The 60,948-nt window shown below is 36.8% G+C and overlaps 2 protein-coding genes across 2 annotated transcripts; one reads left to right on the top strand and one right to left on the bottom strand.

The window, feature by feature from the left end:
• Positions 1–29,431: 29,431 nt before the first annotated feature.
• LOC142338472 (uncharacterized) lies at positions 29,432–42,241 on the bottom strand. Its single transcript, XM_075388244.1, has 4 exons — positions 41,768–42,241; positions 41,046–41,150; positions 29,895–30,118; positions 29,432–29,787 (listed from the first exon to the last, which is right to left on the bottom strand). The coding sequence occupies exons 1-4, from the start codon at positions 41,872–41,874 to the stop codon at positions 29,477–29,479; spliced, it is 747 nt and encodes a 248-aa protein (XP_075244359.1). The 5' UTR covers positions 41,875–42,241; the 3' UTR covers positions 29,432–29,476.
• Positions 42,242–42,706: 465 nt separating this feature from the next.
• On the top strand, positions 42,707–48,411 carry LOC142338473 (uncharacterized). The gene is made up of 5 exons (XM_075388245.1): positions 42,707–43,009; positions 43,381–43,762; positions 44,092–44,167; positions 44,593–44,738; positions 47,638–48,411. The coding sequence occupies exons 1-5, from the start codon at positions 42,834–42,836 to the stop codon at positions 48,004–48,006; spliced, it is 1,149 nt and encodes a 382-aa protein (XP_075244360.1). The 5' UTR covers positions 42,707–42,833; the 3' UTR covers positions 48,007–48,411.
• The last annotated feature ends 12,537 nt before the right edge of the window (positions 48,412–60,948 follow it).

Genomic DNA, 60,948 nt, shown 5'->3' on the forward strand with positions numbered 1-60,948 from the left:
GCGCGAGGTGTTGTTGTGGCACGACCCTGTGAACATTTCTATCATCCCTCATTGATGCAACAAGCTCAAGCCGTTGTTACATTTGAAGGTTATTCGAATCCTCAAAGGTCTCAACTAAAGAGTGAACATTTTGTTCTGCTACCGGGAGAGACCTGTGGACATATTAGAAGTGGAAAAGAAATCAGGCCTTTTATCTATCCGCGTCGTCAACGACTTGCTGTTCAGCAGGAAGATCAATGACGTCGAGCTGATTCTGCGTTTTCGTGAGGTCCATCATTTCTTTGGAACTCAAAAGTTTAGCCATTGTCAACAAGAATTTAGCTAGCCTGCTTTCTTTGGTGGAACAGAGGAACCGACTGTCTAGAACATGTCGAAAGACATTGAAAAACCAAGCAAAGGCTTCTACAGCTGATGAATAGGGCCTTGACCTGTGGTTAAGTTTTGTCAATTTGTGATCGTGCAAGGGTGACATTTTAACTTGTGGTTATGGTTGCACCCACTTATTAAGAAAATGTTGCGCTTGTGTTGTACGAGTGCGAAGAAAATCAACAACAATGTATCAACGAAAATCAACCGGGATGTAACTGTGAATTGCGATTGCGATTTTCATCTGGAACCAATCTGTGCTGGATTGTCAGGGGTAGCCTTGAATGGCCTAAAAAATTGTGGTGCAAACTCCTGTGCAATCAGTGTGTAGAGACTGGAAAAGGGAACAACACTAGAGTCTGTAATGGCAAAGGGGAATAGAAGAATCAGTTAAGAGCCAAAAGAAGTTAGAGAAGATTGTGCAAAAACTGACTCGAGTAGTTGCAGCCCAAATTCAGGTCTCTGTAAAAGAAGCATTGCAAAAAATGAACGCTTTGCAGATGTTGCTTCAAAATCTGCCACCGCTTCATCAAATGAGACGTCAGGTGGAGGCAAGGGAAAGTCAAGCAAGGCCGTTTAATGTGCACGGGTTTCCCCAGGATCCAAAGAAGTCACGGAATGAGAACTTTGTTCCAAAGAACGAGAAGTTGATAGAAGTCTTGCACTGTCTTGGAGTAAATCCGAAAATTGAGCAATTGCGAAGACTGGAAAATTTCGATAAATATCGTCGCAAACCATGAAAGTTGTTGGTGACAATGACAATGAGTATGACATTTGCCTCGTGCTAGCCAGAAGCGCGGAAAAGCAAGAAATGCTGGTGCAGCAGAATGTCTTTTCGTTGCCCGTTCTTTCGAAAGACGACTGAAATAAAATGAACAAGTTTCTGATAAAACATTGCAAACTGTTGGACGCGGGAGTACGAAGAGACAAATTGAAAATCCGAAATCTTGAGCTTATCAACGTCGGTGTGAAATTTGGGTTGCCACACAAGAATGCTGAACCCAATAAGCATTCAGTATGACTAGTATCTCTAAACATTTTGCAAATTAAAGCAAGAAGACTAATTAATAATGAAAGAAAAAAAGGTTCAAATTTGCCAATTGCATAAGTTTGTGAAACGTGGCTCTGCGACAACACCGCAGACTCAGAAATTCTACTGGCAAAATATGAGGTCTACAGACCTTACCGGCTAACTGGCAAAAATTCCATTCGCGGTGATTCTCTCTTAGCCGTGAAAAAGTCAATTTCGTCCACCCGAATAAATGCTGATCTTCCAGAAAGCTGTGTTCTCTGACAAACCAAGATCAACAACAAAATTATCTTCGTTTATAGTTTCTACGATCCATCTAATGGCACTCAGTATCGGTACTTCAATGAGTTTAAAAGGACATTGAGTGCTATACCAAATAAAAGGGACGCTTGTATCTTGTGCGGAGACCTCAACTTTCCGTACACAGACTGGAATACTTTGTTGAGCAACAGTGAGGAAGGCAGCCGAATCGTTGATCTACTGAATTCCAATATATTTCAGCAAGAAATAAAGTTTCCGACCTAATCCCGCAACATATTGGATGTCGCTTTTTGTCGCAACATCACTCTTACTGCTGAAGTGGATGAAAATTTCAACAAAGTTTATGAATTTTCTGATCATGTAGCAATCAAACAGTCAGTCAATTTTTCTATTGAGGTATACAAGCCTCTCCTTCGAAATTTTAGGAGCCTTGGGTCTGTAGACTACGCTGGGGTGCGAAACACTATGAGTCAAAGCAGCTCTAACCTCGTATGTTTCACAAACATAAGCATCTTGAGCCATGAGTTTTACGAATACGTGGATCAATTAATTGTTTAATATGTCCGTCCCGCTCAGATCCAGACATCGGTAAATGTAGTGTTCTTGGCTAAGATCATTAACTTCAAACCTCATGAAACGGTTGAAGACGCAAAAAGGAAAACATGGCACAGAAATTGACTAGTTACCGGAAGTTGAAGGCGACACAGCTAGAGAATAGGGTCGCAAAAGAATGTGCAAAGGATCGATTGGCGTATCAAGAAGCGCTGATCAGCCCCAGAAACACCGATGCTGTCTTGAAAACTTGAAGTCCTTGAAAAAATCTTCAACTTTACCTGAAGAAGTTACTTGGGGTGAAAGCACATGAAAGGATAACCAACATAAAGCCAACATTTTAAATGAAATTTTCTATTCCGTCTCTTCTCTAAGACCTACTTTAGGAAAATGAGGTGCCAACACGCTGTTCTAGCAAACTTCTCCGTTTCACGCTTTAAAATTTCAGAGATATTTCTCTTAGTTAATATTACAAAAACTCGGGGGCCAGATAGTTTACCACCAACCTTTTTCAAGCAAACACCGGATCAAATGAGCGAAATTCTCCAAAGAGTTTTCTAAAACATCAAGAGGTTACAAAAGATACAAAACCAGTGGAAAGTGGTGTCAGTTTGACCCTTTTTCATGAAAGGAGGACATGAGAACCAATTCAGCAATTACAGACCTGTGTCGCCAATGAACATATCCAGCAAAATGTTCGAGTCATTGATGATTCATTTTCGTAAGCACTTGTGAACTTGTCAACATGGTTTTGTGTGAGAGAGAGAGATGTCCCAACGAACATGGTTGGCTTTCTACAGAAAATCAACCAAGCATTAGATGATAACTCAAATAAGCAAATTGTGGCTTTCTACACCGATTTCTCAAAAACCTTCAATAAGGTTCCCCATTTTGAGCTGATAAACAAAGTAGCTGATATTGGAGTTAGAAGTTGTCTGTTAGAAGAAGTGACCAAAATTCATCGATGAACGCCAGCAGTTCGTGAAAGTAGACTATGTCTCCTCCAAGACATTGGGCATAAAAAGTCGTGTTCAACAAGGTTGTCTCTTGGGGCCGCTACTGTTCTACAACTTTCGTGAATGATCTTCCATCTGTCGTCAAGTTCGGAGAACTTTTTCTGTTTGCGGATGATTTCAAACTCTTGGAACAGGGAAATCTTGAGATTCAATCTGACCTCAAACCATTTGCACGATGGGTGAAAGAAAAACGGATGGAGCCGGCCCCAGATACGTGTCCTCAATTAGTCATTAATGGACGTATACCCAGATTTCGACTTCCCGGAGGCCCTCTATAGTCATGAAACTCGGAAACCGAACTTGGTATCGATGTCAAACTTTGCTAACATGGTCTGAGCATTTGGAAAATTGATTAAAAGAGATCAATAATGCACTTTTTTATTTGAGAAGAATCTGTCACAAAAAGTCAAGATGTGTCAATACAAATTGTTGCTAATGCCAATTGTGATGTATAGAGTCCAGTCCATTCACGCGTCTCGATTGGACTTGCAGAAGCTAGAAGAGTTTTAAAAGAGAATGCTGATGTGGATAACGAACAACTACAAACTTAACTACGAAGAGCTCCTGTTACGTGTGGACCCACTGCCTCTCTATGTTTCTGCAATTGAACAGCCTACGTTTTTTTCAAATTTATTGGAGCAGATGTTCTACTCGCACACCATTCCAAATCCGCGTGACACAGAAAAGAGTGAAATCTATTCTTTAGTCTCAAAAAAGTCAGAACCGCAAGAACCCGACATTAGTTCTTCAACCAAATGAGACGGATTGTCCATATTATTGGAAATGAAGTGGAATTTTTAAATCCGATTGGTATAAAAACCTGAAAAATAAAGCTTATGAAAAACCGTTAAATTAAATTGTCAGAGCGAAACGTGTGTTCTTGATTGCCACCTGATTGCCACCTGTTCTTGATTACCAATTGATTGCCACCTGTGCCGAGATCAGTGGCCAGGAACACGGAGAAGTCCGCTCAGGACAACCTAAAAATCCTCGACAACAACAGCAACAATACTCTATTCTGTCTCTAATTTTGTTGTTCCGCGTGTTGGCGCCACCCCAATTCAGCTGCAAATTCAAAAAATAGCAAGAAACGACTTTTGAAAATGAAAAAAGATTAGAATTTTTCAAATCTCAAAAAATGGTCAGAGCTGAAATGTTTTACAAGTTGGGATCGAAATTTCGTACAACCCCCCGCGTTTGAGAAGGGAAAACCTGAGCAACCCGAGGTCATAGCACACGGCTATGGCACCTCTAAACTATTAATAGACCCAACAAACGTAACGGCATAAGACCCAGAGGTGTGGCAATTAGCACTTATATGGTGCAAAATTGGTATTTTTTGATATTTGTTATTATTGTTAAAATTATCAAGGTGTTTATTTTATGTTACGTTAGGTGTTCATCAATGTCAAATAACCTGCATAATAACAAATCAAAGCTACGTAATAACAATCCGTGCTTATGTCAACAAAAGCAAAAATTGCAGTAAATTAACATTTACTATGAAAACAATAACGTAAATCAATTAACTTGATTATCCAATCAGAAACAAGTAACAATGATGTCTTATATGATATTTGTTTGACTATTTATTTTAACACAGTTGTTTGAAGCAAGATTGTACTTAGAACCATCAGAAACTGTTGCAAACAACAGTTGGCTCTCAGAATGGACTAAATTTTGATTCTTCAACAAATTTAGACTTATTTGTTAAGTTTTGCTAGAAATTAAGATCTTGCATTTTTTAAGTTTGCTGAGCTTATACTTGATAAGAAGTTAGCAACATTACTAACACTGGCTGAAGCCTTACGAACTTCAACACGAGATTGAGCGTAGAGTATCACTGAGGATTGTACAATCAAAATTAAAGATACAATCCTATAATACGTCAGAGCGACTATTTATTTTGACGCGATTTTTAGTCAATTGAACCCCGTGAACAACTAGGCTGGTGTAGAGCTCAAGAACCAGGCTGTGATATTTAGGTTCCGCTGAGATTTTTGAGCAGCTGCAAAAATTGGTCCGTCAATCCGGACAACAGGAGCAGCAACGAATCTTCAATTCAATTTAGTGTACCAAAATCATATTTTTCCCAGCAGTCACTCCAAAACAATTGATTGGAAGTCGAGTAGTCAAATCAGGACGTTAGAGAAAGAGCAAGCTGATCTACTCAGCTTGAAAAGCAAGCTAGAAGGCTCCCTGATACAAAGCATAACAATGACAGCCGAAAGTGCTTATCAATGTCTCTTCAAGACGTACGACAACTTAGAAGACAACAGACAGCAGCAGAGGTTACTAATAAAACCAAAGTTTTTAGAAAACTTTGACAATGACACCAAGGATGTATTAGAAGAAAATAGTAATCTTTTCAGATGGGTAATTAACAAAGCACCATTTCTCCTAGACATTGAAAGTTTCCACACAAAATTTATTGGCTGCTGGAAACACACATTTCGAACATATAAATCATTGAAAGCTGCTTACCCAATTTTGATTGAACTATCAACATTGGAGAAGAAGTGTAAAACAGACAAGCGACTCCGATAGACAGACATTGTAAAATCAGGTGGAACAGTTAGTACGAAAACTAGATGAAATCTACGCAGAATCGAATCAAATGATAAAGCGAGAATGTTGAACCCGAGAGTTTTCGGAGGTCAGAAATAGTAGGAGGGACTATCGGGACCTGATCAAGCAGTACCGGCACAACAAGGATGGTGGAAACCAAACGTCGCTAGTGTCATCCACATCGGCTGGTGATAAGGACTCAATGCGGACTGTTACTTTTCAGTAAATGGAGCGAACGAAAACGTTAAAGAGAATGTCGATGTCTCTTCCAAGCACTCTGCTGAAAAGAAACGAGTATTGCGTTCATCGAGAAGGCGAGAGATTGATGATGTTGAGCTCGTAAACCTAGGAAATAAGAACAAAACAGAACAACAATTGCGAGAGCGACAATTTTGAATAGGAGTGGGAAGAAAAAGAACGTCGTCGATGTAAAAAATAATTAAAATAACAAGAAGAGGAATTACGTCTAAAAAAGAAACATTAAAAAGACGATCTAAGTTTGCGACAGTATGCGAGCCCTTGAAAAAGAAATATAGAAAACTGAAGCCGACAAAAAGCAGAGGCGCCTGGACATCGAACTGGACGCCAGGCTGGGCAGCTTCAGCGGCCCAACACTCTGGCACTGGGCGACCATTATCTCCAAATATTGGGATCGACCCTCCTAAGAGTGTCACAAAGGACAGTGTTGAAAAAAGTTTCAGCGCCTTTCCAAAAATTACCCCGCTGCTCCAAACTGGGCGTAGGAATACTCTCAACGCAAGTGCCAAATTCGAGTATTCTCAAGAAACCAGAAATCCCTAGCTTAAGTATGGTGACAGAAACACAGACGCTTCAACCAAAGATGACATTCCAGCAACAAGGAACGTCAGCTTTCCAAAACAGGCAGAGAAGCTAGAGTCCCAAGCACAACTCTCCCAACAGATCGATGGAGAGCCAAAACCAAACAACAGTGAGCCACACTAACCCCCAATTAATTTTGCAACCGCTTGGTGATCCGAGAGGGTTACCGAAAAGAGTTAACGGATTCTCAGAAGACCCCTTGGAGTAGCCCGAGGAGGCAGAACGTTTTGATGTCATTGTGCATCAAAAGCCGCTAAGCAATACTGAGAAGATGCAGGTTGTAAAGATTAGCCTCACTGGTCAGGCAAAAGCGGCAATTTATGGACTGGGTTTCAACTCTCAAGCATATTATCAAGCCTGGTAATATTTTTAAGAAAAGTTAGGCCAATTAGACACATCGTCTCAAGTGGCGTTGTTCGTTTTGCAAACGTATTCACGAACACAGCTAACTTCTTGACTCGACTAGGTTTTCAGCTTGATATGGTATCGGAGGAAGTTCTGAATTCAACAACCGGAAAAGTTTCCCCTCAGTTTAAAGAGCAGTGGCTACAACATCTACAGGATCGTCGCCTATTAGCAGCAAACCTGATTATATTTAAAGAATGGTTAGAATCAACAGCTTTCTTAAATGAAGTTTGATAGCCCAGATAAAATCCAAGTTTCAAAGCCGCGACAAACAAAAAGATGTAATTTTGCATACAATGCTGATGATTCTACCAAAGCAAAACAATCATAATGTCCACTGAAAAATGGATAGCACGCCATCTGGTGTTGGAAGAAATTTAAATCATTGAAACTGAAAGAACGACGAGAATATGTGCAGTAGTTTAAACTCTGTTTCAATTGCCTGAGACCTGGCGATTGGTCAAATTATTGCAAAAGTAGAACTTGTAGTGTACCGATTTCGTGTATCGGAAGAAGACACAACAAACTTTTGCACAGTGACTTCTCAAAGAAGGAAGCTACAACAAGTGCTTCAGATTCTATGACAGCAGTAGCAACAAATATCACACATGGAGGACTCAAACTGTAGTGCGCATCATAATGGTGAATGGACATCACAACCTGAGCGTACTGACAATGTGTGATGGGGCCACCAATTTCGTTCGTAGATAAGTCAATCATCTCTACACTTCTCGTGCAAGGCTGAAAAGCGTCTTTGTCAGTTGCAGGCATCTACGGATCACAATATGTAATTAAGGAAATAGTGCCGATAGCTGTTTCTGAACACGAGAAGCCTCGACCATTGCCAACGATTCAATTTTATGTTCATGATAAACTGAAGTTTTGTAACCAGATTGTAGACCTGCTAGGGTTGAAGGATCATTACACAGATTTGCGAAATTTGCCAAAAAAGAGCTACAATGTGAATTTCAAGCATTCCGTGGACAAGACTGCTACGACATACATCATCCATTAGAATTCAAGAAGTCAAACGATAAAACTGCACCATGGGCAGTGAAATTAAAAATAGGATGGGTTATAAGTGGTCCCCTACCAGCGAAGCAAGCAGCAACTCTTGCTGCAACATCAACCTCAGTACCAGACGACAATTTAGCAAGCCAATTGAGTAAGTGTTGGGCCATCGAATCCTACACATCAAACTGTGATGTCACCGATGTTCGAGGAATGAACAGAGAGCAATCAAGACCTTGGAGCAGACAACCCGATTCACCGGTGAATGATATGAGGTTGGACTTCTGTGGCGAGAAGATGAATTAAAGCTACCCTAGAACTACGCCTACAGAAAAATGATAAGTTATGAAAGCATTATCAGGAAACTATTGACAATGGCGTCGAAGTTGGTTATGTCTGCAAAGTCCAACAAGTTGAACTGAACGAAACCAGAGACAAGCTTCAATGGTACTTGTCACATCATCCTGTCATCAACTCTCACAAACCCGAGAATATCAGAAGAGTGTGCAACGCGGCAGCAAAATACCCTGGTGTAACCCTAAACGCCAAAATTCTATCTGGACCAGACCTGTTGCAAAGTCTGATTGGAATTATTTTTCAGATCAGAGGACAAATTATCAAACCAGTTGAGTAAATGGTAGGACATCGAATCCTACACATCAAACTGTGATGTCACCGATTGTTCGAAGAATGAACAGAGAGCAATCAAGACATTGGAGCAAACAGGTTGATTCACAGGTGAAAGATACAAAGTTGGACTTCTATGGCGAGAAGAGGAAGAGAAGTTACCAAATAACGTCTAATCTGCTATGGGGCAACTCAAGACACAGGAAAGACGCCTACAGAAAGATGATTGGTTGCAAAAGCCTTATCAGGAAACCCGTGACACTGACGTCAAAGCTGGTTATGTCGAACTCATAGAACTGAACAAAGCCAGAGATAATATTCAGTGTTACGTGCCACATCATCCTGTCATCAGTCCTCATAAACACGAGAAGATCACAAAAGTATGCAACGCAGCAGGAAAGTATCAAAGTGTAGCCCTGATTGACAAATTGTGTCTGGACGAGACCTGTTCCAGAGTCTGATTAGAGTTACTTCTCTCTTCTGAGTCCACCAAATAGCGCTTTCAGTCGACATAGAAGCAATTTTTCTTCAAGTTTTTGTTCTAAAAGCTTTTCACCGAAACTAAGAACTGATCTGATCTTGTTTGACAGCAAAACATCAGAGTCAATTTGGTTGGAGCGCAAATAAGATTTCAACCCAAGATCGATATAACTTATAAAAAATAAATCACAAACCAAACAAGGACAATAAAGAATATTTTTTATAAATACTTGTATTGAACCTTGACAACACTATGAAGCAAAAACAACTTGATTTGTCCTTTGGTGATTATGATGTTGACTATTTCAGTGAATTGAAAAAAAAACTGATCTTGACAGTGTGAAATCACCATACGGTCCAAGTACAAGCTGCCAACTATAGTCTGCAGAACAACTTAAACACACTTAGTTTATTGTATCTAGGATACAACGAAGTCCGTAGCAGAATTTGTATTTGACACAACGATTAAAACAGACCCATTTTGCTCAGTCGTTGTTACAACAAAAAATGACAAATGTGTATTTCCGTCTGACAAAAGTGTATTTCCGTCTGACCAAAAGTTTATTTCCGTCTGACAAAAGCAATCGAAAGTCTGACGTTTAAAAAAAACCTGATGGACGCTACCCTGGTCTTTTCTGTTTTCACATTTTGGTAATCACTATAAATTTAAATTCCAATTCAATTTTTTACTTTTACGCTGCAAAAGCACACACAAAAATGCAAAAAAAATTCTTCGCAATGTAAAGCCATCAAAATTTTTCAACAATAAATGGTTCGACGAATAACGCAATTCACTTATTCAGAGAAAAAGTAATTGTTGGTAATTTTTAGAATAACCGAAAGGACAAAAACTTACAATTTGAACAGAGAAAAGTTGGAATAGTTTAGAGGTTGAACAATTTAAAAAAAACTGAATGCCTATAAATTATGCCCATGAAGGATTTGCATCTCTCAGTAGTAAACAAAGCATCTGAAATTTTATAAACTAATTTCTTTTGAGAAAATAATTTGGCGACACAGGATGATTACAAAAAAGCTGATACTTCAATTGTTAGTTTATTAACATTGTTGTTTACAATGGAAATAATGTTTAGATTTCCTATAAAAATTCATCCGCTCACTCAGGATTGCTCTTCTTGGATAATATAACCAAGATTTGCGTGCTTAAAACATTTAGGGAGCTGAATTCACGTAAATCAATTGGACCATGCTCTCTCGTCTTGGGCATTTAGATGCGGCGCACAAATTTTTTGTGCCTCACCTTAGATACCTACGATTTAAATATGTCCAACCAGAGGTGATTCCAAAACAAGTCATATTTGCTGACGTTACACCGCTTTACAGAAAAGTCGGTTCATTAAACGTTACAAATTATTAACCCATATCTCTAACAAGTGATTTTGCCAAAAATATTTGAAAAGATTTTGAATGCTGAAATATCTGCACATCTTGAGAGAGAACAAAATCTTAAGCCACTGCAATTTGGCATCGGATCAAATTATTCTACTCATGACGTTTTGCTGTACTCAATACGATTTTTAGGTAAAACAATTTTAGGGAAAGCATTCTACCATTTTTAGGGACAGCTTTCTAGGAGAGAGGTTCTTTTATGGTGCACTTTTAGACATCTCAACAGCTTTTGATTCAGTGGACAAGACTGCTACGACATACATCATCCATTAGAATTCAAGAAGTCAGACGATAAAACTGCACCATGGGCAGTGAAATTAAAAATAGGATGGGTTATAAGTGGTCCCCTACCAGCGAAGCAAGCAGCAACTCTTGCTGCAACATCAACCTCAGTACCAGACGACAATTTAGCAAGCCAATTGAGTAAGTGTTGGGCCATCGAATCCTACACATCAAACTGTGATGTCACCGATGTTCGAGGAATGAACAGAGAGCAATCAAGACCTTGGAGCAGACAACCCGATTCACCGGTGAAAGATATGAGGTTGGACTTCTGTGGCGAGAAGATGATTTAAAGCTACCCTAGAACTACGCCTACAGAAAAATATTACGTTATGAAAGCGTTATCAGGAAATTATTGACACTGACGTCAAAGAAGGTTATGAACGCAAAGTCCAACAAGTTGAACTGAACGAAACCACAGACAAGCTTCAATGGTACTTGCCACATCATCCTGTCATCAACCCTCACAAAGCCGAGAAAATCAGAAGAGTGTGCAAAAGGCAGCAAAATACCATGGTGAAGCTTTTTTGAAGATTTTTTTGTTGCGAAAGCGTTATCAGGAAACCCGTGACACTGACGTCAAAGCTGGTTATGTCAGCAAAGCCGAACTCATAGAACTGAACAAAGCCAGAGATAATATTCAGTGTTACGTGCCACATCATCCTGTCATCAACCCTCATAAACACGAGATGGTCACTAAAAGTATGCAACGCAGCAGCAAAGTATCAAGGTGTAGCCCTGAATGACAAAATTGTGTCTGGACGAGACCTGTTCCAGATTCTCATCAGAGTTATTTATCGCTTCTGAGGCCACCAAAAAGCGCTTTCAGTCGACATAGAAGCAATATTTCTTCAAGTTTTTGTTCTAAAAGCTTTTCACTGAAACTAAGACGTGATCTGAACTTGTTTGAAAGCAAAACATTAGAGTCAATTCGGGTGGAGCGCAAATAAGTTTTGAACCCAAGATCAAAAAAAAATTATAAAAAATAAACCAGAAACCAAACAAGGACAATAAAGAATATTTTAGAAATACTTGTATTGAACCTTGACAACGCTATGAAGCGAAACAACTTGATTTGTCCTTTGGTGATTATGACATTGACTATTTCAATAAATTGAAAAAAAATGATCTTGACAGTGTGAAAACACCATACGGTCCAAGTACAAGCTGCCAACTATAGTCTGCAGAACAACTTAAACACACTTAGATTATTTAGATAATCTAGGATACAAAGAAGTCAGTTGCAGAATTTTGTTTGACACAACGATTAAAGCAGACCCATTTTGCTCAGTCGTTGTTACAACAAAAAACGACAAAACAAAACCAAAAGTGTATTTCCGTGTATTAAAAGTCTGCCGTTTAAAAAAAACCTGATAGACGCTACCCTGGGATTTTCTGTATTCACATTTTGATAATCACTTTAAATTAATATTCCCATTCAATTTTTTACTCTTACGCTGCAAAAACACACATACACAAAACAAAAAAAAGTTTCTTTGCAATGTAAAGCCATCAAAACTTTTCAGCAATAAATGGGTCGACGATGAACGCAATTCATTTATTCAGAGAAAAAGTAAAAGTTGGTAATTTTTAGAAAAACAGAAATGACAAAAATTTAAATTTGAACCAGAAAAGTTGGAATGGTTTAGAGGTTGAGCAATTTCAAAAAAAACTGAATGCCAAAGAATTATGCCCATGAAGCATTTGCATCTCTTAGTAGTAGTACTTTCGCATCCAATGCTGATGTTTCTACCAAAGCAAAGAATTCATAATGTTCACTGAAATATGGACAGCATGCCATCTGGTTTTGGGAGAAATTTAAATCATTGGAGCTGAAAAAACGACGAAAATATGTGCAAAAGTTAAAACACTGTTTCAATTGCCTGAGACCTGGCGATCGGTCAAAGTATTGCAAAAGTAGAACTTGTAGTGTACCGAATTCTAGTACCGGAAGACGACAAAACAAACTTTTGCACAGTGACTTCTCAAAGAAGGAAGCTACAACAGGTGCTTCAGATTCTATGAGAGGAGTAGCAACAAACATTACACATGGAGGACTCAAACTGCAGTGCGCATCAAAATTGTGAATGGACACCACAACTTGAGCCTACTGGCAATGTGTGATGGGGTCCCAATTTCGTTCTTAGATAAGTCAATCATCTCTACACTTCTCGTGCAGGGCTGAAAAGCGTTTTTGTCAGTTGCAGGCATCTACGGATCACAATATGTACTTAAGGAAATAGTGACGATAGCTGTTTCTGAACAAGAGAAGCCTCGACCATTGCCAAAAATTCAATTTTATGTTCATGAGAGACTGAAGTTTTGTAACCAGATTGTAGACCTGCAAGAGTTGAAGGATCATTACACAGATTTGCGGAATTTGCCAAAAAAGAGTTACAATCTAAATGAATTTCAAGCATTCCGTGGACAAGACTGCTAAGACATGCATCACCCATTAGAATTCAAGAAATCGAACGATAAAACTGCACCGTGGGCAGTGAAATCAAAAATAGGATGGGCCATAAGTGGTCCCCTAACAGCGAAGCAAGCAGCAACTCTTGCTACAACAGCAACCTCAGCACAAGACAACAAGTTCGCAAGCCAATTGAGTAAGTGTTGGGAGATCGAATCCCACGCTTCAAACTGTGATGTCACTGGTCATTCGAAAGAAGAACAGAGAGCGATCAAGACATTGGAGCAAACAGGTCGATTCACAGGTGAAAGATACGAAGTTGGACTTCTATGGCGAGAAGAGGAAGAGAAGTTACCAAATAACGTCTAATCTGCTATGGGGCAACTCAAGACACAGGAAAGACGCCTTCAGAAAGATGATTGGTTGCAAAAGCCTTATCAGGAAACCCGTGACACTGACGTTAAAGCTGGTTATGTCGAACTCATAGAACTGAACAAAGCCAGAGATAATATTCAGTGTTACGTGCCACATCATCCTGTCATCAGTCCTCATAAACACGAGAAGATCACAAAAGTATGCAACGCAGCAGGAAAGTATCAAGGTGTAGCCCTGATTGACAAATTGTGTCTGGACGAGACCTGTTCCAGAGTCTGATTAGAGTTACTTCTCTCTTCTGAGTCCACCAATTAGCGCTTTCAGTCGACATAGAAGCAATTTTTCTTCAAGTTTTTTGTTCTAAAAGCTTTTCACCGAAACTAAGAACTGATCTGATCTTGTTTGACAGCAAAACATCAGAGTCAATTTGGTTGGAGCGCAAATAAGATTTCAACCCAAGATCGATATAACTTATAAAAAATAAATCACAAACCAAACAAGGACAATAAAGAATATTTTTTATAAATACTTGTATTGAACCTTGACAACACTATGAAGCAAAAACAACTTGATTTGTCCTTTGGTGATTATGATGTTGACTATTTCAGTGAATTGAAAAAAACTGATCTTGACAGTGTGAAATCACCATACGGTCCAAGTACAAGCTGCCAACTATAGTCTGCAGAACAACTTAAACACACTTAGGTTATTGTATCTAGGATACAACGAAGTCCGTAGCAGAATTTGTATTTGACACAACGATTAAAACAGACCCATTTTGCTCAGTCGTTGTTAAAACAAAAAATGACAAATGTGTATTTCCGTCTGACAAAAGTGTATTTCCGTCTGACCAAAAGTTTATTTCCGTCTGACAAAAGCAATCGAAAGTCTGACGTTTAAAAAAAACCTGATGGACGCTACCCTGGTCTTTTCTGTTTTCACATTTTGGTAATCACTATAAATTTAAATTCCAATTCAAGTTTTTACTTTTACGCTGCAAAAGCACACACAAAAATGCAAAAAAAATTCTTCGCAATGTAAAGCCATCAAAATTTTTCAACAATAAATGGTTCGACGAATAACGCAATTCACTTATTCAGAGAAAAAGTAATTGTTGGTAATTTTTAGAAAAACAGAAAGGACAAAAACTTAAAATTTGAACAGAGAAAAGTTGGAATAGTTTAGAGGTTGAACAATTTAAAAAAAACTGAATGCCTATAAATTATGCCCATGAAGCATTTGCATCTCTCAGTAGTAAACAAAGCATCTGAAATTTTATCAACTAATTTCTTTTGAGAAAATAATTTGGCGACACAGGATGATTACAAAAAAGCTGATACCTCAATTGTTAGTTTATTAACATTGTTGTTTACACTGGAAATAAGGTTTAGATTTCCTATAAAAATTCATCCGCTCACTCAGGATTGCTCTTCTTGGATAATATAACCAAGATTTGCGTGCTTAAAACATTTAGGGAGCTGAATTCACGTAAATCAATTGGACCATGCTCTCTCGTCTTGGGCATTTTGATACGGCGCACAAATTTTTTGTGCCTCACCTTACATACCTACGATTTAAATATGTCCAACCAGAGGTGATTCCAAAACAAGTCATATTTGCTGACGTTACACCGCTTTACAGAAAAGTCGATTCATTAAACGTTACAAATTATTAACCCATATCTGTAACAAGTGATTTTGCCAAAAACATTTGAAACGATTTTGAATGCTGAAATATCTGCACATCTTGAGAGAGAACAAAATCTTAAGCCACTGCAATTTGGCATCGGATCAATTTATTCTACTCATGACGTTTTGCTGTACTCAATACGATTTTTAGGGAAAACAATTTTAGGGAAAGCATTCTACCATTTTTAGGGACAGCTTTCTAGGAGAGAGGTTCTTTTATGGTGCACTTTTAGACATCTCAAGAGCTTTTGATTCAAAATCATATCAAAAACTACTACAAAACTTTGTTCAATTGATTTTTCGCCAAATTTATTGGCACTCATAGACAGCATTCTTTCTGAAAGTTTAAAACTTGTGTGTGTAACCAAAGTATACACGATCTGGTTTGAGGTAAAATGAGTCGTCCCACAAGGCACAGTGCTTGATCCCTTTCGGTCTAGTATCTATGTCAATGATCTCGTGCATACAATTGATGGAAACAGCACAATAGTACAAAATGCTGATGACCGTGTCTTAATTCGGCACGCAAATCAAATGAAACTGCAAAGCTTTGCCCTAGAGCAGAATCTTTCCAGTACAAATTTGTCAGATGAGGTAATGTTAATTGCTACCAAATTCGATTACATCTATTTTTGCAAACCTAATGGAGAGCCTCACGATTTATCGGAAACAATTCAACTGAACAACCAAAAAAAACCAAACGCTCGGATTTATACTTGACTGTCACTTAGAAGTTGAAAGCCAAGCTAAAAAATAATACAAAATATGGCAATTGGTATCAAAAAAAATTAGGAATCAGCTCACTAGAAACACTTTAAAAGCTTAATTAGATGCTATTGTTCTTTCTCATCTTGACTACAGTAGCATTTTCTTCAATGGTATAAAGAAAAGTTTTACAGTCTCTATAAAAGGAGATAATTAGGGTACTGAAAACTGTTTATCGGCTCATTTATAAAGTCATCGCCTAACTGCTTCTATCAAAAAAGTTTTTGAGCATTTATATTAGCCGCCCGTGTGCAATACTCTATGTCTTTGGCTAATTGAGCGTGGTACTTGGTTAAAATGCAAAGTTAGAAGTTAAATTGTTAAGTAGATTAAGGTGAGGAAACGTGGGTTTACATAGATTAAGATTTAATAGAGTGGTTAGCTCTGATTAAGTTAGGTGTTCAATGAATTAATTTAATCCTCGCTTTGGTAGGTACCCAATATCGGTTCTATCATTGTGGTAAATTAACAAAGTCAACGAAAGTTATGTGAGATTCGTCGATTTCGCTCGAAGGCCAAGCTTTGTTTAATCACAGGTCTATTTCCTTTTCTCACACATATCAACCATGTATCAGCCATAATTCAGTTAGTAAATCAAGTTTTCAACTAAATCTTTAACGGTGAAACCTAAGGTTTTTATTACATCTTTTTATATATACTTGTGACACTCACACTGCCCCCCACTTAACAAGAATAGAGTGCACCACTCACTCAAAATCAAAGAATATTTTCATTCACAGATCTTGTTATATGAACGTCTTAGTATACAGAAAGTTTGTTGATTCATGTGGACAGTTTTGTTATCAGTTTTGATTGTTCATAACTTTTTCCGCCTCGTCAAGTCCAAATATGTTGTACGCTTCCCGTGCCGCATCATTTGTCAGATTTTGATATGCCCAGTTGATGGTCTTGAAGAATTCTTTGTCTTCACCAGCATCAGGGTGCATCAACAGGCTCATTTTGTGGTAGTGTTTTTTGATCTGATCTTTTGAAGCAGAACTTTTTACCAACAAAATCTCTTATAGCGTTGCAGGCCGGTTCACAATGTTTTTGTTCCGAATCTCGGATTAACATTTCTCCGTGGCCTTTGTTTTGGCTTTTTCGTTTCTAAGAGTTCTCTGTCGATCAGTGAGAGAATCTTTTTTCGGCATGCGTTGGCCAAATACTGGTTTTAGTGTTCCAGCTGCTCAGGCTATGACCTCAATTGGTCACTCTTTTTCTCCATATTTTCGATGGCATCGCCCTTCTTAGCAGCATTTGACTTTCAAATCAGCCGACTCTTGATTCAATACCTCAATGGATTGCTCCTGTTTATCGTTTCTGGCTGCTGCTGCCTTTAAATTATCTCGTAACGCCTTACACTCGGCGCTCCATTTGCCAAAAACTTCTTTTGTTGCCTCTTTGGTCTTGTTGCAAGAGTTATCCAGTTCTTGTCGAAGCTCAATAAGGTCTTTTTGAACTGAAGACTTAGTACTCTTCAACTTCTTTAATTGTAAGCACTGGTTTTGCAGTTCTATTTCAGTCTGCAGAGCACGCGACCAATTATTGGCTGGTGCCAGTTGTTCTAGCGTAGATATTGACGGAGTCTGCGACAGACAAGATTCCACTCGGTACACTCCCGGGGAAATCTTGGAAATAACTTTCCACAATTCTGGCATGCAGTACACATATTCACCAATCTGTGGAATCTCGTTACCCGCTATATTGGATAAAAAACCCTTTTCGCTTCTAAATTTTCTCGATATTTTCAATATTGAATTCAATATTTTTTCCTTTCTTTGTTTTTGCTTTCGAACTCGAGACGTTTTTTTTTGGTCTCAACCTCAAGAAGTTTTTTTTGGTCTCGAACTCGAGAGGTTCCTTCAATTTTTGGTCATGAACTAATGATATTTTAATTTTCTTTTTCTTTCTTTTTTTCTTTGTTTTCTGTTTTTTTAGTCTCGAACTTGAGAGGTTTCTTCTTTTTTTAACAACTGACTCTTTTAAGGACTCTTTTTCTTCAATCATTTTCTTTTGTTCTCGGCGTTCATTTATTAATTTGCGTAATTGATTATATATATACGAGTTCCTATTATGCTTTCAAGATTCCGCAATAGTTGTTGTCAGGACGCACCATTAATAACTAATCCTAAATAGATGAACAATTTAGGAAAATTTTTCACAAGTTGAAAAATGAGGTAGACTGTTAGGATTGACACAGCAATGTCCTTCGCTTTTAACCAAACGTATAAGCTTTCAGTTTTTAAATTCCGAAAGTTTGTTATTTCCTTTGTTAGAAAAAATTGTTGTTGGAACTGATGGTTCCAGTGAATCAAATTAGCATGACTGTTTTTTCCATCCGAATCTCGGAATGCATCACGACTGATAATTCCTTTACTATTATGACGAATTGTTCGAGCAATTTGACTATGTTTAACGTCTGATGTAGAGAAAAGTCTGTGATACAGGTTTTCATCACCTACATTTAAGTTACTATTGATCGACCACTGATATATCTCACGATTGAATTTCTTCAGCGTTTCTCCATATTGTTGAAAACTGCCGTGTTCTAATTTGACAACATTTGGATATAGCATGTTGCATGCAGCGATTGTATAATTATGATACGAAATTTTCTCAATTCCCTCTACTAATACATGAACTTCTTCTGTACAAAAAGGAAAATTAGTTATTGTTGCTATCATCTTGGCCGATTTATGAACATTAAACATAGATACTTCTCTTTCGACGTGATTTCTTTTCTCGAAGTGTATTACTGATAAACAAACAATGTTTTTTGATATTTCAATCATTGTTTGAATTCTCAATCGTTGACTCTCGCATTGGAGCGTTATAATTTTCAGTAAAAAAATTCCCTCTTTTTGAGAGGTTCGAAATTAAAAGTGTGAACAACGCTTGAAAGAAACATTTCCATGGTTATTTTAAGATTACCAGTTTTCAATTTGGAATTTTCCTTGGAGTTAAAACACCCGGAACTCAGAAACTAATTGCTTTTTTCTCTAAGATTTCTAATGCTAAATCTTCATAATTGTTTTTGTGTAAAACTTTTTTGCAGATAAAAGTGGTCCTGTTGTTATCAAAAGATTTTGCAGGGTCCTCCTTATTAAAGTGTTTGGTCGTTTGACATATCTGCTCACCTTTATTTTTAAAAAAATAATTTACTAAGTCGTTTACTAAATATGCAGTTTTGATGAAAACAGTTGTGGAGAAACGTAGGGGATCCTTAAACTTTACTAGGTTTCTTTGTAGCAGCTTCCCCCAATTTGTCCCAATGAAAAATTTTGCATTGATTACCACATTTCCAATAAATTTTCTACTGTAGGTTAAGCCGTAAAAACTCTGCATACATAGCGCCTTCGAGTCCATTTTTTCCATGAAGCTTTGACTATGCTCTTCGACATTAGTGGTTTCGCTGGAATGTTGTAAAATTGTTTCAGTTACCGACCTGGTGACTTTAAAGGTCCTATCTCCAAAACCTGGTATAGCATTCTTTTTGCCAAATGTTCCCACGAATTTCCTCATTTAACGGGTATATTGCGTTTAGTAATTTTCTGTGAGAAAAACGACATGGTCACATACGTTTATTTTTATGAGTGCCGACACTGTATATGCCACTTTTCTAGCAAAATTTTAGTTTTATCTCAGGATGAACCTCAGCATATAAGAAACTACCTTCATTTTTTGTTTTCGATACTCGAATTTTGTTACCACAATTTGTACTGTGATCTATATAATAGATCTGTGTTGATACGATATTGTCAAAATCATAAGCTTATATTTTGATACAAGGTGATGGAGAAGCAAAAATGGGTAGCAAGGGCAGGTACTAACATAGTGATACTCCATCACACGATGCTCCGGACGAACTCGCCTTTCTTTTCGATTCCATTATTTGTTTCTGGATTTTCCTGAAACAAAAACATCATCAGTTTCCTGACAGCTAAAGTACTCTTCATCTTGCTCAGTAAAGTAATTCTTTAATTTCTCAGACGCCGATTTTAACCGGCTGCTAGACCTTGTAGCCCTTTTGGTGCCCTGGGATCACTGTTAATCTTTTCTTCTGTACTTTTGTTATAGTACTAGATTCTTGTGGCTTTTTTCCTGACTTTGGAATTGTTGCTTCTGCAGCTTTTCTTCCAGTGTACTCTGTAGGTTTTTGAAGAAGTTGCACCTCCTCCCTCGGCAACATTTTTTGCATTCTTTTGCCCTTTAGATGTTTCTTGCTCTGATTCTTTAGCTTCATTCTCAAACGTGTCATTTGTAACTTTTAGTGAATTGTGAGCATCCTCAGCTTCGGATTGATTTTCTGAATTTGGATTGCTTTCACTGTCTTTAGATGATTCTATTTCAATTATATCATCATCGTCTGAGCTCTTCAAATTGGTATTCTTCTGCTCCTTAACTGTTGTTTTTCCTTTCGCCTGAGGCTGAGGCTTGAATGGCTTTCACGTGTTTTATACTTGAGTCATAATGAACGTTAATAGCTTTCGTCTTCTTTTTATCTTCTACCTTGGAATTCAAATCATATATAATTTCAAATATTGTGTATGGTCCTCTATAGAATGAAGTAAATTTTTTTGTTTCTCCTACTTTAAGCGTTGGGTTGAAAACTTACACTTCTTCGCCAACTTTTTAGCTCGGTCCATACCTGCTGTGAGAATAATAGGTCTTCTGGCGTTCTTTTTCGACATCCATATATTTTGCATCAACTGATGCGTTTCCTGTAGTTTCTGTTTCATTGTGAAAACAGAGTCACTTGGTGTTGCATATATTGCGGTCTTTGGTGTGCTATAGAAGAAGTCTATAGGTAGCAACAGTGGAAAACCCAGTACCACATACGTTGGGTTGTTTTTTGTTACACTCTGAATTGATGATCGATAGGCCATCATCGCTAAAGGTAGAAATTTGGTTACATCATGTTGATATTGGCCTATGTTTTTGGAGAGAAATTCTTTTATTGTACGATTTGTTCTTTCAATCATCGCGTTCCCTTGTGTGTGGTGGGGACATTGTTGATGACCTCTGAATTCCTAGTTCACTGCAAAGACTACGAAAAATTTTTGACATAAAGTACGACCTTTGGTCACTGTATAGGTTGACTGGTAAGCCGAATCTCACTATCCAATGTTCAACAAACGCTCTTAACACGGTTTTTGCCTCTTGATTGTGTAAAGCTACGGCTTCTCACTACCTACTGAAATGATCACCGATACGCACAATCTACTTGTTTCTCTGAGACTTGGGAAGTGGACCCATGATATCAAGAGATACTTGCAAAAATGGAGGACTAGGTTTCCTTTTTGTGAGTGAATGTCGATGTTTCTGATTAGTGCCTTTCCTTTTTAGGCAAACGTAACAGCTTTCTATCCAGTTTCTTACGTCCCTTTTCATGCAAGACCAATAAAAACATTCACAAGCCCTTTGTTATGTTTTTGCAAACCAAAAGTGACCTGCGCTAGGAGAGTTATGCAACAGCTCAATTACGTTGGACGCTCTCTTTCATGGTGCAAGCGTTTGGTAAACAGTCTCAAAGTTTGTTTCTGTTTAGTGTTTACAAAACAAAATCCCGTCTATGAGACAACAATTTGTACACTTAACCCAGTAGTTCCATAACTAATTTGATACTCCATTTTTCATTTGCTGTGATTCAGGTGATTTTATGTTTAGTACCCAGGAAAAAACTTCTTTGAACAGTTCGTCATTCTGCTGCCAATCTCGCAGTTTTACTCTCTGCAATTTGTCTAACTGCCAACCTCAATTACCATAATCGGTATTGTCTTGCTCTGCTCACGTCGCAATAGCGTTAACAAAAGCTGTTTGTTCGTCGTCTTCTGTATTTATGCGCGACAGACAGTCAGCGTGTGGGATTTTTTGCCTGCTCTATGCTTGATTTCAAAGTTAAATTGCCTAAGTTTTTTATCCATCTTGAAAACATACCGTTTGGTTCATAAAAACTATAGATCCAGGCAAGAGCCTGGTGGTCCGTTGTAATTTGATTAGTGATGACCAATTAATTTGTTTTTAAAATGTTGAGTAAAGTGAACAATTGCAAATAGTTCCCAAATAAATAAATTTGTTCGACTTATTCAGTAGACTGTAGAGAGGTTCTGCTGTTTTTCCGAAACCCGAATAAGTTTCCCATAATAACCCACAAGGCCTAGAAAGGCCCCGACGTCCTTCAGGGATGATGGTTCTTTAATTCTTTCTACCGCTCTTACTTTCTCTGGTTTTGAAAAGCACCCGGAGCAGACGCTAGTCCCATATGGAGTCTTTTCCACTGATACAGTCCTACAGGCTTTATAAATGCTGTAAAATTCTATCTGTTTTCCTCGACCGCCATCTGAAAGTATCCCGACAAGAGATATATTTTCGAGAAGTACATGTTTCCCCCAGTGAATCAATAACCCCGATAATTCGTGGTAAAAGCCAGCATGTTTTTTCTATTTGTTTGTTGAGACCACGATAGTCTACAACCAAGCGATAGGTTCCATCCTTTTTTGATTGAAGTAATGATGGTGCTGCCCCGTCGGAATGTGTTCGACTAAGTTGTCTCTTTCCAAGTCTTCAACAATTTTTTTTCTGGCTTTTCTTTTCTCAAAGCTCATGCTGCCGTACGTCTGAATGGCACAGCATCCTTTTTTAATTTTATTTTATGATAAATTTGGTGGCAAAATCCCATATCATTTGAGTTTCGCGAAAAAAATTACTTCATATTTTGTGAAAAGTGACCTCACTTTTGTCATTTCCGCACAAGACAAGCTCATTGAACTTGCGTTCACATGATTCTCAAAATCAAATTCATTTCTATGTTTTGTACTATTGTCTGGGTTATATTGTTATTATCTTGAAATTTTTTTCAATGTTTTCCGGACATTCGATTCTCGCCTTTTTGTAAACTTTCTTTGGTTCTAATGTAGGGTTCAGAACTCGAACCCATACGACATCATCAACCATATCATTCAGCAATATCGCTATAAATAAATTTGATTCGTCTTCAAACCCTTTCAGGGGTTCGACTATAATTTCTGTTTGCTGTGTTATCTTACCTTCTTCATCGTCAATTTTGCATTTAATGAAACCTCCGTAGCAACCAGGTAATTCGTGATCTCCAGCATCAATTAAAAACAGAATCTTATTACTTCGTTGTGATGGGGACAATTGTAATTTTTTCCATATTGTCCCGCAAAAGTGTTCGTTTTTTCAGGAGTTTAAAATACAGTCAAATCTATATAAGTATTCCATGCCCAATGAGCAAGGCGTCACCTCAATTTTCGTCACTAGAAAGTCAACTGTTATCTCAGATGTAAGTTTTTGAATTTGAACTTGAATTGCTGTCGAACCCCAACAGGCATTTTTCTTTTGTTGGCAGCTATTATATTTTTATTGCACTTTTTGATCTGGCTCAGTTCTCCCAATTGCTGGTAAGGTATGTCTTTCAAAAGATTAACACTACTTCCACTACCAATTAAGGCCATTATCAGTTTGTCTTTTGTCATGATTTTGCCAAACAAGGCCTCCACTGGGCTGTTTCCGCCACGCAACGTTTTTACGTAGCCAGCCGAAAATGAAGCCCTGCCATATTCAAATAGTTCTCGTTTAAAAACGGGCAATTTCGTTTCAAATGATTTGGACTCTCACATTCAAAACATTTCTTGCATTCCATGATTTCGCTGACCGCCACGGCGACATTTTTCTCTCTCAAAACTCACCGGTGTCTTTGACTGCTCGGCACGACTCTCATGCGATTGGTCTCGGCTTCTGTTCTCGCCTCCTTGTGTTGGCAATCACGCTCTATTGTCGTAATTGGTTCACCTATTATAGGCGCTGCTTCTGTTATAGCTATTATAGTTTCTATTTCTATCTCCAAATTCTCTTGAACTACACTCAGTTCCGCCCAGAAACTCTTTCGGCCTCGCTCCTTGCGATGAAAACTTTTGATTATCTTGCCTGTTAGATTGATTATTTTGCAGTGTGCTTACTGAATGGTTAATCGAATCAACTAATTGAGTGTTTCCATTTGACTGAATGGCCGAAATCCGCGGCTCATTAGCCTCCTCCTCAATTATCGTGACTGCTTCAATATGTAGTGCCCTTTCCAAAACTTTGTATAACCGCGTCATCCAAGCTTTTTCTCAGGTTGAGTCCCACCTGACTATTTTCTATGCCTTCGAGGAATCGCCTAAAAATGAGATGTTCTCTTATATCATTAGACTTCTCAGGGTACGCTTTCAAGGCGAAAGTTTGCAAAACATCGAGAAAATCTGTTAATTTTTCACCCGGGTGCTGGACTCTCCTAGTTAGCCTCCCCCGGAAAACTACAGGTTTCTGATTATAATGTTGTCTGTAAGCTTTTACGGTCTCATCATAGCTCTTCCTAGTGTCCTCCAAAAAAGTATGATAGAAATCAATAGCCGACTTTTGTAGCCTTAACGCAAAAAAGCGGCCGTTCATCAATTTCGGTTACGGCGCCGTGTCCTGTTTCTTTTCTTTGCCACTTCTGAAGTTGTGACAAGAACTCAAAGTGTGTAACATAACTTTCAAAATCATTCGAACCCGTAAAGGCTCCGGTAACAGCGTTTTTGAGGAGTGCTGCGCCATCAGTACTATATTTAAAAGCTGCTGTTTTTCAAATTGTTTCACTGATTATGTTCGAAACAAGAACAACTTATTGACTCTCTAACTCAGCAGCTTTTGAATTTTATTCACACTGTATTTTGTTTCTTGAAAAAATTCAAAAAACTCTAGGTTCAGTGGTGTATTTTAAGTCAAATTATGTCGAAATCAAATTCGTGTGAATTCGAACGCTATTTTATTATCGAAAAAAACATGTACGAACCGATTTACGAGATCGATATTTTAGGGAGTACTCACTTGAAAGTTCGAAGATGACAGTCTTCCTTGTCGAATCTCGACACCATTTCCAATTTCCTCTTCCATGTCGTGATGTTAGGACGTCAGGCTCGTGTCGAAAGTTGATTCTCAAACAAAAAAATGTTTTTTTTTAGAAATCAGTACAACGCTCAAAATTATAGGTTGTTGGTTTTCTTTTTACTTTTAATCTCTGTCGCCACTATAGTAGCCGCCCGTGGTATCATGACAAAACTAAAATTATCATGATTGTATTTTCCATCCGAGTCTCGGAACGCTTCTCGAATGATAATTCCTTTACTATTGTGGTGAATTCTTCGAGCGGTTTGACTCTTTTTCAGTTCGGATGTGGGAAAAAAGGCTACGATGTAGATTTTGATCACTAGAATTCAAGTCATTATTCATCGGCCATTGATATATTTCATGATCGAATTTCTTCAGTGTTTCTCCATATTGTTGAAAATTGCCGTCTTCTAATTTGACGATATTTGGTTACAGCGGGTTGCATGCAGCGATTTTATAATTACGATACAAAATTTTGTTGAGGGGTTCCAAATACCTAATAGAAGAAAAATTTTGACCTTGTACTAACACCGGAACCTCCTCTGTACAAAAAGTACAAAGGAAGTTATAGTACCCAATATCGGTTCTAAAACCGTGGTAAATTAACCAAGTAAATACTGATTCGTCACAATTATTAATATTGCTCGAAGCCCGAACTTTATCTATCAAGATTCGACACCTATCAAGATTGTGTCAGTCATTAATAAGGTAATAAATTAAAATTTAAACTAAATCATTGAACTTGAAACCCAAGGTTTTTAGTACACTTTTTTTAGTACACCAAAAAAGGTGTACACCTATCAAGTTTGTGTCAGTCATTAATAAGGTATTAAATTGAAATTTAAACTAAATCATTGAACTTGAAACCCAAGGTTTTTAGTACACCTTTTTTTATATACGTGTGAAACTCACACTGCCTCCACTCTCAATAAGAAAAGAGTGTGCCACTCACTCCTATAAAAATCATGCATATTTCACAACTCTTGATGAATAAAAGTTTTGAAATACGAAAAGTTTGTACTTTTTATATAAAAAGTTTTAGTATCAGTTTTCGTCATTCATGACCTTCTCCGCCTCGTCCAGTACAAAATTGTTGTACGCTTCTCGCGCCCCATCGTTCATCAGTGTCTGGTATGCTCGAATAATGGTCTCCAAAACACCTCATCTCCACCAGAATCAGGGTGCGTCAACAAGGTCATTTTGTGGTAGTGTTTTTTGATCTGATCTTTTGAAGCAGAATTTTTTACCAACAAAATCTCGTACAATGTCGCAGGCCGATTCAACAAATTTTTATTCCGAATCTCGAATAAACACTTTTCTGTGGCCTTCGTTTTGGATTTCTCGTTCTTCAAAGAATGCTTTTGTTTATCAATTATAGTGTCTTTCCTTTGGCACTCACTCGCCAAGTACTGGTTATAGTTTTCCAACATCCGAAGCTCTGACTTCAATTGGTCATTCTCTTTCTCAATTTTCTCCATGGCTTCGCTCTTTTTATCAGTATTGACTTTTAGATCGGCATTGGAGTAAAGAGTTTGTACTCTTCAACTTCTCTAACTGCGCGCACTGGTTTTGCAGTTCCACTTCAATCTACAGAGCTTGGGACCGAATATTGACGGGTGCCAGAAGTTCTAGTGTAGACACCTTCCGAGTCCTTGACAGACAAGATTCCACTCGGTACGCTCCCGGGGAAATCTCCGAAATAACTCTCCAAAACTTCGGCATATAGTACACATATCCACCAATTTGTGGGGTCTCGCTGCCTGCTATGTTTAAGAGAAACCATTTTTGCCTCTAAAGCTTCTCATTATTTTCAGTCTTGATCTCAAGACTTTTCCTTTATTTTTTTTTGGTCTTGAACTCAAGACAAATCATTTTCATTTTTTTGGTCTTAAACTCAAGACAACTCATTTTCAATTTTTTTTGGTCTTGAACTGAAGACAACTCAGTTTCATTTTTTTGGTCTTAAACTCAAGACATCTCATTTTCTTTTTTTGGTCTTAAACTCAAGACAACTCATTTTCATTTTTTTGGGTCTTAAACTCAAGACAACTCATTTTCATTTTTTTTGGTCTTAAACTCAAGACAACTCATTTTCATTTTTTTTGGTCTTGAACTCAAGACAACTCATTTTCATTTTTTTTCGGTCTTGAACTCAAGACAACTCATTTTCATTTTTTTGGTCTTAAACTCAAGACAACTCATTTGCATTTTTTTGGTCTTGACCACAAGACAAATCTTTTTCATTTTTTTTGGTCTTGAACTCAAGATAACTCATTTTCATTTTTTTGGTCTTGACCACAAGACAAATATTTTTCATTTTTTTTTGGTCTTGAACTCAAGACAACTCATTTTCATTTTTTTGGTCTGAAACTCAAGACAACTCATTTTCATTTTTTTTCTGTCTTGAACTCAAGACAATTCATTTTCGTTTTTTTTTGGTCTTGAACTCAAGACAACTGATTTTCATTTTTTTTGGTCTTTTTACGGAACCGAATTTTTCAAGGACTCTTTCTCTTCATTCATTTTCGTTTGTTCTCGGCGCTCATTAATTATTTGAGTAGTTGATTATACATATGTGTCCCCGTTGTGGAGTCCGAGATTTCGCAATAGTTGTTGCCAGGATGCTCCATTAATGACTAATCCTAAATAGATGAACACATTAGGAAATTTATTCACAAATTGGAGTATGAGGAAGACTGTTAAGACTGACACAGCAATGTCCTTCGCTTTTAACCAAACGTATATGCTTTCAGTTTTCAAGTTACGAAAAATCGTTATTTCCTTTGCTAAAAAATTTCTAGTTGAAACTGGTTGATCCCATGTGCAAAAATGTCATGATTGTATTTTCCATCCGAGTTTCGGAACGCTTCTCGACTGATAATTCCTTTACTATTGTGGCGAATTCTTCGAGCGGTTTGACTCTTTTTCAGTTCGGATGTGGGAAAAAAGGCTACGATGTAGATTTTGATCACTAGAATTCAAGTCATTATTCATCGGCCATTGATATATTTCATGATCGAATTTCTTCAGTGTTTCTCCATATTGTTGAAAATTGCCGTCTTCTAATTTGAGGATATTTGGTTACAGCGGGTTGCATGCAGCGATTTTATAATTACGATAAAAAATTTTGTTGAGGGGTTCCAAATACCTAATAGAAGAAAAATTTTGACCTTGTACTAACACCGGAACCTCTGTCGCCACTATAGTAGCAGCCCGTGCGCAATACTCTATGTCTTTGTCTAATTGAGCGTGGTACTTGGTTAAAATGCAAAGTTAGAAGTTAAATTGTTAAGTAGATTAATGTGAAGAAATGTTGTTTTAAACAGATTAAGGTTTAATAGAGTGGTTAGCTCTGATGGTAAGTTTGGTGTTCAATTATAGCAGCCGCCCGTGCGCAATACTCTATGTCTTTGTCTAATTGAGCGTGGTACTTGGTTAAAATGCAAAGTTAGAAGTTAAATTGTTAAGCAGATTAATGTGAAGAAATGTTGTTTTAAACAGATTAAGATTTAATAGAGTGGTTAGCTCTGATGGTAAGTTTGGTGTTTAATGAACGAATTTAATCATCGATTTGGTCGGTACCCAATACCGGTTCTATTATCGTGGTAAATTAACCAAGTCAACAAAGATGTCAGTTTCGTTGATTTTGCTCGAAGCCCGAGCTTTGTCTAATCACAGGTCTATTTTCTTTTCTGACACCTATCAACCTTGTGTCAGCCATAAATCAGGTAATAAATCAAGTTTAAAACTAAATCTTTAACCTTGAAACCCAAGGTTTTTAGTACATCTTTTTTATATACGTGTGACACTCACACATTGACCAACACATTCAGCACAGATCTTTACTCTAGATTTTTCACTACTTCAAAGGTAACAAGGAAGCATTCGACCAATGTGTTAGTCTCAGCAGTGCTAATTATCAGTTATATAATAGAACTAATCATATCAGATTTCAAGAGCCCAAATCATCTAGGAAATTAATTTTCCCCCAGACTTCCATGAAGTGGAACTCCTTGCCGGATGCAATAGGAAACTTTAAGCAGACTAAAAATTCATTAAAAAATGTTATACAGAATTTTAGCAGAGTCGAAAGATTTTGCTCCAACTTTTATGGTTGCATTTGGATGGATTTCCGCTTTATATAAATGTATCGTCACTAACTTCTTCCACTGCCTTTTTTCATTATTATCCGCTCAAAAAAACGTTGTGCCCCTTCATATCTATTAGAGTTTCAATTTGAAATAATTTTTTTTTCTACTTCAAATTAAATTCAAGTCTCTCTCTCTCTCTCTCTCTCTCTCTCTCTCTCTCTTTGACTGCCTGCTTAATAGTTCCCAGCTTATTTTGCATTTAAAGCGATGACTAGAAATAAGCGAGCCTCCGTTGTTTAGGTGAACTATGACACTTAAAATGGTTGCTATGAAATTGAATTACTAAAAAATAATTTACAAACAAACTAAATTCTCAAGTAGTTAAGTTTCCATTGTTGGAAAGGCTGACCTCTTTGGTTTGACTGATTGTTATGATAGAAATCAATTCTATCATTGAACTCTGTCTCGATAACGTTGTTGTATGCAGAGGGAGAACCATTTGGCTCCCAAACTTGAGGAGACCAGAGTCGGCGGTGAGTTGCTGACGGTGCCTGTTCAGTCAGTGGCTGAGTTACAGCAGTTATTAGCGATTGTTTGTTATGCGCGTTTAATTGGCTGCTTCGTATGAAAGGGAGTTCGTGAAGAATCTGACCAATTGTTTTCAACAACTCAGGAACTGAAATAACATTTAGTTAAATAAATATAACTGGCTGGATAATCTCTTTATAGCAGGAGACTGACAATCATGGGGCGGCTTATTTGAATGTTTGAATTTTTACTCACTCAAATTGACAACACCTCCCATAGTCCTTTGTTCCATCTCTGTTAGATGCATATGAGTGAGACGAGATAGTTGAACGAGTGAAGCTTCCTGTCCGATTAGAGTAGTTATAATAGTTACTGAGGTTTTAAGCTTTGCTTGCTCTGTGGACGAAATTCCAGACAGTAAATCATTGACAAATGACACGACCCTGCTGCGCAAGTGAATCCATTCTTGTACAAGGTGCCTGGTAAACAATTAAATTAGTAAGGAAACTGCTCATAATGTTACTATACTGTGAACGAACAAGAGATTCCCGCCAGGTGAATGAGATGAGACGGTGTACTCCGTGGTTAGTTTATCCAAAAATTATGAGATTTCAAGTGACTTCCGAAAGTATGTCCCGTTTATCTGACGCAGATGATTAAGTAGTAGGTGTTCGAATCTGCTAATTTTGCTACAACCGTGATTGAAATTGGGATTGTGAACTTTATTCAAGCCTGTTGATTTGATTTTGTTGATTTTTTGTTGATTTGATTTTGGCCAATTGATGTCTGCGGAGTGATACAAATGTGGTATCCTTGTAAAGCACTTGAAAATTGAATTAACGCTTGAGAAAACTTAATGTTTTATTTTCTTGAGAAATAATCGAGGTTTAAAAATTTCAGAAACTTTGACTCTCACATATTAACGTTATAGAAACTTTTACGTACATAAAGATTTTAAACAATTTGTTTTCTTATCAAAACATATATGTTAAGTTCTCTTGAAATCTGAAGTTAAAGTATGGAAATATGGATGCTGAAGCTTGAAAAACTAATGTGGTAATAATTGCTAAAACTAATTTTCGTTTTCCCAGTTAACAAATATGCAACAATTATTGGGACACGTAGAATATGCAACAATTATTGGGACATATCTAATCATTGACTGGCCAGCCTGCTCTTTTAATTTGACGCATAATAGTAAATATAAATCGTGTTCAAGTAGGTTAGCAGGGTTACTATTAACCACCCTATATCAAACAGAAGCACAGCCCACTTGTTCGGTAATCAAAACACTTGTTCGATAATCAGAACTCCTAGTGGAGTGATGCCAAGTAGCAGTGCTAAAAATTAGTTGGGAACTGATGAATGATAAAAGACGAACAAAAATCAGCGTGGATCAGTGCATTAAAGATTTCGTCGTTATGGACAATAATAATTCTCTTGAAATTTTTCTGAAACTCTTGGCGAGTTATTGTTTAGTTTTTGCTATTTTTAATGAAACAACCATTTCGGAGTGAAGTTAAGTAGCTTTCTAATTATCACCTCCTCTTTTGGCGGTTAAAACAAATGACTTTTTAATTATTTTTAGCTGCCCCGAATTTGTTCTTTGAGCCTAAATAGTCGTATTTTCTTTCTCTGCTGTTAGACTATAAAGGGCCGTAGTTATTGATTGGTTGCGAATTAATTCTATGCGATTAATGGTATTTGATTATTGATTGCAATCCCAAGATCAGACAGCAAAATTTTCATTTTTTATTGCACGGGACTGTAAAATCTGTGTTCAGGCTAAGTTTATCATTGATCTGAATGACAAAATTTTTCCAGATTTAATTGTTTTTTTTATAGCTGATGTTGTCGATGAGCCCTCAAAATGATTTCTAAGTTATTTTGAGTGTATTGTCAACAAAACAGTGTTTGGATTGGTTCCAAAGCCATTTCTTATGTTGTGTATACACTTTCTGTTTCAGAATGGTGTCAGCAGATAAGTTTGTTGTGGTATGTGTACAGAAGTCCGTACTTTTTTAGATAGATGCAAATTGGACCAGTACTGATCCTTTTGGCTCGCACTGTAAGTGTTTAATACAGGAGTATGATCTGTGGTTTTCACGAACAGCAGCTGGTCAGTCATTTAAAAATTTATCAATTTTGCTTTTGACCTCTCATTCGTGCTAATTTAAATTTCACTAGTATTCTACTGTTTGACGGCGTCAAAAGTTTTTTCAGAGGTATATGAACATTATTGAGTGGTCAACCTGCTCTTTTAATTTGACGAATAAAAATAACTAAAAACTTTGTTGAATTAGGTTAGCAGTGTTACTATTAACCACCCTATAACAGAAGCGCAGTCCACTTGTTAGGTAATCAAAACTCGTAGTGGAGTGATGACGAGCAACAATGCTAAAAAATAGTTGGGAACTGAAGAGTCTTAAAAGATGAACAAAAAATTAGTGTGGGTCAGTGTATTAAAGATTTCTTCGTTATCGACAGAAATAATTCTCTTGAAATTTTTCTGGAAAACTCTTGGCGAGTATTTGTTTAGTTTTTGCTCTTTTTAATAAATCAGCGAAGTTATGCAGCTTTCTATTTCTGACACTACTTTGGCGCATAAAACAACTGACTTTTTATTTTTTTAACTGCCGCGAATTTTGTGCCTAAATAGTCGTATTCTCTTTGTCCGCTGTTAGACTACAAAAAGGTCGTAGTTAATCATTGGTTGCGCATTAATTCTGTGATTAATGGTATTTGAGTTTTGATTGCAATCCCAAGACCAGACAGGAAAATTTTCATCTTTTATCGCATAGGATTGTAAAATCTGTGTTGAGGTTAAGTTTCTCATTGATTTGAATGACAAATTTTTTTCCATTTTTTGATTTGATATTTAATTGGTTTTCTTTGATAGCTGCTGTTGAGAGATCTGTCCATAAGCCCTGAATTGATTTTTAATTTATTTTCAGCGTATTGTCAACAAAACAGTGTTTGGATTGGTTCCAGTGCCATTTCTTATGTTGTGTATACACTTTCTGTTTCAGAATGGTGTCTTCGGCAGATAAGTTTGCTGTGGTATGTACACAGAAGTCAGTACTTTTTAGATAAATGCAAATTGGACCAGTACTGATCCTTTTGGCTCGCACTGTAAGTGTGTAATACAGGAATCTGATCTGTGGTTTTTATGAACTGCAGCTGGTCAATTGAAAGTTTTTAAATTTTGCATGTGACCTCTTGAGGTATACGAACATTGCCTTTGCCTCTTCGCTGTTGCTTTTGCAGTAATTTTGCGCTTCATTCAGGTTCCGGTCTTATCAACTGGCCGAGCAATTGCTCTCTTTAGGCACTCCGGCAATACGCTTTCCATTTAATAGTATTATAGAGTTGGAACTCTGGCATGCTGTATCTTCTTGCAATCTCCTGTATCGGTTTGCAATCAGCAGACCGTAACTGTAACCTATTAGAGTTTTGTTAATCTTGAAATTTGAGAAATAGATCTTTCAGTAGTATTTTCAAATTATGAAAATAATCTGAAGAATTCTTTGATTTTTCAGTAATGTCTCACGTCAATTATAACGGTAGATTGGTCCGTAATTGAAGTTTTCAAGTATTGATTTTGAAGAGTTGCATACATTATCCATGATAGTTTTATATTTGAATGGCTCCCCAGTGTAACGGTCAGTCGACATATCTTATAAATTGTGGGAACTAAATTTATCTTATTTCCTGCGATTTTCGTTGTTTCAGCTGTCTTTAATTTTAAGTCCCCACAAACAAGGTGTATGAAACTTGGTTCTAAGGTAATGTTTTCCATGTAACTCTGGAACGCGTTCGAATCTGCGTGTTTTTGGTTGAATATAGACAACAGTTAAAATGTAATTGTTCTTAAGTTTTCTTTTAGACAATTCATCTTTATGCTAGGTCCCTTTCCTAACAACAGTCCGATATCCTTATCTAGGGTTTTCCTATTAAGTTTTTCTTATCGCTAATTCTTAGCTGCTGGTTTTCAGCAATTGTCATGAACTCTATGTAGTAGTCTTTGTTAGGTTAATTTTCAGCAAAGCATATGGACTCTTGTGTGTTCTGTTGCTGTGAAATCTCAAAATTTTCTTAATTTTTGGGGGGTAAAATCCTATTCTGCATTTCGGAACACTTTGACCCTGAAGTATTGCATTGCATACACTTCCTATGCATCGATAAATAACTTTTTCGGATTTCTATCAAAATATCTTGAATGGCAGCAACCCTAGTCAAAAATAGTTGTGCACATTGCTAGCCTGGATGTCGGAAATAATTGAAAACAATAACACATGAGCTATTGGACTCAATTTTCTGCCGATATTGCTCGACATTAGGTATTTTAGGGTAGTAGTGTATCGTGAGCAAGACAGGGGGGTTAAAAGGATGTACCTATGTATTAACATTAGGTATAGCCCATTTTCCCTCAAATCCCAAAGATGTACCTCACAGCTTGATACCCACGCTGTTCACACGAGGGGGATTAGCAAGTTAATCCCTTAATATTAAATTAGGTCATTTACTCATTCCCATATTGCACTTTAATAATGTAAATTTCCAAAGACGTACCTCACAGCATGACACCCAAGCTGTTCTCTCAAAGGGGATTAGTCAGGTAATGTTTTAATATTAAATTAGATAGGGTGACTCATTTACACTTACGTACCGTTTACGTGATTTTCAAAAGTGTACCTCACAGCATGATACCCAAGCTGTTCACACGAAGGGGATTAGCAAGACAGTGCCTTAACAAATTAGTAAGGACATTGACCCCCTACCATATTACAGTTTACTAATGTAAATTTCCAAAGACGTACCTCACAGCGTGACAACCAAGCTGTTCACAGGAAGGGGATTAGCAATACAGTGCCTTAACATCGAATCAGTAAGGCCATTGACCCCCTACCATATTACAGTTTACTAATGTAAATTTTCAAAAGTGTACCTCACAGCATGGCACCCAAGCTGTTCACACTAAAGGGATTAGCAAGGTAATGTTTTAAATTTAAATTAGATAGGATGACTCATTTACAGTTACGTACGTTATACGTGATTTTCAAAAATGTACCTCACAGCATGATACCCAAGCTGTTCACACTAAAGGGGTTAGCAAGGTAATGTTCTAAATTTAAACTAGATAGGATGACTCATTTACAGTTACGTACGTTATACGTGATTTTCAAAAATGTACCTCACAGCTTGACACCCACGCTGTTCACACGAAAGGGATTAGATTTAAATTTAAAACATTACCTTGCTAATCCCTTTAGTGTGAACAGCGTGGGTATCATGCTGTGAGGTACACTTTTGAAAATCACGTATAACGTACGTAACTGTAAATGAGTCATCCTATCTAATTTAAATTTAAAACATTACCTTGCTAATCCCTTTAGTGTGAACAGCTTGGGTGCCATGCTGTGAGGTACACTTTTGAAAATTTACATTTGTAAACTAATTTGGTAGGGGTCAATGTCCTTACTAATTTGTTAAGGCACTGTCTTGCTAATCCCCTTCGTGTGAACAGCTTGGGCATCATGCTGTGAGGTACACTTTTGAAAACCACGTAAACCGTACGTAAGTGTAAATGAGTCACCCTATCTAATTTAATATTAAAACATTACCTAACTAATCCACTTTGAGAGAACAGCTTGGGTGTCATGCTGTGAGGTACGTCTTTGAAAATTTACATTAAAGTGCAATATGGGAATGAGTAAATGACCTAATTTAATATTAAGGGATTAACTGGCTAATCCCCCTCGTGTGAACAGCGTGGGTATCAAGCTGTGAGGTACATCTTTGTGATTTGAGGGAAAATGGGCTATACCTAATGTTAATACATAGGTACATCCTTTTACACCCCCTGTTTTGCTCACGATATACTACTTAGGGTACTTTTTAACATAAAATTTCATTTTGCTTCCGATATCGCGAGCAAAGGAAATGAGAGCTTCAATTTCATTGTCTTAGACAGCAGAAGAAATAATGTCGGTGCTGCGTATTTCGCAAACAGTTTAATCAGAATGAATAAACTGTTTAATCAGAGCCTTTAATCAGAATGAATAATTAAGTGTAGAATTAATGTCTGATTTCGTGGAGACAGTTTCTTGCGTACATTTTCTCTAGCACCATCTATAACTTGATGCTATTTTCTTTTGCTTCATCCATTATCATGGATGACAGTGTTCTGGATTCATATCACTGACAAGTGATTGTCGAAAAGAAGTTTCATATTTGAGATTTTAAACCATGACTAAGAATGCAAAAATTTCAGTTGACATAATCATTCTCAGTATTTTATATAGCTGTTTCCTGGGTTTTAAAACGAACTAGCCAATCACTGATATTGGACACTAAAAATTTGGACACTGAAAATGTAAACTAAAAATTTGACCTTGAAATTGTGCAGCTTTTTTGCTTGCACATTATGCGCAAAATTCAATAGAACCCCCCGACGAGTCTAAGTATAAAAGTATTAATTAAGTTAATCTTCTTTTTATTTCCTCTAATACATATCATTACTCTCCACGTGAAATTTTGAGTGACTAAAATTGACTGAACAAAAATTTTATCTATAATTTATTGTTCTGTTGAGATCGGCACAGCAGTGATACGATCACTTCGTATTTTCATTTGAAAGATTAAAAATCCATTTAAATAGTTTTATAAAGCTTTCAATATATATATTGTACGCATATATTGTACTGATTTGAAATTAATAAGTGGCAGTTTTTAATTGCTCTCAAACGAAGTTTGTAGCAATTATATCAGTCATGTCGGTCTTTTTCAGACTCGAAGAGGAGTATTGGTTTTCTTAAGGTTTTTACGACTCGAAGAGGAGTATTGGTTTTCTTAAGGTTTTTTTTTACCGGAAGTACTATTCGTTCAGACGCTGTTTTGACCTAAAAGCGAAAGCGAGTAAAATTGCAGTGTGAACTAATTTTTTTCTGAGCGAGAGAACTTTTTTGATCATGCGCCGCGTTTAGTGAATGATTTTTTGACTTTGAAAAGTAGTTTTTGACTGAATGGCACATATAGATAACCGTTTTTAGCCGTTTTTTCGTCTAAGTGGCCCAGTTTTTTTGCTTGTAATTTGGTTTTTTGTGAAAATAATTTTTATTCGATGCTAAATTGAAATGTCAACCTCGGAAATTGATAACACAGTGTTTTACAGAGCCTAAAGATGCGTTTCATGTTCCAAATTGGCACATAATTCTTGATTTTTTAGTTATTTTTTTGGCTTTTTTTCTATTAATTTCTTCATTTTTGGATCTTTTAACCGTCTCTTTGTCAAAACTCCGTTAATATGGCAACTTTTTTTGATAACTCATCTACTCAACGCCTCTTTCTACCTCGATGTAATTTTGTTTTATAAAATTTTACATATCAGAATCCGATTTTGGTAGATTTTTTCCGATTTTCAGTTTTTTGTTTGTATTTTGCTTTTAATTACTAGAAATAGTCTTTTTGTGCGACATGATGGACTTTAAATTCATTCAATAAAAATTCAATAATTTTTGCGTTAAGTTTTTGAAAAATAGTTAAAACTTTCACAAATGCAGTCTTAAAAGTTTTTTTGACAGTTTTTTTTGCAAAATGTTCCGATGTTTCGTATTTTCTCTATTTTCCATTTTTTGAGTTCTCTTCAAGAGGACAGATATTTGTATCGGATAGCTCGTTATCTTTTCTATGTCTCGAATGCTTAATAATGAAATTGTATTCGTTTTTCTTGATTTTTTAAATTTGATTTTTAACTTTCTAAAATCAAGAATGTCATTTTGTTAAGGTGTTCCTTACATTGTGTTCATATTCTTCACATTCTAGTTAGTATCATTCTTGCTTCGGGCTGGCACCTACTTTTGTTTTCGGTATATTGATTTTGTCAGTTGTTAAAAAATTGAATGATTTCAGTTTTTTCCTAGATTTTCGTCATTTCTCTTGATTTCATTCCATTGATTGCATTGATTGACGTCATTCAATTGATTTCATTCAACATAAGGCAGTACTGAGCGAGAGTCTGCTAGGTAGACTTTCCAAAACATCCGCCTATTAATGGTTACTAAAACTTTCTTCCGGCCTTTTTTTTAAACGATTATTTAATTTAAACGATTATTTGCCTTTTCTATGTCTTTTCTATGATCAATTCAATTTTTGAATTAGTATGAAATCATGTTGTCTAGCGTATGTTCAAGGAAGAAGTATATGCTCTTTTTTCTTAATTGCAGTGATTAGAAGTGTAATTTTAGTGGTTTTCTGATTCTTAACTTTGAGCATCCTTTTTTTTTGAAAAGATTTAACCTATTTTCTAAGATTATTATCTGCCGTTTGCTTTCGCGCTCTTGAAATTAGAATCATGAATTAATTATTTGAGGGCAATTGATAGCCCTATCAGTTTTTCAGCCTATCAGTATTTTGACCATGTTAATCATTTGGGACTTCTTTAACGTTACCAAACGTTTTCAATAACATAAAAATTTGCTGCGTTTTGTTTCTCTTGGTGACAGTGGTTTAAGTCACCAAATTTTAGATCAGACCTGGGGAGGTAATGAGTTAATGGTTTAATATAAATGGTAATGGCTTCCACTGCATTTACGGTTTTGTTTGTGAAGTTCTGACGCTTCGAGTCGCTTCCGGAATTCGTCCGGCTATGTTTTTTTTACCGGAAGTACTATTCGTTCAGACGCTGTTTTGACCTAGAAGCGAAAGTGAGTAAAATTGTCGTGTGAACTGAGTTTTTCTGAGAGACAGAGAGAGAGAGAAGTTTTTTGATCATGCGCTGCGTTTAGTGAATGACTTTTTGACTTTGAAAATTAGTTTTTGACTGAATGGCATATACAGATAGTTTTTTAGCCGTTTTTCCTCTAAGTGGCCCAGTTTTTTGGTTGTTATTTGGTTTTCTGTAAATTAATTTTTATTCGATGCTATATGGAAATGTAAACCTCGAAAATTGATACCACAGTATTTTGCAGAGCCTGAAAATGCGTTTCAAGTTCAAAATTGGCTTATATTTCTTGGATTCTTTAGTTATTTTTTTGGCTTTTTCTAAAAGTTTCATTTCTGGATGTTTCAGTGGTCTTTTTTGTCAAATATCAGTTAATGTGGCAACTTCCCTTTGATAATTCATATACCCAACGCCTCTTTCTGTCTCGATGTTGTTTCTTTTTAATACAATTGTACATATGCTAATCCGATTTTGGCAGTTTTTTCCAATTTTTGTCAGTTTTTGTATTTTGGTTTTAATTACTGGAAATAGTCTTTTTTTTGCAAAATGAGGACTGTAATTTTGATTCAATAAAAATTCAATAATTTTTTGGAGTTAAATTTTTGAAAAACAGTTGTTTTTTTTTTTCATAAATGCAGTCTTAAAAATTTTTTGACCATTTTTTGCAATATGTTTCAATGTTTCGTATGTTTGAATTCTACTTTTTCTTTTTTTTTCTGTCTTGTTAAGAAGGATGGATCTTTGTTTCGGATGACGCGTTTTCTGTTCTATGTCTCGAATGCTGAACAAAGAGATCTATTCGTTTTTCTTGATTTTTTTAAATACAGTTTTTAACTTTCAGAAATCAAGAATTAGTCTTTTTGTTACAATGTTACTTACATTGTGTCCATATTCTTCACATTCTAATTTATATCCTTATAACTCTGTCCTAGAACCTACAATTATTTTCGTTATATTAATTCTTTTGTTATATTGATTGTTAAAAAATTGTATGCTTTCAGGTTTTTCTTGATTTTCTTTGGTTTGCAATTGATTTCATTCAACATAAAACAGTACTGAGACTTTGCAAGAAAACCTTATGCCAAATTTCCACCTTATACTTTTTATTGCCATTTTTGGCGGGGTTGGTATTGTTTTTAACTTTGTTTTTTTCTATGATTAATTAGTATGAAATCATGTTGTCTAGCATATATACAACACGAATGAAGCATGTGATGTTTTGTCTTAATTGCAGTTATTCGAAATCTAATTGTAGTGGTTTTCTGATTCTTAAATTTGAGCATTCTTTTTTGAAAATTCATTTTTTGAAAGTCCTATTTATTTCGGGCTTTTTCAACGTTACCAAACGTTTTCAATAATATAAAATTTTGATGCATTTTGGTTCTCTTGGTGACAGTGGTTTAAGTTTCATCAATTTTTAGATCAGGCCTGGGGAGGTATTGAGTTAATTGTTTAATACAAAAGGTAATAGTTTCAGCTGAATTTACGGATTTTTTTGTAGTTTTGACGCTTCGAGTGGCTTCCGGAATTCTTCCGGCTATGTTTTTTTTGCTATTTTTAGCTTGACCAATTTTTCGTCTGACGCTTTTGACTCTTCGTCCTCAAAAACGGGATAAACAGGTAGCGCCCAGCGGGAATTAAATGGTCTTAGAGCCTTTCAGCTCTGTTTCAGCTCAAACTCATGACTTAAACTTATGTACATATGGTGTGAAGGGCGGTTCTTAGAGGTTGAAGACATCCCCACTGTTGACCCCCCCCCCCACTAATGCCTCCAGCCCCCACCGCGCTGTTGCGCCCCACTGTTACCGACCCCTGTCCCTTCCTCCCCATCAGCCCTCCGATTCACCCCCACTATAGGTTGCTGCATAGCTTCTAGATGTGATGGAATGTTTCCCAAGATTTTAACATCAACAATTTTTGAAAATTTTAAGTATTTTGAATCTTTTCGAATTTTTTATCGTTTCTTCCGGCAACACGGTCCTAGGGACCTCCAAGGTTTGATAAAAATGTGCTGCATTTTTTCTAGAGCTAATGATATGCTTATCAATATTTGAATGACTTCAGCTTTAGCAGTTTTTTTATAAATTTTTTTCATATTTTCGGAAATTTATTATGTTCCAAGTTTATAGATCTTTATAAGCCAGTGAAACTATTGAAAGCTTGAAATAGAGATACTGGATAGTCTTTTGAGACAATGAAATGGTTCTGAAGATTTTAATATCTTGAATTTTAGCAAGAATTTGTTAAAATTTGCTATTGTTAAAATTTGCGAATTTGTTAAAGTTTGCGCATAACTCCAAATACAAATAATAGTTTGGAAAATTTTTACTGCGAAATTTGGAAGCTTTTTAAAAAAAATTTGCTTTATTATGCAAATTTATAAAATATGAGTTCTTTATTTGATTTATTTACTAACAAGGCTAGAAAACTACAAGTTGCACAGTCGAATCAAGCTAAAGCTAGCCTCATTAAACCGTGGCTAGCTGCTGACGAAGCCAATCGCTCGCCGGTCGTTTGAGAGCAATTCGCCCGACGTTAGTCGGTTATGTTTAAGTATTCTTTCTTTGTTCACTTGTGCGAAATTCAATTGAAAACCAGGAGCATTTTACGATCAGATAATTGAACTGTTGGACGCTGTATTGGCTAAAACAAGGGGTCCATTTGAATAATATTTGATAACTGACCTTTCCGAGGATCCTTCTGCCAAATACGACTGGCAGAAATGAAGGACATCCTGTGCTGTCTTGAAGTATGTGGGTGAACCTCCCATGTAATACTGCTGCATCTGTGAGCATAATTCCAAGCTGTTTCCCGTTTGTTATCATGCAAAGTTTAAGTACGTTCTGTTAACGTTTTTCTGTTCAAATTGCAAAATAGAATATATTTATCGTGATATCAGGTGAGAACTCATTCAAATAGATTTAATTCATTCTGGTGGTTTCGTTTTTAGCTTCTTTTTACGGAGAATGGGTGCCACAACTATGCATGGACGCTTTCTGTTTGCAAATTGGACGTCCCTGCACCTAGAAGATATAAAGCACATAGAAATTTGGCATTCTGGCACTCGGGAAAGCAAAACTGTGGTTTTCTTAGCCTAGAGGAATTTATGAAAAACTGTTCGACTCGAACATCAAGGAATGCTCAAAAACCAGTTCATGAAGTTTGCCAAATTTCCTCTCGAATTATTGGCGCATTTGGCATTCGTTCGCTATTATCCCTGTTTCTGCAGGAATTCAAATTTGACTTGCGATCATTTTGTCGAAAGGTAAGCATTGGATCAGTTCTGAAAAACTGATTCCTAGTCTCCAGAACACACATGAAAAAGGTAGAATATTGGTAAATTTAAACGGAAAGTGAAAAAAATATAGGGAGATATTAAAGTTCAAGGAAACAGTTTGGTTCCTGAAGACTCCTAAGAAAAGCAAAGATCTGACGAGAGAATTGATTCCACTCCTGGTGTAACTCCCTACTTCGTTCGCGCATACTGTTCACGAAAGTTGTGCTCTCGGCCATATTTTAGCGCACCTCTTTCTCGTTGGATTGTAATTTGAAGCCGCAGTTTGTTTTCGTAAGTTTGAGCTAAATGCTAGTTTGCGTCCAAATTTGCATAACAAAAGCCGTCCAATATTGTGAAGCAATTATAATGTATACTTCGATGTTTAATTGTTGATTCAAATTTGTTCTTGTGGCTCGCAGTTTTTAATTTATTTTCGTGGCGATAATTTGTTACTGCACGGTTGTTGGTTGAAAGTTTTTTAATTGATCAAGATCACAGCTTCGAAAACTAATCGGGCATTGTACGAGAATGCTCAAATGTAAGAAACATTCTGTAGATTTATGTGGCTTTTGTATTCATTATAGCTCACCAAGTATGATCAAAGACTTTTTCGGTGTTTTGGCTTTTGTAGTGATCAGTTGGCTTTATTTTTGAGCCTTTTTGGCGTCGCAAATTGAACTTACTGGTGCGTTTTGACTTTTCGCGACGTACCAATTTTACTTTCTGTCACTAGTATAAACAAAATTGAGACAGTATTCTGTCATGAGACAATTGGGATTAAATTGAGAAAAATATATATTCAAGTTTTGAATTTAAGCTGTCTGATACCTGCAAGTTAAGCTCATAATAACTTCAGGAGTTAAATTGCATTAATAATAATAATTGTTTCCATCAGTCAAGTACAAACCCAGTACGTAAGTTTAGATTAGATCATCACATACAGATACTCAGAGTAGCTCAAGGATATGGCTGGAAGAGCACCGTTGGGCCGTTGAACCGATGTCAAGTCTCTAATTGCAAATAAAAAAATAATTAACAAATAGATTTAATAAATGTGTTTTATCATTTATCATTTACTACAATTAATACAATTTCTAATTTTAGATATCAGTTATGAAACAAAAAAATCCTTTCTCCTCATTCAACTGTTTCCTGACAATCCATTAAATTCGTGCATGATTGAGAACTGCTAGAAATGCTGGGCGACAATGGAGGAGGGGGAGGGGGCAATAATGGTGGGGGTGCTTTCATCAAATCAGAAGTGATGATGGACCAATCTATGAATAGCTCAGCTGCCAATATGTCTGCCGCATTAGTTGATGAAGCTGCAACTAATGAAGGGCAACAGCTTTTGGAGACATTCTGGCAGAGGTCGACACAAAATTTTTGAAGTCGAAAATTGCTCGGACTTAGTATCATGAAATAATCACCTCCTATAACAATGTTTCATTGGAACCTTCACTTCAATATCAATCGAAAAAACTTAACTGATATCAAAAGATTGTAAAAATTTTTGTTGGAAACCTGAGGCGTATAGTAACTGATTGTAAAAGTGGATCTTGTCACTACTATCTGGTCAAGCTATGTTGTTCCTGATTTCACTGAAACTTCTACAAACTTCTAATTTGGCAAGACAGAGCTTATTTTCATTGACGCAAATAGATCAATAATGCTAAATTTTCTTACAATAAAATCTCCAAAAATATATTAAAGATATTTTGTATCAGGTAATTGACATATAGGTGCATGGAGGACTGCGTGAACTTAAACCCCAACACAGATTTCAAAGTGCAAGAACTCCCTCTGGCCAGGATCAAGAAGATCATGAAACTGGACGAAGAAGTCAAAATGATCTCAGCAGAAGCACCTATCATTTTTGCCAAAGCTTGCGAGCTCTTCGTAGCTGAACTAACAACCCGAGCTTGGATCCATACCGAGGAATCCAAACGCAGGACCCTCCAGAAAACAGATGTTGCAATGGCGGTGTCCAAATATGATATGTTTGACTTCTTGATCGACATTGTACCGAGAGACGAGATCAAAGGAGGCAATCAGGGTGGTCAAGGTGGAGGTATTGGGGGTCAGAAAGGAGGGAGAGGAGGTTCAATGTCAGGCGCAGATCAGGTATTTCATAGGACTACTGGTCAGAGTTACTTTCATAATATTGTCATAATTGGCTTCAGAGAAACGTTCGAAATGTGCTCAAAATGAATTATTTTTCTGTACGTATCGCTAGTTTCTTTGTTGGGTCGTGTGGTGAGCAAATGGTATATGCTCTCAACTTCAACAACATTTTAATAGATTAAAAGAAAAAATGAACGTTGCATTTTTCTGCTCTTAAGGTTCCTTTATACTCGTCTCTCTCAAGTTTGCGAAGAATAACCAACATTTTTAGCATTAAAAGATTAAATGTTGTTTTTTTTGAAGTGATATTCTGCAAATGTTTGTTACAGGTGCAATATTTGGTGCAGCTCCCTGCCTCTGCACTGAACAGTTCCAATGGAGGACAGCCCATAACTCTCAATTTTGGTTAGCTGCTTCTAGCTCTTTAAAAAAACTGAAATGCTTTCGGTTTGATGTCGAAACTGGCGGAAGTTGACCAGTACTATGCGTAAAGCATCCTAATTTGTTGAAAATCTAGTGTGCTGAACGGATCCAATCAATTGGTCTTAAGCGTTCGAATTTGGGTATCTCTTATACCGCCTTCCCTTTTACCTCAAAGTTTCCTCTCTCTAACCAAGTTTGATTTGTAAAAAGAGCTTCTATACTAAGTTATTTCATGTTTATCTTTTGAAAAATTTGAGTTTGGTTGCTTTTTAACCTGTAGAGACTTACTCGATGGTGATGCTGTTCTACTTCAAGTTTTAGTTTCTGTTTCAGTCTTTTTTTTCTAGCATCCTCTGATAAATTCGAGTAGCGAATGCCCAGCAAAGTTGCACATGTTTCATGTTAAGGTGGCCAGCAAATATTGATCAATACCTCGACTGACGAATCAGATGTTGGTACTACAAATGCCTCCCAGATTTTGAGTAGTGGAGGTGGAAACAACCAAAGTGACCCCTCCGACAGTCAACAACTTATCCAAATACCCATTAACCAGGTACTTACTTTTGGGATGCTCACTTTGGTGTCTCGCATTCTTTAAATGCTGAGAATAGAACACTTTTTATGACTTTGCGACTATTTGTTGTCATAAAATATTAGTGATTTTTAGATTTGACCCCTTTATTAAAAAAAATTATCTGTTGTCTTATCACTTTGTATCATCACTGACAGGTCTGATTGGTTCCTAATGAGGCATAAAATAACCAAATTGATGACTCGAGTTAATAGTTAGTGGTTTTCATGACTTTGACACTATTTTTCTCAAAAATTTTGAGTGAATTTTTGAGTTCTGCAAATCTTTATTAAACCTTTTGATGTCTTATTATTTAATCTCATTGTGGACAGGTCTCTGATACTTCTAATAGGGTTTACGTTTATCTATTTAATTGTTTTTGTTCAAAGCTAGTGCTTGGTATGATTTTGGCACTAATTGTTTTCAATAATATTTATCGAATTTTTTGGTTTTGCGACTTTTTCTTTTCAACTTTGTCGTCTTAGCTCAGTCTCATTATCGACAGGTCGTGCGTGTGTGACGTCATTTTTCATTTTTAGTGGAGCGAGTTTTTTTGGTCATTTGCGTGATTAAGTTTTTGCTCACACGTGACTTCCCTCACTCAAAAATGACTTACTCACTTTGAAATTGACTTTTCTTCTTTTTAATTCAAAGAGATAAGGTCAAGTTAATGTGTGTCACTCTAAATGAAGGTTGTTTGAGATCAGCTAATAGAGGCAGCAATAACCTATACAGATTATTAATCAAATTATAACATCTCATCCTTTAAGGAAAAGAGTTTTTTTGGTCTGTATTTTTTCTACTGTTTTTTGAGACTGCAGATCTACAAAGCTATTGCGGCTATTTTCTACAATCTGCCAGCTATGTTTAATATAAAGCTATATAAGATTTGAAAACTACCATTTTTTCGTCTCGTGTTTTTTTGTCGGGCCATTTGAGCTTTTGTCCTCAAAAATGGGATAAACACCGTTAAGGGATAAACAGGTAAAAAAAACCCTGAAGGGAAACCCGCCCCAAGCCCCACTTAACCCCCGCACTTCCTCGCATTCCACCCGTATTCCCGGAAGCTCGAGCTTCGCGCCAACCTCAATTTGTCCGACACGAATCCGTTGAGTTAAAATTTTTCTAAAGATTTAGAAACACAGTTTTTTTTGTTTTCATTGAGTCACCGACTAGTCGAATAAAAATAAAACAGTGGTAGTAAAGGTCAATCATTTTTTGATCTGTATTATGCAATCAACTCTTGCTGAGAAGCTCTGACAAAATAATTAATCATTATCTCTTTTGATTATCGGAGATGGTGGTAGCTTGGCAGTCATCACATTTGTAGATCATCTTAAAGAATGAAATGCTGTAGTTGAATCCTTCAACGGTTTGTTCCTGATTCATCTAGTTATGTTTATTTTGTTCACTATTCAAGCAATTTTCATGAACTCAATTCAATGCATTAAACTTTGACCTTCAATGTTTTCATTTAGTTCGTACATCATATTTTTTGCTCGCTTATATACAAAGTGTGAAGCAATTTTAATAGTCCTGACCCTCTGTCTTCAAAAACACCAGATAAACAGCTAACGCCCGGAGGGCATCAAGTTCTCTTAGAGCCTTTGGCTTACTAGACCTAAGTATGCGATTCACCGAAACACTAGTTGAAACATTGGGAACACTAATTGAAAACGCTCGTCACCGGTGCTCCACGTTGTCGTTTTTATTATGTTACATTGACATCTCACAATTTTGCTTTTGGCAGGAAAGTTACCAAGAACTTCTACATTTGTTAGCAGACGAGACGATTAATTTTCTTTCATGCAATTGACGTAAAGTATTGATTGTTATTGTTAATAGCCGCCCTCATCTTCTCAGCCGGCTATTATAGCGCTCCTATTTTTTTTTACAATTCAAAGAATTTGAATTGTATTGGGGCGCTGTCTTTTTTTTTAAGATCTGTTCACACATTTTCATGATTTTTGAAGTCAAATTGGAGTAGTGATTTTGGTCACGCCGAAACATGAAGTGGAGCGAAAAAGCGATTGGTTTTGCGGCGTGAAATTTTTTCGCTCTAAATTTAAAGTAAAGTGAGTGAACAAAAATTCGCTTTCTCGCTAGTGGTTTTTTGTTCACATGCGGCAATTTCACTTTGATTTTTTCTGTATTTTCAATTTTTTGGATCGGATTTTTTTCTAAATGGTTTTCCCAATCCATTCATAGTCCTTTCTAGGTCTAGTTTTCTGTTTAGTCAATGAAAATTCTTTGAATTGTACGTCAGGACTTGTCCTGCTATGTTTTTTTACTTCGTCGAAAAAAAAATGTTTCGCTTTACCTCATTTTGCCGCCTTCTCAACATTTTGCGTGAAATCTTTTTGACTTCTCTAGGCTAGTTTCTCTCTTCTCTCATTCTGCTAAAAGTGATTTTGAACATCAGTTGCTCAGCAAAGCAATTCAAAATGAACAGAGTCAGTATAAAAAATTGAAGTCAGAAATAGAAACGGGATAAACCCATAAAGCCCAATTTTAGATGCCCGCTATTTGAACGTCGTTCCTATAAGTAATAGTTACCTCTCTCTAATGCTTATTGTTATTGATAGTAGCCCCTGTAGCCTCTCTCTAAGAAACAGAAGTATGTTCAACTACGAAATGCCATCAAAATAAATCGGACTTAAAAAAATGTTTTTGTACGAAAATCTTTTTTTTTCAATATCTTCTGTTATTTCAATCCCAATCATGCTTATTGGAATCAACGGCGGCTATTTTCCGGCAATCTGCCGGGTATGTTTTAAATTGACAGCTTAAAATAGTATCAGTAATCGGTCAGCTGTCTTCGTTCCCGTTTCAAATCAAGTTAAAGTTTGTGGATGTTCTATCGTTGAAGTCTTATTTTTAGGTGCTTTACTCAAATGAGAACAATTCGGCAGTGAATGAAGTGTCAAACGCAGCTGGAACTGTGGTGTCTGACGCCTCATCATTCGCAATGTCAGTATCTGCTGTGGCCAATGGAACCCAACAACAACAACAGCAGCACATTCAAATGACCACTGGAAGTGGGAACAGTTCAAACGGGGTTATCTTAGTCCAGCAAGCACCCCACAACTCACAAGCTATGAATTCTCAACAACAGCAGCAACATGTTATAACTGGACCAGGTGGCAATGCTACCGTTGTTCACTTGCAAAATGTGTCTTCAAACATGGCTGGGCAGCAACATCATCAGGCGTATTATACAAATAATAATACTGGAGGACAGGATATGTGATGCGATTAAATTACATGAGTAATTTACAAGTTAAAGTGGACTTAAAATTCTCGCCCGTTTACGAGCTCATAATTGCTGGGATCAATAGATCTGGATATGCCGTGAATTAAGTTGATTGATTGATGATGACAAACAGATGTTAATAAATGGTATGGAAGGCGCAAGGTGACATTGCGTTGTGTTGCCAAGTTGCCTCTTGCTGACAAAATTAGAATCCTAAAATTGGTGTTTCTCGACTGCTAAACTAATTGCTTGAGGTTCTAATGCTGATAATGTAGTAGATTGACTTGTTTGTCTGTTGTTTTAACGCTTATGTACTGCGTTGGTTTTACTACTTCTCTGTATTTTGTATTTTCTTTTTTCTTATGGTTTAGCTAGATTAATAATTTAAATGTTTTTATATTGTTTTTTAAATAATGCAGTCAGTCAGTTTCGAGAAAGAAAGTGAGAGGACCTTTCTTGGGTAAATGTTGCTGCTGCGTGCATATCTACGTTTTTATTGTTCCATTCGCTAAATTTCTTTTCTATTTGACCAGCATTCCATTCTATTCATTTTTTTTGTAAGAAATGGGCAGAAATGACGCAAATAACCAATGCTACCAAAGAACGAGGTGGAGCTTTTATCAAGTTTGATACTTGAGATAGCAAACGAGCTAGCGTTTGTTGCAATTCTTGTTAATAGGCGTGTAGGGATAGCTGAAGCTATTATTAACCTCATCCCATATTTTTACAGAGTTTGAATTGTACTGGAACAAAAAGTTTGGTTAAATATTTTTATTTTAAGAATCAGTTTTGAAACCTATGAATAGTTTGGTCCTTAAGTTACTAGTAGAAAAAACTTCTAAAACCTGTACTTGTTTATCTATTGGAACACCTTCATGTAATTTGATCATTTCTCCAATAAAATTTTCCTTAAATTTGTTTTTTTCCTTTCCGCATTTCTCTTGGCAGGTTGCTCCTTTCTCGAGAAATTTCTGATTTCTAATCGATCACTCCATTTAGATTGACACATATCTCAGCCACCTTTTGCACCTTATCGTAGCTGCAAAGCTGAGAAGAGCGTTATTGTGGTGCTCGAATTTTTCAGTTTTGTTTCACGTTTTTAAGCAGCAAAACAAATTTGTTCTTCTTTCCATCCCGCTCTTGCGCGTAGCGTCATTTGTTTAATTCATTAGCATTGCGTTTTAATTTGAATTCCGTGGTTAGTTTTTGATCTTAAATGACTGCTCACTCTCTAAATGACTCTTAACACAATTATTCAGGTCATTTGAGGTTGCTCTAAACACTTAAGTTAAGTAAAGGATCCCTTTGCCCTTTGTGAAGAAAGTGTAAATATATTAACATCGCGAACGAAATGTAACAGGGAATGTATTTTTTTTTAATTAAAAACGAAAATGTTTTTAATGCGAATACTTTGTTGTTTGTAGTTTAATATATAATGTTCGAAAGTATTGTAATTTTTGTGGGCTACTAAATCAATTAGATCTATATCTCTTACTTTTTGCTTGTCAAAAGCCACAATTAGTTTTTGAAACTACTTCTGCAAACGGCCTGCTAAGTATTGATTTGTTAAGCTTTATCATGCCAAAATAATTTTCTGAGGGCTACAAGGCTACTATTTTTTTCATTAAGTTGGTCTAATTGGTCTTCTCATTTTTTTAACATTAAATTCAATAATTTTTTCAGCTACTTTTCTGAGTTTGCTGATTTTTGTTTTATTTAATTGCTTGTGTTGGCTTCACAGTATCAAAGAAGAACGGTATTTGTTTGCAGGTTTTTTAAAGCGTTTGATTAAATAAGTTGCGTTTTATTTGGCGATTTTTTTAATCTCCCATATGTAATACTGGAATGGCTTGTTTATAGAGTGGCCTTTAATGAATAAAATGTCTTTTTAATAGCTACGATAGTGATAGCTGGGCGGAGCTAATATTGGCTCCCTAGGTATTTTTCGTTAAGATTTTCATTAATACCAGACGACTTCCAGCTCACTTCAAATCAGCTTCTGTTCATTCATGCATTTTTCTACTGCGTTGCATTTATGACGTCTTTTTCTCTCATTCAAGCAACTTTTTTTAAATCATTCGAGTGATTAATTTTTGTCAAACATGGCTTACACACTCGTAAAACGACGTCCCTGATTAACTTGCAGTACTTCAATATGAGGATTGAAGGTCAAATGATAACGCTTTGCGTTTTTTGAGGGCGACTTCAAAGTCTCAAGATGAGACATCAGTTTTTTTTCGTTCTTATTTTTATTGGCATTTTGAGACTGCAAAATAGCGCATGTTTGTCTGCCCTGGTCATTTTTACTTTTATTTTGAGGTCATTTTCTGGTAATTTCTCTGGTAGTCATTTTTAGCTATTTAAATTGTTATCGGATTTTAATTGCTTGCTGACTTTAACTGCTGTTTTTTAACTCGTCTTCATAAATTTTTTGTGACCTTTTAATCACGTCTCTAGAACTCGATCATTTTTTTCTGAATTACTTCAGCAATTATTAACCATAAAATGAAAATAAGCTTATTTGAAAGTCCGTAGAAGTACTCCAATAAAGTTTTATCATTCTCTATTAGGTAAGAGATATTAATGTTTAAAATATAATGTGATAAATAGATTAGAATTGGAAATATGTTTTTAAAATCGTTTGAGTAGTGCGCTTTTTTCTATTTCATAAGTGGTTGTCTAACAATTTAGAGCCTCAGCAGTCTAATTCGCGACTATTGTCATGTAATCTGCCGGCTATACTTTATTTTTCATAGGTAACTTCTTGGACAGAATATTTCGCCTTTGATTCTACTAAGTCATTTTGCGTTTTGATTAAAAAGATAAGTTGCTATGTAGCTGAAAGATGACCTTGTTTTCTGTCGAACAACTATTTTTTGAAAGATAAATGATGCGCGAAGTTTTTCTATTGTAGTTTTTTATCTATTCAGGTTTTCTCTTGAAGTTAGAAGCGAGTCTTAAAATTCGTTGATTAATTGAAAATAGTATGTTTGCATGAAATTAAAATACTGTTGCTGAATTGTTTCAATGGCTCTTAGCGGTAGGTATCTCTCCTGGTTTGTCCTTCACTTATTTTTTGTCAGTATTTTTTTTATATTTGCTTGCTTGCGCAGCTTCGTATGTTGCACCTGTATTAAAACACACACGTGCAGGTTTTAAAATGCCGAAAGTCTGCAGTGCCAGAGGGCTTCATAAACATAGCCAGCAGTTGACTTCCATGAACTTTCAGCATTTTCAAGCTTGCAAGTTGCGTGTTTTAGGAATGGTTTCGTGGTTCTGTAGACGTCACTTCGAAATTCTGGCTGAATATCTCGAACATCTGCGTGATACTCGGTGAACACTAGAACTTATCATTGACTTCATGCAGAGCCAAATAACTTATATTTAATGCTCATCATCAACTTCATTAAAGTTAAAGCACGCTATTTTAAGTTTTACGCCTAAAGCCTGAAGTGGTAAAAGTGCCTGGAAAACACGCACGTGCACTTTATAAAATGCCAAAAGTGGCAGTGCCAGAAGTCAAAATGCCAGAAGTTGGCTTTCATTGACTCGTCATTTTAAGTATTGCTTGTTTTTAGTAATGGTTTCGTGCGTCTGCTTGAAGTCTTTGAAAACTTCTGGCGTTCATCGAGAACCTCGGAGCGGTTCGAGATAAGTCAGAATTGCGAAGTTAATTCTAGGATCTTTTCCGTTTGTGCTCCCCCCAGTACGTTATGTGTCCCAGTTACAGAGCACGTGCCATTACATAATAAATCATTATGTTAAAATATGGCACGTGCGTCTGGGGGTCGCAAATAATGTACACCCACTAAGCTGCTGGGCACAAACGGAAAAGATCCGAATTCTGTAGAGTCAGGTAACCAAGCTTGAGACACGAAACAGATACGTTTTAACGAAAGTCAACTTCTGGCGTTTTAACCTCTGGCACTGCAGACTTTCGGAATTTTAAAATGAGCGGGTGAGTGTTTTAAGCGGGCTTTTGTGACTGCAGAAGGCACTTCGAAATTAACTTTTCGATTGGCTACGCGTTTTCAATAAACGCCAGAAGTTCTCAGTGCCTTAAAGGCACTGAGAATACCCAGAATTTGGCCTAAAACACTCACGTGCACATTTTAAAACGCCATATGTATGCAGTGCCAGAAGTTTAAATGTCAGAAGCTACTTAGCCAGAAGTTGATTTACCTGGGCTTTCGTCATTTTTAAACGTGCGTTTCGTGTTTCAAGCATGTTTACGTGACTCTGCAGAAGTCACTTCGAAATTCGAGGTTCTATAAATGCCAGAAGTTCTCTGACTTCAAGCATAGTCACGTAACCATTACTTCCATATTTTTCGACATTTTCAAACTTGCGAGTTTTAAACGAAATTACGTGACTCCGAGGAAGTCACTGAGAAATTCTGGTGTTTATGGGGAACCTTAAGTAGAGTCACATAACTTGTTCGTCGCCATTTTATTTGATTGCAGTCGCTTTATGTAAAGTCGGAGGTAAATGGGAAACGATGCTTTGCTTTAACCTGAAACTAAAACAGCTTGAAACCAACAACTAAAGCTTGAAACAAAATACAAAGACAATACGACTATCACAGAAGCGAAGATTCAGGGGTCGTGTTCAACCTATTCGCATGATGTTATTCGTTATTTTGGTGTTCTTATTTGATCTCTCAAAATAGAATTGAAATCTTTGTCAATGAAGCTATAGATGGCAGAAGTTTTAAAGTTTTTAATTATCAGCCTCAATTAAATTTCTAGGACTTGATCGGATAATATTGGCCTTTTAGATCAGTTTTAGCCTGCTATTTTGAAAAATTTTTGTTGGAGGTAACTGTTGAAGGATTTCCTTGTTTGCTTGGTAACTGCGTTCAAAGGTTTGCTAACTTGTATCAATCTTTGCTAAATATTTCATGGCTCATAGGTAACTTCTTAGGTAACTTCTTTTCATAGGTAACTTCTTGGACAGAATATTTCGCCTTTGATTCTACTAAGTCATTTTGCGTTTTGATTAAAAAGATAAGTTGCTATGTAGCTGAAAGATGACCTTGTTTTCTGTCGAACAACTATTTTTTGAAAGATAAATGATGCGCGAAGTTTTTCTATTGTAGTTTTTTTTATCTATTCAGGTTTTCTCTTGAAGTTAGAAGCGAGTCTTAAAATTCGTTGATTATTTGAAAATAGTATGTTTGCATGAAATTAAAATACTGTTGCTGAATTGTTTCAATGGCTCTTAGCGGTAGGTATCTCTCCTGGTTTGTCCTTCACTTATTTTTTGTCAGTATTTTTTTTATATTTGCTTGCTTGCGCAGCTTCGTATGTTGCACCTGTATTAAAACACACACGTGCAGGTTTTAAAATGCCGAAAGTCTGCAGTGCCAGAGGGCTTCATAAACATAGCCAGCAGTTGACTTCCATGAACTTTCAGCATTTTCAAGCTTGCAAGTTGCGTGTTTTAGGAATGGTTTCGTGGTTCTGTAGACGTCACTTCGAAATTCTGGCTGAATATCTCGAACCTCTGCGTGATACTCGGTGAACACTAGAACTTATCATTGACTTCATGCAGAGCCAAATAACTTATATTTAATGCTCATCATCAACTTCATTAAAGTTAAAGCACGCTATTTTAAGTTTTACGCCTAAAGCCTGAAGTGGTAAAAGTGCCTGGAAAACACGCACGTGCACTTTATAAAATGCCAAAAGTGGCAGTGCCAGAAGTCAAAATGCCAGAAGTTGGCTTTCATTGACTCGTCATTTTAAATATTGCTTGTTTTTAGTAATGGTTTCGTGCGTCTGCTTGAAGTCTTTGAAAACTTCTGGCGTTCATCGAGAACCTCGGAGCGGTTCGAGATAAGTCAGAATTGCGAAGTTAATTCTAGGATCTTTTCCGTTTGTGCTCCCCCCAGTACGTTATGTGTCCCAGTTACAGAGCACGTGCCATTACATAATAAATCATTATGTTAAAATATGGCACGTGCGTCTGGGGGTCGCAAATAATGTACACCCACTAAGCTGCTGGGCACAAACGGAAAAGATCCGAATTCTGTAGAGTCAGGTAACCAAGCTTGAGACACGAAACAGATACGTTTTAACGAAAGTCAACTTCTGGCGTTTTAACCTCTGGCACTGCAGACTTTCGGAATTTTAAAATGAGCAGGTGAGTGTTTTAAGCGGGCTTTTGTGACTGCAGAAGGCACTTCGAAATTAACTTTTCGATTGGCTACGCGTTTTCAATAAACGCCAGAAGTTCTCAGTGCCTTAAAGGCACTGAGAATACCCAGAATTTGGCCTAAAACACTCACGTGCACATTTTAAAACGCCATATGTATGCAGTGCCAGAAGTTTAAATGTCAGAAGCTACTTAGCCAGAAGTTGATTTACCTGGGCTTTCGTCATTTTTAAACGTGCGTTTCGTGTTTCAAGCATGTTTACGTGACTCTGCAGAAGTCACTTCGAAATTCGAGGTTCTATAAATGCCAGAAGTTCTCTGACTTCAAGCATAGTCACGTAACCATTACTTCCATATTTTTCGACATTTTCAAACTTGCGAGTTTTAAACGAAATTACGTGACTCCGAGGAAGTCACTGAGAAATTCTGGTGTTTATGGGGAACCTTAAGTAGAGTCACATAACTTGTTCGTCGCCATTTTATTTGATTGCAGTCGCTTTATGTAAAGTCGGAGGTAAATGGGAAACGATGCTTTGCTTTAACCTGAAACTAAAACAGCTTGAAACCAACAACTAAAGCTTGAAACAAAATACAAAGACAATACGACTATCACAGAAGCGAAGATTCAGGGGTCGTGTTCAACCTATTCGCATGATGTTATTCGTTATTTTGGTGTTCTTATTTGATCTCTCAAAATAGAATTGAAATCTTTGTCAATGAAGCTATAGATGGCAGAAGTTTTAAAGTTTTTAATTATCAGCCTCAATTAAATTTCTAGGACTTGATCGGATAATATTGGCCTTTTAGATCAGTTTTAGCCTGCTATTTTGAAAACTTTTTGTTGGAGGTAACTGTTGAAGGATTTCCTTGTTTGCTTGGTAACTGCGTTCAAAGGTTTGCTAACTTGTATCAATCTTTGCTAAATATTTCATGGCTCAATTATTATCTATCTGCGGATTCGTTTTTCTCATTCGAAGTAGTTATTGAGTTAACGGCCAATGGCACGCTTCAACTGCTTCGCAATCATATTGTCATAATAGATGTCACTCATCTCAATCATTTTTGGGATCTTTTACGTTTGTGACCCCTCCTCAGCTTTGTGGGTGCGTATTATTTGCAACCCCCAGAAGAACATGCCATTTATAATAGCAAAATGTAATAAAAATATAAGATTTATCTGCATTGGGATCTTTTCCGTTTGTACCCCCTGTACGTTATGCACCCCCAGTTACAGAGCACGTGCCATTACATAGTAAATCAGTGGGCAAAGATATGGAACGTGCGTCTGGGGGTGCAAATAATATGCACCCACTAAGCTGGGGGGGGGGGGGGCACGGAAAAGATCCCCGCATTGCTTTACCATTTTGACATCATTGTGGATTTGATCTATTCTGTTTTTGGTTGTGCATCCATGATTTTTAACAAAGTCGTTTTTAAGGCCTCTTATTTGTTTCAAACTATATCACTTAGAAATTAGTTTGATAAAGTAGTCTAATCATCTAGAACTAAATGTTGGTTATCAATCAGATTGCTAATAAGATTTCAGATTGCTAATTTGTGTCGAAAACTCGTTTCCTCTATGGTGATTCTGGAAATCCTGAAAAATATCTAAAACAAGCTTACCTGGACTATTGAGGTGCAGTATTTAATTGCTCTCTAAGAAAGTTTGATGCAATTATTGAAGCTCTCTTGTGCATAATTTTTGGGATCTTTTCCGTTTGTGTCCCTCCAGAAGGTTATGGACCCCGTTAGGGCACGTGCCATTTCATAATAAAGAATTATGTAAAGATATGGCACCTGCGTGACAAAAAAATACACCCACCATGCTTGGAGCACAAAGGGAAAAGACCCAATTTTTGTGTGAACGTTTTGTTTCTCCTCGTATTTTTTTCACGTTTGACTTTTGATTCCTCAGTACAAGAAGAAAGAGTGTTTAAATCAGTAAAGTTTATTGAAATCTTGGATCTATTTCCTGGCCCTGGGTAGATCATGGACCTGAATAATTGATTTTTACTAACAAAGTTTAGCAATTAAATTTTGTCCTGTGATTTTTGATGAGATTTTCTGCTTGATCATTTTTTTCTGACCTTTTTGACTTTTCGTCCTCAAAAACGGGATAAACAGGTAGCACTCGGAGGGTATCAAGTGGCCGAGCAGCTCTCTTAGAGCCTAACGCCTCATTAGTCTCTAAATATGCGATTCACCGAAACGATTTCGAGAAGACATTTTCATGGTGTGAGGGCGGCTCTTAAATCTTAGAAGTTTGACCCCCTCGGTCATCCTGCCCTTCCCCTAAGTCACCCCCCTCAACATTCCTCCCTTCATTCACCCTCCGGCACTTGGCGATTTTTACTCCTTTTTCGTCCAGCTTCCCAACCCTAACCCCAGCTCTTGACCCCCCTTATACAATACAATTTATGTACAACCAGAGGTGAAAGAAGCTATATATATACAGTTATATACACAGTAAGAGTTTTAGTTGAAAAAAATCGAGTTTGAGAAGTTCGAGTTTTTGTTTAGACTTAAAGTTCTATATAACTGTAGTAGAAGACTGTCTCTGCCTCAGATGCACTCAGCCATTTCAAGTACCATGGAGGACTTCTGCTGGCTGAACTTGACGTATACAAACGCTATTGGATCGTTTTCTTGGCTAGCCTCGTGGAAATTGTTTAAAATGAGTGTGATAGTTTCTTCGGGTAATTATGATGAATAAAAATAAAAACAAAATAAAATTGAATGGGAAAACATTGAATGCTCGATGAGCGTGGGTGGGACTCGAACCCACGCGTGTTGATGTTCTGTTTCTTCGAGGTAATAGTTCACTGCACTAAGTTGACTTATGTTTCTGTTGCTTTTTTGTTTCAAAGCTTCGTTCTTTCAATGTTTAAGTCGTTGCGATTTTAAAACGTAGATCGACAAACTGACTCGAACAGTTTCGAACCGAAGCTCCCAGTTCTGCTGTTCTATTAGCGGTCCGCGCGAAGTGTCATGTATGATGTTACAAAAATTCAGCTTTTCAAATATGTTACTATCCGCTTGATTCAATTATAGCTAGGGCTTAGATCGGTGGCCCTGATTCCAAATAGTCCTGCTTCGATGTCGAAAAAGAAAGGATTGACGAGAAAAAAAGGAACGGTTATGATTGACGAGGAGATGGAGAAAAAGAATAAATTAAAGCATTGTTTCTGACTTAAAAATGCATTAATATAAAAGTGACAGTATTAAGAAATTGATAAATAAACGTGCTACGCTAACCTAAGCCATAAAACCACTGAAACCAAACCACGCGCAGAACAAAAGTGAATGTTTTTGTTTAATCTCACAGACGTTTTCTTTTAAAATCAGTGGAGTGTTGAGGAAAATAGTAAAATAGTCATCGATAAAGTAGAAATGAGAGGCTTCGAAAGAAGGCGTAAATGTTGGTCAATAACTACGCATAATAGATGACAGCTGTAATCTGTTCAGCCCCGAATTGACTAGGCGAGCGGCTGGCCGAACAGATGAAGACAATTGAATGAGATGGACAGAGAATCACCAAGACAGTTGTATTTGGCCCCGAATTGACTAGGCGAGCGGCTGGTTGAATACATTTAACACGTCTGATTGTTCTCTTGTTTTTCATAATGTTAAAATAGCGGGAAAAAAATAAATTAATTATAATAGGGAAAGTTGGAGGCAACTGAGCTGGACTCGAACCCCGGTCGGAGAAAAGAAATGTTCATTCTTTCGTTAATAATCCTCGCTTTGTTGACAACTGCTCCACTTTCCTCTTCTTCAAGACGTAGAAGTTTGATGCAGTTCATTGGATGGAGGAAACGCCTCAAGAAAATAAATGTAAAGTTGCTGGAGTTGGACTCAAACCGTAGTTGTGTTTACTTTATTAAACCTTTTTTTGTGCTCCTCGCAACTGTGCCATTCGACAGCTACTTTTGGTTTTTCTGCCAGGTTTTCATTTGCACTATCTGTCAATCTGTTTTCTGTTGTACTTTTTTTTCCTGTTTCCATAGTTTTCCTTTCTCAGTTTTTGATTTTATTCTGTTATTGATTCCATTTCTGTTGTTTGAAAGATGAGGATCTTTGATATTGAATTTCCTGGATTAAACTGGGATTGATCCTCCTTTTGTTTAATTGATCACTATTCTGAGCAGTCATCTTAGCCAATAGTCTATTGTGTATGCGGCTAGAAGGTTTAGTAATTTAGATGATCAAGAGTGCTTTTGCAAGAGTTGAGCGGGCACTGTCGTTTTTTATATACCAGCTCTGATACAGATAGTATGTTGTGTTTGATTGCCCTTTGAATATACCCGTTGGCCAGTTTCATCTGCATTTCCCCGACTGACTTCATGTTTGCCTCTTCGTGGAGTTTTTGAGTCTGGTACCATCTTGGTTTTCGAAGGCAAATTCGTAGGGCTCGGTTTTAAACGTTTTGTATTTTATTGATAAGGGCATGTGATTGATCCAGCCAGCAAGCATTTGAGTACAAAAATAGTGGTCTGATCCAAGATTTGTAAACCAAAATTAGGCTTTCTTCGTTAACGTTTAGATTACCAAGTCTCCAGAGTTGAAATAGCCGGCTGTTTGCTCTTCGTATTAAATCTTTGCAGTGTTCATTCCACTTGAGGTGTGGAGTAAGAATGCTACCCAAGAATTTTATCGATTGTGTCTTCTGAATGGATATTCCTTTTATGTTGAGCTCTAGAGAAGATTCTTTCTTTGAGGGGTGTTTAAAGATCAGGTAATGAGTTTTATTTGGGTTAATTTGATTTTCAATGAGTCGCACCAATTAATTAGACTATTCAGTGACGATTGAAGATCTTTTTTGATTAATATGGGGGATCGTGACCTATAGTAGAGGGCAAAGTCGTCAGCGAACTGTGAGATCTGGGCTTTTTTTGCGGCAAACCACTGACGTAAATGAGAAAGAGAATGGGAGCAATTACGCTCCCTTGAGGTACTCCAGCTGTCGGGCTGAAACTATCTTTGACAGTGGAGTTTATCTTCCGGTACACATTCCTTTGCGATAAGAATGAATTTATCCACCTTATAACTGAATTATTTAGCCCTATCGAGTTAAACTTGTGCAGGAGTCCTAGGCGCCATACAGCATCGAACGCTTTTTCGACATCCAAGCATACGAAAGCAACCATTTCGGACCACTGAAAGGCTTCACTGACGTGCTGAGTGAGTTTAATGAGGTTGTGTGGTGCAGCGGTGTTACCTGTAAGCACTCTGAGTCTCGCCGAATATATTTTGACAATATTTCATAACGATATTTTCCACAACAGATTCACATATTTTGGCTATGCAATTTGTAAGACTAATGGGTCGGTAGTTTTCAGCCTTCGATCGGTCTTGTTTTGGTATCATTTTTATCAGGGATTCTTTCCAGTTAACCGGAACATACGAGTTGTTTATGGAGCTAGATATGAGGAGACAGGCAAGGGCTTTAACATTCTTAGGTAATTGCTCAAGGGTTTTGTAGCAGATTTTGTCCGGCCCAGGGCATGTTTTTCTCGTTTTTTTCAAGATTTCATCAAATTCTTTTGTTGTAACCACAATGCCAAGTTGTTCAGTATGTTCATTTGTATTTACTATTGCTTCTGTTTCATTTTCAATATAGTCGCAGAGTTCAGAAATTGTTGATGAGTCCGTTTCGTGATTTTTCATTGTGTCCTTTAGCAGCTGTTTGAACATTTCGCTTTTCTCCTTGTCGGTGACCGCCACGCAATTATTGTAGAATAATTTTGGGTATTCTGCTGTTTTTTAGTTGGGCTCGTTTTTATTAGTTAGTTCATTTATTGTTTTCCAAAAGCCTTTGCTACCCTTATCACATGCACTCTCCAAGAACTTTGCTCTTTTTCTGTCTTATGATCGCATCATTGATCGTTTAATTTCTTTCTGTAGGTAATTTGTCTCCGTTCTTAAAGATGTATACTGATCGCCAACTGCTATTTTGAGCTCTCTTCTCCTTTTTCTCTTCAGTTTTATCAGTTTTTGCGTCTCAACACTGTAGGGGAACTCTTTCTTGTTAATGCAGGAGTCTTCCAAAGATTTGTGTATTATTTCAATTAAACTGGTGCTGAACTGATTTAGTTCATTCTTTTTTGGATACATCACAGGCCAGAGATTTGATGATCTGTGTAATCTTCTTGCATGTTGTCTAAAATTTCTGTAGTTGATTTTTGATTTTAGTTGAAAAACTTCACCTTTTCTCAGGTTCAGTGTCGTAATTGTAACTTTGTGATCGCTGCCTATATCTTCTGATACTTGAAAGTCATTAAAGTGCGCAAAAAATGTTTTGTCGCAAAAGTGCAGATCTAACATATTTTTGCTTTTTCCGTCAAACGACTGATATGTGTCATAACCGTTGTTCAGCAGTTTAAAATTGCCCTCGTCAATAATATCTAGGAGCTTTTCTCTATTTTCAGAATTGTAGGAGCAGTTTAGTTTATGGTGGGGAGCATTGAAGTCGCCACATACGAAGAAATTTTTCAGTTTTCCTGAAATTTTTTTATCGGTCGAGAGCGGCTTTCCTGGGGAATTGTAAGCAGTTATTTTCCAGCAATCATCGAAAGTGGTCAACTTAAGGCAAATTTTGAGTGTTTCTAGTGTTCTTCCGTTGCTATCAGTTTCTTTTTGTACTGGTTATATTCGCTTCATAACGATGCTGTTCTTCACTAAAATAGCAGAGCCATAATGACCGTTGTTGAAGGTTTCCGTTGCAACAATGTAGTTGTTGAGGGGGGTTGTTTTTTCCAGTTCTTAACTTCATTCAAACAAATT

The sequence above is a fragment of the Convolutriloba macropyga genome, chromosome 4 (assembly GCF_964194025.1).
Source record: "Convolutriloba macropyga chromosome 4, txConMacr16.3, whole genome shotgun sequence".
In the NCBI taxonomy this organism is placed as follows: Eukaryota; Metazoa; Xenacoelomorpha; order Acoela; family Convolutidae; genus Convolutriloba; species Convolutriloba macropyga.

Excerpts from the sequence above, each read along its gene's own strand:
- LOC142338473 (XM_075388245.1), top strand. The coding sequence starts at position 42,834 with ATGCTGGGCGACAATGGAGGAGGGGGAGGGGGCAATAATGGTGGGGGT. Across the intron at positions 43,763-44,091 it reads CAATGTCAGGCGCAGATCAG|GTGCAATATTTGGTGCAGCT; the intron begins GTATTTCATAGG and ends TGTTTGTTACAG. Across the intron at positions 44,168-44,592 it reads GCCCATAACTCTCAATTTTG|GTGGCCAGCAAATATTGATC; the intron begins GTTAGCTGCTTC and ends TTTCATGTTAAG.
- LOC142338472 (XM_075388244.1), bottom strand. The coding sequence starts at position 41,874 with ATGGCCGAGAGCACAACTTTCGTGAACAGTATGCGCGAACGAAGTAGG. Across the intron at positions 41,151-41,767 it reads TTTGCTTTTCTTAGGAGTCT|ACAGATGCAGCAGTATTACA; the intron begins TCAGGAACCAAA and ends GGAATTATGCTC. Across the intron at positions 30,119-41,045 it reads GCAGAAGGATCCTCGGAAAG|GCACCTTGTACAAGAATGGA; the intron begins GTCAGTTATCAA and ends ATTGTTTACCAG.